At 31.4% G+C, this 60,948-nt stretch overlaps 3 protein-coding genes across 3 annotated transcripts; 1 reads left to right on the top strand and 2 right to left on the bottom strand.

Moving 5' to 3' along the window:
* Nucleotides 1-3,343: 3,343 nt before the first annotated feature.
* Nucleotides 3,344-4,122, bottom strand: pre-mod(mdg4)-N. The gene is made up of 2 exons (XM_089226737.1): nt 3,820-4,122; nt 3,344-3,763 (listed from the first exon to the last, which is right to left on the bottom strand). The coding sequence occupies exons 1-2, from the start codon at nt 4,120-4,122 to the stop codon at nt 3,344-3,346; spliced, it is 723 nt and encodes a 240-aa protein (XP_089082863.1).
* Nucleotides 4,123-12,634: 8,512 nt separating this feature from the next.
* LOC149059878 (uncharacterized) lies at nt 12,635-13,856 on the top strand. The gene is made up of 5 exons (XM_089226732.1): nt 12,635-12,689; nt 12,773-12,904; nt 12,986-13,072; nt 13,323-13,571; nt 13,651-13,856. The coding sequence occupies exons 1-5, from the start codon at nt 12,635-12,637 to the stop codon at nt 13,854-13,856; spliced, it is 729 nt and encodes a 242-aa protein (XP_089082858.1).
* Nucleotides 13,857-21,737: 7,881 nt separating this feature from the next.
* LOC107169488 (uncharacterized) lies at nt 21,738-32,918 on the bottom strand. The gene is made up of 8 exons (XM_089217670.1): nt 32,402-32,918; nt 27,099-27,194; nt 25,705-25,800; nt 24,311-24,406; nt 23,436-24,232; nt 22,826-22,909; nt 22,203-22,384; nt 21,738-22,102 (listed from the first exon to the last, which is right to left on the bottom strand). Exons 1-8 carry the CDS (start codon nt 32,433-32,435, stop codon nt 21,913-21,915), a joined length of 1,575 nt encoding a protein of 524 aa, XP_089073796.1. The 5' UTR covers nt 32,436-32,918; the 3' UTR covers nt 21,738-21,912.
* Between the last annotated feature and the right edge of the window lie 28,030 nt (nt 32,919-60,948).

The raw sequence follows: 60,948 nt of genomic DNA, 5'->3' as shown, positions 1-60,948 counted from the left end.
TCAATTTTTAAGTTTTTTATTTTCAGTATTAAAAAATAAAAAATAAAAAATGTATTCTAAAAATGTAGCTCAAGTGTCTATGGATTATATTTAAAAGACATTTTTTAAAAATATTGATTAGAACAAAAGTTATTTCATTTGTCAGAATGTCAGATCTCTTTGGGACACCTGTATATAAATTAAAAATATATTCTGGTTGCTCAAGCAATAGCCAATAAGCAACCCTGAATATAATATGTCCTATTCAAATTCATGCCACTGATAAGCAAAAAAAAAATTTTATAATCATTCAAGAAAAATAATAAAGACTAGTCACCATTAAAAGTAGGTAACTGTGACTTAGGTACTGATAACCAAGCCACATTTGAGGTCACCCTAGAAAAACTAATATAATAATCTATAGTATATGATGGTTAGGTACTTAATAACTAATAAGCTATAAATATGTATTATATAGCTTAAATAACATAAAACACTTTTGAACAGAAATTAAAACTGATATCGAGAGATACTATCCGAATGCCAAACTAAAGAGGCATAGGAACATTACAGAAGTTTTAAGGCTGATTCATTATTAAAATCTATACACATTCGTTTAATTAAACCTAATTTCATATACGATTTATTTTTTATGGTATTGTAACAATTATAATATGTTACATGATACCTGAGTATATATATATATATATATATATATGTACTGCACCTATTACACACTTAACATTATGTACGAATGTACGATTAACTGCTGACCAATACAATAATATTAACACACAGTCATGTCTCATAATTGTAAGGCCTATGGTCAATACACACCATATGTATGGAGTAAGTTAGTTCACTGTGTACCTTAGATCTCAACACTTAATAAACATCGAACTCCGATAGCTACGATACAGTCAAATAGCTGGATAGAATATAATTTATATAGCTTGTGAGTATTATTATTTGTAAGTGTTTAATCTATAATAAAACTTAATGATAACTGAAACGGAATCCTAGTTATTTAAATATATTTAAGATCCTGTGATATATATTTATAATTTTTCAGATAATAGGTATAATGATAATATTTGTAGTTTTTTTTTATAAAATATTAGCATCATATTTTAGATGTTTTAGGAGATTATAAATCCGGACTTTAAGTCTAATATGGATTCGTATGCCCAGGATTTTGTTTTGAGAGTGGTTTTATTTTTTTGTATAATATATGTTTTAATTTTAGAAAAACATAAGTTAAACAAAATAAGAATGTCAATTAGGGGGTGGTTAGAACCCTCAAAACCACCCCCTGGCCACGCCCTTGGTCCTGCAGTTAACATATAGATGTTTGCAGGGTTGGGCAAGTTCCTAAATTTATTGTAACTCGTTACAAAAATATGTACCAACCATAATCGTACAAACATTGAATATCCACTGGCCAGATTAATTATGAAAACCAAAATTAACCAATTATTCCCATTTATGAATATTATTAAAGCACAAAAAGAACGTAACTTGTAACTTTCATATAAAGTTGTAGGAAAATTTGTGACTAGTTACAAGTTAAATTTAAAATGAGTAACTTGTTACAATTTACCAAAGTTACCGCATTGCATAATATAGTTACAATATACATACTATGTATTTCCAATTTACCCATAATAATACATGTTTCACATTAATTATTAATTTTAAAAATTATGCAGAATCAATATAACATGTTTTCGTTTATCCAATTTCTCAACTGTATTTGTTCCTCAGAATTATTATTCTATTTATTAATTTTCCAATCATAGACAATTCCTAATCGTATTTTTTCTACATATAATTTAAAATAATAAATATCATTAATATGTCATTTTCAATTTTCTCCGGACAGATATTAACGTTTCTAAAAAAAATGTTATGGAATCGGTGGGGCTCCTGTAAAATTCCATTCTAAATAATAAATATAAAATTGCCTATATCAAACCCCTTAACACGGGGGTATGAAGTGGCTATGAAGAATATAGACTAATAGACTGCGCTTATCGCGAATTAGGATTTGTGTGCGTATTTTTTTCTTGGAAAACACGGTCCGAGAGAATACTTTCCTGATTTATACGGTCCATGACAATACAGTGACCACATATTTTGAAATTCCTCGATTATACGGTCCGGCAAATACTGTTTGAAGAATATCGTATTCCGCATTTCTACGGTCCGCGACTATACGGTGTACGTAATTTTTTTCCGCAAGAATACGGTCCGCAGGGTTGCGAAGTGTTTAAAACGGTGTCACGTAAATACATCGCGGTAAATTTGTCGTGGTAATTTGGGCGCGGTAAATTAGGCGCGGCAAGTTGGGCGCCGGTGTAATATCGTCGCACGTAATTTCGGCGAGTGACGATACATGCCTTACGTACAATATTTTATACTTTATTATAAATACCTAGTTTAAAAACAATATGCATAACTTATTGGCAAGTTTAAATATAATTTAAGTCAAATAAGTCAAAATAGTTTTAAATTTTAAAAATATAAATTAAATTGTGTCACAAATAGTATAATACAATAGTCAAAATAATATAATAATTAATAAATACCTAGTTTAAATACAATATGCATAACTTAATAATAATAAAAACAAAAATGTATACAAATAAAGTTCTAAATTATAATTGCAACTGGAAATTAACAGCTATCCCACGTAAATAATTTTGAATATTAGTAATATTTGGGTCAAATGTTGAGGTTAATTTTCGAATACTAATTGCAGAATCTTTATTTTTTTTTTTTTTTTAGGTAATGATATTCCAGAAAGTAACTGTTCGACTTTAAAAAAGTTTATATTATTTTCTTTTTTCAACGCATTAATAAAAATCCAAATAGATGGATGAACTGAATTTAACAACGAATTGAAACAATATTGTGCCAGCCTTCTACTGCATTATTGGTGCGTGGAATATCTTTTTCAATTAAAAAATAACAATTCCATATTGAAAAAATAGGAAATAGTGGAGGTGTTTTTCGTCCTCTTCTATTAACGCGACCAATATATGTATCCTCAAAGTAATTTATAAAATTTGACAGAAGTTCCTCAATGTTTTTATAAAATTCTGTTTGAAGAAGGTTTCGAAACTATCTTCAACAAGATTTTCGGGTAAATATGCTAATGCCAGTATTTTTCGAATATTAAGGGAAAATTCTGGATCAGTAGAATATTTATTACTTAACCCAATATTTTGAATTTGCCGCCAAAATTACTGTCCGAGATGAAAAAAACAACCTTGAATTTTAGTATTTGGGTACACAAATAGGGCTGCATTCATAGCAGCTTTTTCAAAATCAGCCATAATCATCAATGGATTTAAATTTTTTTTTAAACATTTAAAGCTAAAAGCATACGGCGATAAGTTACTTCCTTTTTATCTGGTAAAAGAACATAAACTAAAGGAACAACATCACATAATATTAAACTGTGGATTGTATATAATTGGGTGAAAATACTAAGACAACACGAAAATGTGCCGTCAACAAACCAGTGTTCACTTTCTAATAATAAATTTAAATTTTTTTCTGTTGAAAATATTAATATTCGTTTTTCATTGATATTTTCAGAAAAACTGTCATATAATAAAAATGATTCACCATTCGTAGTTGTTTTGTACTCATCTGGAATTTTTAGCTCTTCTAATGTTGCATGATTTGGAGGAGCAGAACTTTCGATTTGTCTTGTTCGTTGTACTGTTCTTTTCATTTGATTTATGGGAGGTAGTGTACCTGCAATTGCATCATCAACCTAAACAAATAATAATAATAGAATAGAATAGGTAAATTAAATTATAATGTTTTTACCTTTGATACAACTGATTCAATAACAGCATGAGTACTCAGTTGAGATGTTTTCGCTACTTTCTTCAAATCATTCATATATTTTCTTCGTTTTATATTACCTATGTCAGGTACATGGTTAGTATGTTCAATATATTTAATCACAGTTTCATCTCGTGTGTGAACACGACCACGACAGCTGAATTGTTTATAATCATTACATTTCCAAATGATTTTATCGTCGCCGTCTTTTTCTTTTTTATGCACATAATTATTGTGAATCAATAACTTTTGATTTCGTTGACTCAAAATATAATTTAAAAGCATTTTGTTTCAAAAATTGTTAATATAAATAATTAAAATACACGGCACTGTATAATTGTATAAATCGTAACAAATCGGTAACAAGCGTTGACGGTAGACTGACGGTAAAATACAAAGTTCAAAAGTAAACATAACACATTATAGAATTTATAATCACAAATCATCGAATCACGAGCCTATCATTTTACCTATAATTTAGATAGGTACTGCAATATAGATATAACGATCATAATTTAGATATCCGACGATATCATTAAATTGACGCGATCTAATACAAAACGACTATATGACGCGCGATAATATTACACCGCGACCAATTTACTGCGCCTAAATTCCCGCGCCCAATTTATGGCGCCCAACTTACTGCGACCAAATCACATGGAACCGTTTAAAACAATTGGTTTTAAACGTGTGTTTTAAACGTTTTAACCCTTTCCGTCACCCTGTCCTCTATAGAGGACACTTGATTTCCATAAGCTTTATAGACAAATATGATATGGAACTGTGTTCAGTCATAGTGTACTCTCCAGAGGACAAGTATATATTTTTTATTTGCCCGGTTTCTTCGCCTATTGGTTCATTGGCTGAATTTTTAGTATTAATCTGCGTTATTCCCGGACAAGTAAACATGCTATTATTACACATTTTTGTTTTGTCATTTATCCTAATCTTTATCGCTTCTTAGTATTGTTGATTATTTTTATAAATAATATATGTATTTCTGAATTTTCAATCTATGGGTTAGATATTAAAAATTTTTATTCGATCGAACGTTATCGTGCGTTATGTACGTGTACTCTGTAAAGGACATTGCGACGCTCCGGAATAGTGATAACTGTTTTATTTTATTTTATAACTGTTTTCTTTTTTTTTTAAGTTGTATAAATATAATAAATATGATTCGTCAAGATCGACGTAAATTATTAGACGATGATATTTTAAATTTACTTGAAAATGGAGATGACTCCGACATCGAGGAATTTTCTAACGACGATGATTTGGGAAATAATTATTGTCACGAGGATTTAAAATTACTTAAAGGTAATTTATGTTTTATACTAAATTATGTTACTTTTTACTACATTCTGTAATATTTTATTTCATACAATTTTCAATTTTAATACTTATGGTTTCTTTTTATTGTCAGACTTTTTAACTAATAATGAAGATTTTGATGATATGGGTGAAAATATTGAAGTCGAAATCGACGAAAACGCAGTTGACGAAAATATAGTAGATAATATTCAAAATGTTGTTCCTACTTCCTCCGTGTCATCTAGCGACTATTTCACCCAACAAGATTTGACTGACAAAAAAAATGTTACTTGGATTCATGTTAATACATAACTCTACCTTTTGATATTTTTGAACCACATCTAAATATAACTTTCGACTTGTCTTCTCCACTTCAATTGTTCAGTAATTATTTTTCAGACGAATTATTAGAAACCGCTGTTTTTAACACAAATTTATACGCTGTTCGTAATAATGTACCAAACTTTCCTCCTACTACAGTAGCGGAATTGAAAACGTTTATAGGCATAAATATTTTGATGGGAAATCTTGGTTTACCACGAGTGCGTATGTACTGGGAGCCAAAATTCGCCATCCCATTAATTTCGGAAAATATGATTTCAAATAGATTTTTTAAATTGAGAAATAATTTACATTTTATAATCGATATAGACCCGAATACTAATGATAGGTTTTGGAAGGTGAGGCCTTTATATGAAGCTATACGAAAATATTGTGCTAGTTTACAGCTAGAATCAACATTCAGTGTTGATGAACAAATGGTCCCTTTTAAGGGACAATTAAATGTAAAACAATATATTCAAAACAAACCAACCAAATGGGGCGTAAAATTATTTTGTTTATGTGGAATATCAGAAATGATTTACGATTTTATAATTTATCAAGGATCTACCACGGAAATTAGGCCAGAATATTCTCAATTTAGACAAAGTGCATCTTTAGTAATGCAGTTATCCGAAAGAATTAATGTGCCCAACTGTACATTATTTTTTGATAACTATTTTGGCTGTTTGAATGGTGGAAAAATCGAAATATTTATGCTGCCGGTACAATTAGAGTTGATGAAACCCCCATTTACTACCGATAAAGAAATTAAAAAACACCACAGTAGAGGCTACATGGAAAATTTAATTTGTAATACGTCTGGAGTGGTGTTAACAAAATGGTATGATAATTCAAGTGTAGTTCTGGCTTCAAATTTTTGTGGTATAGGACAAGTTGACCAATGTCGACGTTATGACAAAAAAAATAAAAAATACGTAGACGTTTAAAGACCGGAAGTTGTAGCCCGTTATAATGAAGGAATGGGTGGAGTAGATAAATGTGATCACTTAATATCGTTGTATAAAATTTTTATAAGGTAAAAAAAGTGGACTTTACGCCTCATAACTCATGGAATTGATATAGCTGCAGTGAATTCATGGATTGAGTATAAAAAAGAAGCAAAATCTTTAGGACTTCACGAAAAAAAAATCCTAGATCTTATACACTTTAGACAGTACTTGGCTGAAGCGTTAATTTTATCAGGTAAACCCGTTACAAAAAAAAGAGGTCGTCCTGGTAATAGTTCGTCCACATCTATTTCACCTTCATCAACACCAAAAACTAAACAGCAACGACCAATTAATGATGTGCGATTTGATGATATAGGACATACACCAGTATTCCTGGATAAGAAAGAGGCTGGAAGATGTGAGAATTATGGTTGTAAATCTAAAACGTATGTAAGCTGTAAAAAATGTAGTGTCAACTTATGTATAGCACGTAAGCAAAATTGTTTTGAATCATTTCATTCTAAATAAAAAATAGTTTTAAATATAATTTTGACTTTAAACCATGTAATGTTTTAATTTTAAACTTTTATTTTAATTCCATAGGTTATTATTTAATAATTTAATAAATTTTTCTTAATAAAGCATATCTAAATTCATAAGAATCCAAATGATGTAGTATTTTTTGTATTACTTAACATAGATACCTTTACGTCATCTTGTCCTGTTGAGAGGACACATTATATCTCAGGATCAGCCTGTCCAAACAATTTAGGACCAACTTTAAAAAACTTTAAAAATTAAGCTTAATTCAAATTAGTTGAAAAAAATGTTCTTTCTTTATATATAAATATATGACGGAAAGGGTTTTAAACATGACACCTTGTCAGTGGCCCAACTTGATAATAAGGGGCTCATGTGAAAATGACCAGACTGTGGCCCTTGCCCTTACCTGCTAAAAGAAAAAAAAAATTGTCATAAACGATATACCTTATTATATTATAACTAAAAAATATTGTTTTCTCACATGTCAATATGTCATATAATTATTTTATTATTTAATTATTTAAAAGTTACATATTTTTAGGGGGCGCATGTAAATTCCGCCCAAAATGAATTACAGGTAAAATAAGGTACATGTAAATTCCGCCCGAAAAAAAATTCAGGTAAAAAAAGGTACATGTAAATTCCGCCCGAAAATAAAAATATAATATTAAAAGAAGTAATATTTATAATAATAAAAACGAATCAAAATATAATCATATAATCAATAATTACAAGTACATCATGTCATGTGCATATAACAAAATAAAAATATAATAGTAAAAATATAAATATTTATAATAATAAAAAGCGTCAAAATAAAATCATAATCAATAATTATATTCGAAAATGTTGTGACTTCCCAATACTATAAGTTATAACACGCACCGCGTCGCGAAAAGTACGGTCGCGTCGTACATTCACGGAACGCTTAGATTAAAAATATTTATTTTTCCGGGCGGAATTTACATGTACCTTTTTTTGCTTGGATATTTACCCGGGCGGAATTTACCATAGACCTTGTTTTTACCTGTTCATTTCGGGCGGAATTTATAATCTCCCGTTTTAGGGTTCCGTACCTCAAAAGAAAAAAACGGAACCCTTATAGGGAATCGCGGAAAAAATGCCCATGGAAAAAAAAACCATGGAAAAAAAACCCATAGAAAAAACCCCATAGAAAAGAAATTACCAAGGAAAAAAAGCCCATGGAAAAAAAACCCACGGAAAAAAAGTCCTCCGAAAATTTAAAATATAAAATAAATGTTAATACATATATATTTAATATAATAATTATTATTTAAAATTTTTTATTTTTAATCTAGTTTATACAATCTGTAAATAAAAAAAAAGTTAAATAAGCATAAATGATGTTTTTTTTAAAATTATTATATATGTAGTATCTTGAGGGAAGAACCCAGCGAAGGCACTTTGGGAAATTATATAATCTTAATATATATAAATCTCGTGTCACAATGTTTGTCCTCAATGGACTCCTAAACCACTTAACCGATTTTGATGAAATTTTTTACACCGCGTGTAATTTGGTCCAACTTAAAAGATAGGATAGTTTTTATTTCAAATTTTTTAATACATTAAATATTTTAATTAACTTTTTAATAAATTTGTATGATTGCATGGTGTATTTCGGGTTTTTCCGTGGCCGACCGGGATAATATCTATCTGTAACCTGACCTTGACAGAATAATTATTTGAATCATGAATGGCTTAGTCAACAGGCGATTTTGGCAGCCAAAAACGTTGATGTTGACGAAATTAACTTCCAGATACAACAGTTGTTACCAGGCGATCTGATGTCTTTTAAATCAATCGATACTGTTGTTGATGAAAATAAAAGTGTAAATTTTCCGATTGAATTTTTAAATTCATTAGATATCCCTGGAATGCCACCACATAATCTTCGATTAAAGATTGGTTCCCCTATTATTCTCCTCCGTAATTTGAATCCACCTCAATTATGTAACGGTACGCGTTTGGTCATCAAAAAGATCACCGGAAACATTCTTGAAGCAACCATTTTGTCTGGGATGTTTAAAGGAAAAGTGGTCCTGCTGCCACGTATTCCGATGATACCATCAGATTCTACCATACCCTTCAAAAGGCTACAGTTTCCAATTCGTTTAGCTTTCGCCATGTCTATAAATAAATCTCAAGGTCAAACAATGTCCATTTGTGGTTTAGATTTGGAAAATCCATGTTTTTCTCATGGGCACTATATGTGGTATATGCACTATAGTATATGTACTATAGTATATGCACTATATGCCACTATATGTGGCGTGTTCACGTGTTGGGAAACCGTCGAATCTATTTGTGTTAGCTAAAGACAGGTTAACCAAAAACATTGTGCACCGATTGGTGTTAAATTAAATTGAAATTGAAAGTATTTATAATTCAAAAAAATAGATATTAATGTTTAAAAGTTTAAGACTGTCTGCCTTGCCTATCTCATTCATGAGTTTAAGCGTCACATGTTATTTACTGTATTATACTGTAATATACTTATATTTGTTATAAAATTAAATGGAAATAATAAATCTGATAAATTTTTATTTTGTACCTATTGATTTCTGCTTAATATCAAGTGTAAGAACATTTTAATTAATTGTGTTCAACGTACTTCCCCTTCAAATCTCAATCCAGTGAATTTGTATACCAACATCAACATTTTCGTCTTAGTTAGTAAATAATTTCATTGTACTAAAGGGTTATAGTAGTAGAAAGTCAAATAAGGAGATCACCATATTTTTTTACAAATACCATCTGTGTGAAAAAGCATAGTTGACTCCGTGACTGATGTTCTCTTATTGTTCCTCTTAGATTGTTTACTATAATGTAATATAACAAAAACTTTAGCCACAGCAACGCGTGGCCGGGTCAGCTAGTTATATTAATATAATATAAATATAAGTTTGGAAAATAATATGAGTGTTTATTATTTGTTCAAGTTTAATCTTATATTACAATGGTTTTATACACGAGGAATGGAATCACAATACACCCAATTATGTTTTAATACACATTTACTGATAATCATACTAGTGAATGAAGTAAGTAAATTGAACTTTGCTTAAACCAGTCAAAATATTAGTTGGATAATAAAATTGAAATTTATTGACAAATGACAGGTATTTGTATCCATCCAAATAGGTACTAACAAAATAATATGTAGTATTCCATTAGTATACACTTGGTTGTTGGCTGTAATTGTTGTACCTACACGTCCTACACCCAAGTTATGGAGATTATAACGTCAAATAAAGGTTGTGAGAAGTTGTGTTACAACGGGTACATGTATGTTTTAAAGCATTTTGGTAAATCCAAAATAACATGGAGATGTTCAAAAAGGTCCTCCTTTAAATGTATGGGAGAATTATATACTAACGTTCAAAAAGAAGACCCTGTATTGAAGTTCAATCATAACCACTTAGGAGATAGTGAAAAGGTAGGTGTGGAAAAAGCACTATGCATTATGAAAGAACAATCAAAAAGTGGCCTATCTAAGCCACTAGAAGTATATGCAGAAGGAAAGGAATTGCTAAGTTGGACGGTAACATCAGATCAAAAATGCCAGTGGAAGATCATGTGAAAAGAACTTTGAGAAATCAACGTTCAAAATTAAATCCTATTGAACCATCTAGTCTTGACGATTTGATAATTGATGGTGCGTACCTAAATTAAATTTATTATTATTATTTATTAATATTACTATTGTATTTAAAATTCATGTTCAACAGATGAGTGGTGCACTACAGATCATCCTGAGTATGAAAATCTTTTAATTTTTGACAATGGCTTTGATTCTGAACAAAGGATTTTGATTTTCGGCACTGTAGAAGGTATGAACAATTTATCAAAATCCAGTACTTGGTATTTAGATGGTAATTTTTCACTAGCACCAAAATTATTTTTGCAATTGTATGTAATCCGAGTGGTTGTAGATGGTATATTTACAACTGCAATTTATTGCCTATTACAACGAAAAACATATGAGACTTATAAACTATAATTTAAATCATTAATTGAAAAGTGTGCAGAAAAAAATCTTTACCTAGATCCAAAATATGTCTACTTAGATTTTGAAAAGGCAGCAATTAAAGCTGTGCATAAAATATTTAACAGAGAAGTTAATATAGGTGGGTGCTTCTATCATTTATCACAATCAACTCACAGAAAAGTACAATCTTTAGGCCTAGAACAATTATACCGTGAAGACTCTAACTTTAATAAATTCTGTGGAATGTTAGATGGCTTGGCATTCTTATCTCTGACAGATGTTGAGCAGGGAATGTTATATTTGAAATCTATTATGCCTGATACTGCCCTAGATTTAGTCGATTATTTTGATTCCACATATGTAACTGGCACTTTCAAGCGAATACATTGTACGGCAAATAATATAAAATTTAAAAAAGTTCAACCAAGGTTTCCTCCAAGTGTCTGGAATGTCCACGACGCAACATTGAGCGATGAACACAGGACAAATAACTCGACTGAGGGATGGAATCATAAATTCTCCATTCTAATAGGTCATAACCATCCATCTATATGGACATTGATAAAAAAAATTAGATTAGAAGTTGCTGTAGATGATACTAAATTAAGACAGTATAGTTTAGGATGCATACAACCAATAAAAAAGAAATATAACAGTAAAAAATCAAACAACATTAAAACGGCTCTGCGTGGATTACAATGAAGGAAAAAGGACAATTGACAATTTTTTAGAAGCTATTTCATATAACACACGAATAAAGCATAATTAACTTTATGTATAACATAATTATTAATTAATATAAAAAAAATTGAACGATTTAAATGACGAGGTACAACTTACTTACGTTGGGTAGTTGGGTTGCATGATATTACATTATGATTATGACTATGATGCTATTTGTTAATTGTTATCTGTATGGTATGACTGAATTAATATTTTATCTCTTTTGTATTATTTAATTATCATTATGTTACAGTGTGACCAACAAAATATTTTTACTATAATTATTAAATTTTATATTATTACAATTATTATTTTTACGACTATTGCGATTATTATTATGATTATGTTTTATTATCTGTAATATTGTGATATCATCACTTATGACATTTGTTAATGATTATATTTATAGTTAATATTATGTACTGTTTAATCACAAAATAAAATAACTCTGGACCTTGGGTCTAAAAGGGCCAATCTCACTTTTTGGTGAAAATGAGATAAATGGCTTAACATATACAATTTTATGTATATTTTCTTGTGCTAGAAGGGCGTATCTTGATCACTAAAATTACAAGAAACAGATTGGCCAATGTTACAAACAATAATATTATTTCTATTTCTATAGTGACCTATCTGATTTAAGTCTTTATAGTCATTATCTAATTCATAAAACTATAAGGCTTATGTGTACTTTGGCCCTTATATGATAAAATTAAATAAAAATATTGTCTTATCATTGGCCATGTTGACGTTGTTTATTGATAGTGTTATCAATATTCTATTCTATATTAAACGAAAAAAATATTAAAATTATATTTAATAACAAGTAAACATTTCATCGTCGAACAATTTTTTGTTTATATCAAATGTGTAGTACTCGTAGTTCAATATTTTTTTTAAAACAGTTATTTATTTTTAAAACATTACAATGAGTAAGAGATCGAAGCTGCTGTTGTCAATGTGCAACAACAAAACAGTTAAAGGTACTATTATAGTTGATTGGTCATATTTAAAAATATTATTTTTTTAAATATTTTATACATAATACTATCACATTTAAATCTAGAAAATACAGTCGAATCTGAAAGTGAATCTGGTAGTGTAAATTATGATTATTCTAGTGATGAATTTTATATTCCACCAACCGAAAATATTCAGTCTGAAGAAAGTAGTGATGACGATATTCTAAATAATAATGGTAGGTAACACACTAAAATTATACCATAATTTCTATACTTAAAAGTAATGTATATAATATATATTTTTTGAAATATCCTAGGTTTTATTGAGATTAATCCCGAAAACTTGATAAATACACTAAATCCTGAAAACAACAATGATAATTATGAGAGTTTTGATATTGAAGGTAAATTAATAGTATATACTTTTATAATGTTTGCTTTACAGAAATAATAATATTTTATAATAGAATAATTTCATATTATACTATTATTACTAGGCACCTATTATTATATACAAATAAACTAAAAACTCAATAATATAAAATATTATTGGAATAATACTAAACAGTATTTAAAGTACTGAAAATAAAATAACTAGATTTTTTTTTCATTATTAAATTACTCACTTTCATATTTTGGTATTTTGAAATTTAGTGGTGAACTTCCCTAGTGTGTCTAGAGATACAAGTATTGTTGAAGATATAGAATTTATTGGTGAACTTGGTACAACTATTCAACAACCAATTGATCCTCAAGGATTTTCCATAAATTCAAGAGGTGGTGGTAGGAAAAAATTGGCTGATGAATTACTGACAAGAAAACGTAAAAGAAATCCAGAAGGTTGGGCTAAAAATGTAAGGAAAACGTCAAAGATGCAAGGCAAAAGTTATATAACTACAAAAGGTAAATTAGTTCCAGCAAAAACATTGTTCATATAAACGTAAATGTTTTGAAAAAATTGACACAGATCAAATGTTTGTTATTTTTGATAATTTTTATAAGTTGGAATCAGAAGGACAAAGCCAGTTCATATCAAATAATATAGAAGAGTACCCTAAAAAAACTGAACGTATAAAACAAAACTCCACACCCAGTAGAAGACAATTTTCAAGAAAATACTTTCTCACAGGAATTAATAATATACAAAAATTTAAAAATTTATATAAAAATGAAACTCTGTTGTTTTGATTGTTATTGAACCTAAAAAGATTAAGGTTAGATATAAAAAGTATTTTTTTGTATTAAAAACAAAAATTAAGTTGTTATTTTGAATATTATTTTATAGTTTGTTTTTAATTTTGTTATATGGTTTTTTTTTTTATATTTGAGTGTTAAGTTTGTGATACTGAAACAAATATTCAAGGCTGAATAATAATAATAATATCTTTAATCTTATAAACTGTTACACAGTTATTTTTACTCTAATAATATAATATTTTAGTGAGTGTTAATTTATTATATTTATTTTAAAACAAATTATGTTAATATATAAATATTAAATAAATATAAAAATGAAAAATCAATTGTTTTGATTAATTGTTACTAAACCTAAGAAGTAAAAGGCTAGATATAAAAAATGTTTTTTATAAACATTGAAGATGTGGTTTTAGGGCCAATGTCGCATATTTTTTTATAAATACTGATTTTCATGGGGCCAATGTCAATAAAAAATACTTAAATAAGAACATTAAAAAACCAAATGTATACCATTAGGTAGTATATAATATTATATTATGATGATTGCAAAAGGAAAAATGCATACAATAAAAATTCAAATTTATATGGATTTTTGAAGTTAAAAAAAAACGTAATTGTTTATTATCCAAAAGTGTTAAATAGTGAAATTGGCCCTTTTAGACCCAAGGTCCAGAACTATGTGATTGTATTATAATAGGTATTTGAGTTAATCAACAAAACAACATAAAACACATTTTTATTTTCGTGGGTTTTTTTTCCGTGGGTTTTTTTCCGTTGGATTTTTTTTTGGGGTTTTTTTTCCGTGGGTTTTTTTCCGCTTACCCCTTATAGGATCACTTTGTTGTCCGTCCGTCCGTCTGTCTGTCAAGACCGTTTTTCTCGGTAAACGGAAAAAAAGTCCCCGGAAAAAAAGATCCGGAAAAAAAGTCCCCGGTGAAAAAGTCCCCGGTAAAAAAGTCCCATGGAAAAAAAGTTCCCGGAAAAAAAGTTCCCGGAAAAAAAGTCTCCCGTTGCAGTATAAGGGCTAGTTCACATGAGAAGCGTTAAACGCGCGTTTATAATTACTATGCAGCTGTATCATAACGCGCGTTTACAGCTTTCTGGCGCGTTACAAAGCGTTAATGCGCGTTGCCATATCTCATACGTAAATTTTCTAAACGGGCGTTTAACGCTTCTCATGTGAACTAGCCCTAAATAAAACGATATTTCCACTATACTTGTTATTTTATTTATAAAATAAATTGAGTTGACAAATCTTATCTGTAGATAGTACATGACAATTAATTGACAATAATATCTATATAGTTTGACAGTTACACACAGTACCATATACAGGTATTATTGAGGTATACCTATCATACCTATCGGCTATCCAATCTCGTATTAGTTTCGAGTTGTACGCGAGTGTAGTTTAACTAGTGTAATAAGTGTTTAACCATGGAACTTCTTAAATCAAACAAGGGAAATGATAAAATTGCACTAGATGGGTATACTTATACTATAAAAAAGACATGCGAAAGTATAATCCGATAGAAATGTTCCAAAAAATCGTCAATGAAATGTCCAGCTATATTAATCACTGATTTGAAAATTACAAAAATCATACGATTTGAAGAAGAACACTGTCATAGTGCTAATAAAGGTGCAATAGGAGCTATGAAAATCAAACAGCAGATAAAGGAATGTTCACTTCAGACTTGTAACAATCCAGGACAAATTTTTGCCCAAGCTATACAAAGTGTACCAAAGGAGGTATTAATTGAATTACCATCCGAGGATTCAATAAAAAGAAGTATTCGTAATCAAAGAAGCAGTTCAAACCCAAAAAAACCAAATAGTCTACAAGAACTTGTTATTGAAGGTAATTTGCGTTACCTATTATTATAATAATTTATTTATAAGCAAGGCTGGGCATTAACGAGTTAAAAGTTAAAATTAAGTTAAAACGTTAAGTTAATTTTAATTAAGTTAATTAACTCGTTACTTTTTTTACAAATTAACTTTTAACTTAATAAGTTACTTTTTTTTAAGATTAACTATATCGTTTTGCGTTATGTTTTGTGTAATGATATATCATATATTTTGTTAAACGATACGTTTTGTTTTGTGTTATTTAATTATATGTTTATCGTTTTCCGTTAAAAAGTTTGCAAGCCCTGTTTTTTATATTTATATTAATATTACCTATCGAAAATGACCAAAAAAATTAAAAACGTCAAAAAATGCAAAAATATGCAAAATAAAATAATTAATAAAATTTTAAAATTAAAATTCTATTTGTATTATGGTTTTAGATGATTGGACACGTTGTGAAAATGAACGATTTTTGTTGAAAGATAATGGTCCAGAGTCAAGTGAACGGATTATAATATTTGCGTTAGATAGTTCATTAGAACAGTTAGCAAATGCCGATACCTGGTTTATTGATGGGAACTTTGGTTTAGCGCCCGAGCATTTTTTACAGCTATACGTCATTCGAATCCAAGTTAACAACATTTTTATTACGCCAGTGTTTTGCTTACTCGAGCGAAAAACGGAAAACACCTACGAAGAAATGTTCAAAATAATTTTGAATGAGTGTAACAATCGTGAACTGTACCCAGATCCATTATACTTCAATGTTGATTTTGAAATCGCAGTTCACAAAGCTGCCAAAACAGTTTTTGGTGAACATATTTCAATTCGTGGGTGCTTTTATCATTTATCCCAAAGCACTTATAGAAAAATACAAAATCTGGGCTTGAGTAAACAATATAAAGAAGACGAAAACTTCAATTTATATTGTGCTATGATGGATGGATTAGCTTTTCTCCCTGTAGATAAAGTTGGTGAGGGGATGAATTATTTAAAACAAAATTGTCCAACTGGAGCAGAAGATCTACTACAGTATTTTGATGAAAATTATGTTGGAGGTACGTTCAGGAAAGTTAAAAAAACAAACAATATAATTTTAAGAAGAACACCACCATTGTTTGTACCAGAATCATGGAACGTTAATTTAACAACTCTGTCGACAAATCCGCACAGAACTAATAATGCTTGTGAGGGCTGGAATAATAGGTTTTCCCATCTCGTCGGCATTAAACATCCCAGTATTTGGAAACTACTTACAAAAATGTGTCAAGAAGTTGGAACGGACAAAGCAAGAATGGCATTGGCTGAAATAGGAGAAATTAACCGGAGAAAAACAAAAGCTGGTAAAAAAATTGAAGTACGATTAAATGTTTTATGTCAGCGTTTTGACGAGGACGAATCTAAAGATGTTCCTAATTTTTTAAAACATATAGGTCAAAATTTAAGAAAAAGATCATTTTATTAAATACTGATTAAAAGCATTTCATATTTTATAAATAACATACGACATATTTTATTGTTTTACATATCTTTTATATTTTTTAGCATTTTTATATTTTTTAAATACCTAACATACGACATATTTTATTATTTAACATAATATCTTTTATAACTAATTAAATAATTTTTTATATTTTTTAAATAATATTATACGACATATTTTATTAAATTTTAAATTATTTTACGAGAGGAATATATCTTATATATCTAAATAAATGTATTTTTATATTTTTTAATTAATATTATTAAAGATGTTTAAGATATTGAATTATTATAATATTTTGTACCTATTTAATTTAGTTGTTTGTTAATTATCTTCAGCAAAATATGTAACATGTAAGTAACCTATGGGCTATGTACCTATATAAATTATAAATACCTATACGATAAAAGACTTAATTTAAATCAAATATTAATTTGGGGACTTTTTTTCCGTGGGACTTTTTTACCGGGGACTTTTTCACCGGGGACTTTTTTTCCGAATCTTTTTTTCCAGGGACTTTTTTTCCTACATTCGTTTTTCTCAGGAACGCGTGGAGGTATCAAATTGAAATTTCTATATGATACTCAGGTCTACTGTCCCTGGAAGCTGTAGAAACCTTCTAAGCCAACGCAATCAAAAGATACAGCCATTTAGGCCGCAAATTTTCGAAACTCGCACGGGAATCAAAACCTACAGAGTACTTCCCGCGAACTTAGAATCTTGAAATTTAGTACGAAGTCACGTCAGATATAGGAAAAATTACGAAAACCGTAAATTTTTAGTTTCATCATATAACAAAAAAAATATTTTTGACAATTTTGAAAATTTCAAAGTTACTACTTTACTACTATTACTACTCCTTATCTTATGAACGCGTTGAGGTATTAAATTAAAATTCATATTAAATACTTAAGTCTATAATACCTTTAAACTGTAACAAAATCAAACTTTTATCGCAATCATATTTTCAAACTCGCGACTACTTGCGAGGGAATCAAAACCTATAGGGTACTTCAAGTCGATTTAGAATCTCGAAATTCGGCATGAAGCAATGTTTTATCGCATATATAACAGAAAAATTCCGAAAACCTTAAATTTTTAGTTAGATCACATTTTTTTTTTCAAATAATTTTAAACTTCTAATCCTTTTCCTCATGAACGCGTATTTATGGTCCTCCAGCTTTCTAATTTTGATGTTATAAATTTCATTATGCAATAAAAATACCATAACTATGACTCGATTGTCGTGATGGGTGAACTTTTACTTATACACCTACAGGTTTGTACGGAACCCTCGGTGCGCGAGTCCAACTCGCACTTGACTGGTTTTTTTAAAAAAATCAAGTATAATAATAGTATAATAATATTCCTATATTATTGGTATTCATTATATTGTTTTTAAAAGAACTAATTGTTTATTTTGAAATATTTATCTTACATTGTACTAAGAAATAAGTTTTCATTAATTTTGATTTTTATATGTTTTTATGTTTTTATTTTACTGTTAAGTTTGTAAGAATAAAATAAAACAGATTTATTGATGTTTAATGATTAACCATACCTTACTCAAAATGCGTCCTAATTAAAAAATAATATATTTGTTTCAAAATAGAATATATGACAATATTTAAATATAATATATCCTAGACCGACAAATCATCTCCGTTCAGAATCGTTATTCGTATACAATGATACCTATCATTGCTTTCAAATCTAACCTACCCTAGTCAGAGTACCAAAATTAATATTATTTCGTTTGTGTTGTATAAATTATTGTACATTTATATACCTATACACTAAGTTTGAAATAATATGGTTTTTTTTTACTGGCAAAAATATTACTCAGTGTTTAATGTGTCTAAAAATAATGTTTTGTTTGATACTAATATTAAATTCTAATTTAGCGACGCCACTATTTAATATTTTTCCCATTTTTCATTTTGTTTTTGTTGGAGGGGAGTGAGAAGGAGAATTGTATTTGTATGTCCCAATTTTGTGACGACACAATTGAGAGTGACTGTTCCAGAAGAAATCAAATTCTAACATATCTGAGAGTTAAGTGATTTAAGTCAAAAGTACCATAACTTTATTGTAGGGAACATATGCAAAAAATTAAATGAACATCTTTTCAAAGGTTGTTAGTTGTGTCTTGACACCTTAAGTTCTAAAATATATAACTAATAATATATTGAAAACACACATAGTTAAATAAGTTACTCACCCCCATCTATTTTTTATTATCTAAAAACTATGCTTACTACAATCCCAAATTACCTATACTAAATTCACTTATTTATTAATTATTGTAGTTCATGGAAATTAATTATTATAATTTATCCCCTCAATAACAATTAAATTATTATTAACTTTTATTTGATATAGTTTCGTGTTATTATGTGGATAATTTAAAAATATTTAATAATATTTAATAATCTTTGGTTAATTAATTGATTTCTGGACTCTGGTTTCAATAAAAAATAGATGTCATAAATTAAACCTAAAAATACAAAATCACATTTCAACCTAACTGTAAAACTCTTAATTCATATTAGAATAATCAATTTATTTTTTTCTCATAACATTTGAATTCCTGGAAACTTCAATAACGAAACCTGTAATTTATAAATAAAATCCTATTCACTCTATTGAAAACAATTATATTAATTCTCTTTTAACAGATAAAATTGACATTTTTATGGATTAATTAATTATTATGCTAATGTTGTTAAAAATATTTCTAATTATATTTATGAAAATAAAACAAAAAAGTGGATATCACACTGCTGTACATTAGGTTACTGTATTTTATGGTTTTAAATTTGAACACAAATACACAATGATATAATATTATTGTATATGAAAAACGATTCTGAGCGGAGACGATTTGCAGTCTAGGATATTTTATACTATATTAATTATATTGTTAATATTTTAAAAAAAAAATGTAGTTACATATAAAATAAATTCAAAAGTAATCAAATTAGATTCATTAATTAGTATAAGTTATTAATGCCATTAACTATTACAATTAGAATATAAGTAGGTATACTCAATTTCAAAAAATCTAAATATCAAGTAGGTACCCATAAATAATATTTTTAAATTACAACAAAATAACTAATATTATTATTCTTGGTTATTCAATACATATTTCCATCCAAATTTGAACTTGAAATAATTATAAAAAACCGTGTTTGTATTTGTTAGATTTTAGATTTTATTTTTTGTTGCAGAATTAACAACTTACTTCTAAACCTTGTATAAAATTTAAACGTTTTATATATTTTTAACAACTAAATAGCTTGTATATTTTGTCAAAATTTTCACTATTTCCATGAGATAATTTCGATTTTTTATTTTAACAATATGGGAAGAACCCTTTTATAACATGAATATGAACAAATAGCTAGGATGATACGTCTCCACTCAGAAGTTTTTCAAATGCATTATTTTTTTTTTGAGAAATATATAATACATCTACCACACAGAGGGTAGGCTTTTCTTTATAGAATAATTTTCGTATTTGTAGACATCACTCCCGGTGGAATGTTCCGGTTGGAACAAAGGCAGGAGAGAGACTACAAAGTATTGTTTTTCAGGTTCATACCAACTGTACATCATGGCTAGCAGAGTGACCATTGGACCATATTGTCCATAATTCTTAGTATAAATAGCTTAAAATATTTTGTTGTGTAAATAGTAAATACTAATTGCAAAATGTTTCAAATCCCTATTGTTTTGTTGAGATAACCAATTACAACAAATTTTTTTTTCAATATAGTCATAAAAATGTAATGTGGATTTATGTTAAGGTTTTTATTATTCATAGTATCAAGTGAAATCTTGATTATTTGCTTTTTTATTCTCAAATAAAGATTGTTCAGCAATGAAACATACATTGATTTACATTAATTTAAAATTTGTCTTTTAACTTCCAACCTTGTTGAAATACAACAAATTTTCTACACTATTCTCAAAGTTGAAAAAGTAAAGCTGAGAAAATTTTAGCAATTTATTAAGATTTTGTACATTACAAGTGGCTAGTAAAAGCAATACCTATAGGTCTAACCAAATACAATTTGATACGCTTTTGTATTTAGGTAGGTAGTTTCTTGATAGAGGCCATGTAATTTCCTGATACTTCACTGGCATAAAAACAAATTCAAGTGCAAGAGTGACAAAAATATTGTCATCTTATAATGTTTTACATATGTTTGTGGAATATGTGTTATTAACAATATTAGAATACATTTTATAATATAATTCATAATTCATATTAATCAATTTATGTGTATCATAATATTAATTAAAACTTAAACTATTCAAATATTTTCATTCAGACATATATAGCTTGAATTTATTATAATAGGTAGTATTATACATTTTAACCATCAATACATACAATTGTCATTATGTAGTCGTACTCCACTTGACAAACACTGTATTGGGTATTGATTTGCAGACTGTTTGCTAGATGTAATAACATACTAGAAAATTAACCAATTTTGTAATATTAAGTAACTGATAGTATGTCATAATTTCTAATAAGACACCAACAAATTTTTATTTTTTTTAAGTAAAATTAAACATCATAATTTATACAAGTCTAATTTTTTTTTATTTGTTAACACAAAAGGTAGGTATAAACAACTTCTTAAATAACCTTTTTTCAAGTTGACCTATCTTTTGCCGGTAGTGACTGGCAAATTCCTAGCCGGTGTGTGGTGATTTGAACGGCCCACCTACAGATAGGTATTGCTCTATTGCTTCATCTTGCATTGACACCAATTTCTTTAACAGCGGCAATATTTCTTTAATGTCTTGTAGCATGACCATTGGTGTGTCTGCTGGGTTCATTGACCTGATGAGTTTGTTCTCCAATAATACAGCCAACTGCTCACTGTCAAACAAACGACCAAAAATATGTATTATCCACTTTCAGTGTTACACAATTAGTAGGAAGTAATGATAATTAAAAGAGGGAGAGTATAGATACTTACGAATTTCCAAATAAAAGTGTTATTTTTAAATATTTGTACAGGATATGGGCACATTTTGCAACATTGCACAAAGGTAACACCATCTGAACTAGTTCTTTCAAAGTCACCACAAAATCTGAATACATGCAAGGTTTGGCATTTATACAGTAGATCATTTTTCCTTCAAGTGATGTTATTTGAATCTATAATAAAATAAAAAACTTATATTTATTTATAAATTAATGCAAATTGACTTAAGTATTATAAAAAACATGATAATTTGAAAAATAATATCAGCTTAGAGAAACTAGTATCTATTAATATGGACATACTAAATACAAAACATCTATGTAAAAAATTGCTAACAAAATTAAAATGATAATAATTTAAAGTTAAAATCTATGGTAGTATCTCATTTTTATTAAATGAATATTAAATAATAACACACTAAAATTAGTTGAAGATTTTTTGCTTTTCATGTAAATAAATATACACTTGTTTTTAAATACAAAAACATAATGTAAAATTATGTAATGTATAAAAAAGGTATCAAGATTTTATATTTTATAAAAGTTTAAAAAATATGTTTTTTTATTCTAGTCCCCAACAATTTAGTCATTCTTAGAATATTTAACATTACCAACCTTGTATGCAGGTTTATTTGAATTATCATGTGATTGAGTTAGTGGAATGGTAATTACTTCTTGTTGTTGCTGTTCCTGTTGTAGCTATTGAAAATAATAAAATAAATATTTGGTGAAAAGTACGTCTGGTTATTGTTTTTTTAAATTATAACAAAATACAAAATAAAAAAATGTAGGTAAAATAGTTATTTATGGTGAAATATTCAATATTGATAACATGTGAATTTCAAACGGAAAAAAATAAATCTGCGCATTTTTGGTAGATTTTCTTTGCTTACATCATACAGTCATAGTCATTAGAACCATTGTGGATTTATGATTATTATTTTTATTTTTACAAACAAAATTTAACGAGTAACTTGTGTAAACTTAGCAAGTTGCTTAATGAAACAAAAATTGTTTTAATAATAAAAAAACTAATAAAAATCGAAATTATCTGATGCTTGTAAATAGCTCAAAAAGAGCCAAAATAGATGATTTTATGGAGTAAAAAGGCTAGTAAAACATTCTGAAAAAATGTAAAAATATCATGTGACTTCAATTAATTTTTTTATGTTCCAAAAACCAAAAGTATTGTAGCAATTCAATAAATTGAGTACAAAACACATACCATCTGGGTCGTCATCACTTCCGTTCTCTGTGGTACCACTGGTGCTTTTAAAGTTTTTTCATCAGTTACTACTTCAGGAAGTACTTTGAACCAGGAACCTGGTGGGTTTTGACGGATAGACTTCTGACGAGTAAAGAGAAATGAATCTGACAGCATAGTAGGCCAAAAATCATTAAAATTTGTTTCTGGTGGTAACAAATTCTTGATATGATCAAAGTTGACAACTGTCCAATGGTCACTAGCAAACCATTTATCTTTGATACCCGCAAGTTTACAACAGAACTTTAGATATGCTAAGTTCCAATTTACCAATTTTTCAGCATAATTTATTAGGGTTTTTGTATCGTCTTCAAAGAAGAATAAAGGCACATATTTTTGGCCACCTACTGTACAATATGGTATAACGGATACAGAATCAACAAATATAAAACCGCATTTGTCTTTGTAACTTGAAACATTATTGCACAGTAATTTTGTGTAACATACTTCTAAGAATATATAAAAATTAAAAAAATCTTCTAAGAGAACGATATAATCTTTTCCTGCAAAGAATTGGATATCTTTCCCATAATGTTTTTTTATTATGTAATTTAATATCTTTGCTTCCAAATCGGTGATCACATAACCTCTCACAGACGTACATGTTGTATAAATATCTGAATGTACATTTCGTAAATATTTTTTAAGAAGCCTATATTCTGCAATCTGTGTAGATACAAACTCCAATTGTTTACCATCAACTAAACGTGTAATACATGGTATTTTGAATCCTGCGATTACTTTCCAAGAAAATCCATCTATATTACAAAAAATAACATTTACTATAAATGCCTATATTGGACATTTTAAAACATAATTATTTCCTGAGTGCTTACCTTTAATTTCATCTTTTATATCTTTAGGTAATTTTTCTTCATTATTTTTTTGTGCTAAGGTTTCAGCCGTAGAATCTAAAATTTGTTTTGATTCAGCTGAAACATTTTTTTTATAATTCTCATTAATTTTAAGAGCAAATTATATAATTTCAGGATCTTTGTTTTTATTTTCAAAACTTATTCCAAGAAGTTAAAATAAAAATAAAATAATTTTAATATAATAAAATAATAGTTAAAATAAATAATTACAATTAAAAAATTATCTTTTTTATAGGTACTTTTGATGAAATTTATGTAAAAAAATAATTTGTTTACAAAAGTATTTACTATAAACAAATTTTTGTTACAAAGCCACTAATAATTAAAAGAAATGGATTTATATGCATTTTGAATATTTTTTTGTTTAGTCCAAAAGATTGCTAAGTAAGAGAAATCCGTTTCACATTTTGGAGATTAATAATGCACTACTTTTATTATTCATATTTGTGCATTTTTATTAATAAATTTATGTTTTAATATTTTGATATTTTATAGGTCATATTATTGTAAATATAATATTTTTTTATAATGTCAGTCTTATTTTTTCTTGTAAACAAAAATTGCTAATATTTTATTACCTTTGTTGACTATCATCAAAAAATCTATACATATAATATATATTTTGACTTTTAACTAATTTTTTTTACTTTTGTATATTTTTAGTCATGTAATAAAAAAAAATAATAAATATAAATATTTGATTTTAAAGCATATTTTGTGTTATAAATCGTTAGGTAAACCGTAATAACGCGTAACTACACTTTTCGACATATCAAGGTTAGGATATGTTATTATGTATAATCTCCTTGTGCTTTCTTTTGTTCATATGCATGATAACCATAAAATCATTACTTTCCCTTCAAAATTAAAAAGAATGATATCCCGTATCATAAAATGTGTAATAACATGTATCTGGCACATTTAACATACTAAATTTGTTTCTTTGTGAGAGTATTGCGTTATTCATAATTTGTACTCGAAGAACATTAGGTAAGTACGTTATTTTGATAAATAACTAATATATGGATAATAAAGATATAATTTATTGTTGTAAAACACTTATTTAATCTAACCTACTTTAATTTTGAACGATTTAAACTATAGCATACATATACGCGTATTTGCAGTGAATAAATAATTAATTTTTATGTACTTACATGATATTACAACAATAAATAAGTAAAAAAATAGTAAATCTATAAGTGATAATTTATTGCCATTGAGTAAAACATTTTTTCATCAATTTATGAAAGAGAAAAAGTTTTAAATATACAGTCCTATATTACAAAAAATAACATTTACTATAAATGCCTTTATTGGACATTTTAAAACATAATTATTTCCTGAGTGCTTACCTTTAATTTCATCTTTTATATCTTTAGGTAATTTTTCTTCATTATTTTTTTGTGCTAAGGTTTCAGCCGTAGAATCTAAAATTTGTTTTGATTCAGCTGAAACATTTTTTTTATAATTCTCATTAATTTTAAGAGCAAATTATATAATTTCAGGATCTTTGTTTTTATTTTCAAAACTTATTCCAAGAAGTTAAAATAAAAATAAAATAATTTTAATATAATAAAATAATAGCTAAAATAAATAATTACAATTAAAAAATTATCTTTTTTATAGGTACTTTTGATGAAATTTATGTAAAAAAATAATTTGTTTATAAAAGTATTTACTATAAACAAATTTTTGTTACAAAGCCACTAATAATTAAAAGAAATGGATTTATATGCATTTTGAATATTTTTTTGTTTAGTCCAAAAGATTGCTAAGTAAGAGAAATCCGTTTCACATTTTGGAGATTAATAATGCACTACTTTTATTATTCATATTTGTGCATTTTTATTAATAAATTTATGTTTTAATATTTTGATATTTTATAGGTCATATTATTGTAAATATAATATTTTTTTATAATGTCAGTCTTATTTTTTCTTGTAAACAAAAATTGCTAATATTTTATTACCTTTGTTGACTATCATCAAAAAATCTATACATATAATATATATTTTGACTTTTAACTAATTTTTTTTACTTTTGTATATTTTTAGTCATGTAATAAAAAAAAATAATAAATATAAATATTTGATTTTAAAGCATATTTTGTGTTATAAATCGTTAGGTAAACCGTAATAACGCGTAACTACACTTTTCGACATATCAAGGTTAGGATATGTTATTATGTATAATCTCCTTGTGCTTTCTTTTGTTCATATGCATGATAACCATAAAATCATTACTTTCCCTTCAAAATTAAAAAGAATGATATCCCGTATCATAAAATGTGTAATAACATGTATCTGGCACATTTAACATACTAAATTTGTTTCTTTGTGAGAGTATTGCGTTATTCATAATTTGTACTCGAAGAACATTAGGTAAGTACGTTATTTTGATAAATAACTAATATATGGATAATAAAGATATAATTTATTGTTGTAAAACACTTATTTAATCTAACCTACTTTAATTTTGAACGATTTAAACTATAGCATACATATACGCGTATTTGCAGTGAATAAATAATTAATTTTTATGTACTTACATGATATTACAACAATAAATAAGTAAAAAAATAGTAAATCTATAAGTGATAATTTATTGCCATTGAGTAAAACATTTTTTCATCAATTTATGAAAGAGAAAAAGTTTTAAATATACAGTCCTATATTACAAAAAATAACATTTACTATAAATGCCTTTATTGGACATTTTAAAACATAATTATTTCCTGAGTGCTTACCTTTAATTTCATCTTTTATATCTTTAGGTAATTTTTCTTCATTATTTTTTTGTGCTAAGGTTTCAGCCGTAGAATCTAAAATTTGTTTTGATTCAGCTGAAACATTTTTTTTTATAATTCTCATTAATTTTAAGAGCAAATTATATAATTTCAGGATCTTTGTTTTTATTTTCAAAACTTATCCCAAGAAGTTAAAATAAAAATAAAATAATTTTAATATAATAAAATAATAGTTAAAATAAATAATTACATTATTACAGGCAAGTGCTTTATATTACGACATGAAACTGAAAATTCACAATATGACAATATATAATATGGCTAATGGTGATTGTCCAAACTATGTATGGAATGAAAGTGAAGGTGAGTTGGAAGCCTCTGTTTTTGTTACCATTTTGATTAAACATTTAATCAAAGTGTATATAAATAAATTACCAATTATTATTTATTCGGATGGCTATGGCTATCAAAACCGCATTGCAGTTCTCAGTAATACTCACTTGCATTTTTCTAAGGCTCATAATGTGCAAATAGAACAGAAGTTTCTGGTCAAAGGCCACACCCAAATAGAGTGTGATTCCGTCCACAGCCTAATTGAGAGACAGTCTAAAGGAGGAGATATTTTTTTACCCTACGATTTTGTTAAAATAATCAAAAAATCTCGCAAAAATCCCATACCACTGGATGTAGAATTATTAACATACAAATATTTTTTAGATTAAAGATCACTAGATTTACAGATCAAAACGCCCTGGGAACTCTAAAGGTGATCCTGAAGTTAAAGATATACTTGCATTTAAATATAATCCTAATTCTTTAGTTATATTGAATTCAAGTTATTATTTGATGAAATGTATTGTGCTTTACCTCAAAGCAGGGGCGTAATTAAGGGGGATATACCCCACCCAGAGCCTATATAATGAGTATATTTATAATATATTAATTTGAAGCTTATGGAATTATATGTTTTATCGTGCTTACATCACGACGAAATATATTAAATATAATTAATATCAAGAAATCTATAAATTATTATTTAATTTAAAAGTAAATTTTAATTCTAATATATTCAAAATTTACATTTTGAAGAAATTATAATATTGTATAGGTACTAAATTGTGTAGAATTTTAAAGCACATTTATTAATACATTTTGTGTACATATATATTAGTTTAAGAATTTTTGATGAAATAGTTTTCCCAGATATTGTGCTTGAAAATCTAAGTATTTTGTGTGGAAAAAAATGTTTATCCCCCCCTAAGACAAATTCCTAATTATGTCACTGTCTCAAAGGGTTAAATCACTTCACCCAGAAATAAATATAAACTCATATAAGCCATTGTATTTAAAACCTATTGATTTAACGCTTTTGAAGTGGGAAGATCTACAAAAACTTAAGACTGTGATGCCTGTTGATGTAAACTCATTCTATAATAATCTTCCTCATAAAAAAAACTTTTAAAACTAGAAATAGTAAAGTGTGATAATTATTACATAAAAGACTGAAAAAAATTGTTTATTTTATTTAAAAGACTGACAGAAACAGTCATTATTTGTTTAGTTAAAGTATACATTGTTCATTAATATTTAAATTTAGTATTTGTTAAAAAAATGTTTATGATTTTACTATTAATTTTGTTATTCTAATATTAAAATATTATTTTGTATTCGAATGTTAAAGAATAAAAGAAACAGTTTATATTAGTCTTCAAAAATGCTTATGATTTTACTATTTTGTTATATCCTTATATTAATATTAATATGTTATTATTTTGTATTTAAAAGTTAAAGACTGAAAGAACCAGTTTATAATAGGTTTTCTTTATTTTTAAGATCTGTTGAAATGTTATAATAAAGAAAAAACATGTTTTTGATATCATACTATTAAATTAAACAATTTTCTTGGTCAATCATTTAATATAATCCTGCAATGTAAAATCTCGTAACCTCGCTCGTAACTGACAAAAAAATGGCTGTTAATTTCACGTATCTACTTTAGAATTTACTAAAACCTATTTTTCAAAAATAAATCATAATTTAAAGGGGAGGGTGGGTGGGAGGGGGCCAATATTTCTTTACATCAGTACAAGATAAGACGTTACATTGCAGCAGCTTTCACGGTTCACTTATAAATATTAAGTATAATATAATTAAATATAAAGTATCAAAGTTAAATCAGAAACCTGAATTTTTTGTAAATTGTGATTATAAATTTTACGTCACAATTATATTCTTACACATCTTATGGGCCAAGGGGGGCCCAGTCCCTTTTTAGAGAAACTTTTTAGATTCTAAGCGTAACTACCTATATTAATTCACTATGTCACTATATCACTTCCTATGTCGAATTAAATCAGTAGCCGCATGACATATACATTTACCGATGTATTTGCATAGATACTAATAATACTATCGACTTTTTTGGTAATTACTTCATTAGTTATTGTTTGCATCGTTTTATAGAAGAAAATATGCATTTAAAAACCATAAAATTAATTAGAAAAATTCACCAGAATTAATACAAATCAGTAAATGCTTTGTCTCAAATCTTATTCATGATATTGATATTTGTATTCTACATAAAATATAATCATTTAAGTTAATGAGTGCCTCAATATGTATTTATATTATTATTTATTACATTTATGTGATTGGTCAAAAATATCTCAATCATGTTGGTAAAGAATCTATATCAAGAATTATATGTTACACACTTATATATACAAAAATTCAATAAATATTAAGTAAATGTAATTTATAGTATTCGTAATTTATTTCAAACTATTAATTAGATAAGTATTGAAACTTAATCATACCTAGAGTTAAAAAAAGAGTTTCAGCTAAACAATTTCATAAACTTAACACTACCTATTGTCTATTGTTAAAGACACAAAAGCAATCCTATAGAAAAATTATGTCCCCATAAACACTATAGGTTCACCTATAATTAAATCAAACTAAATTAAATTTCATGATTAATAATATTCTCATTATATAATTATTATTAATATTAATATTAATATTAATATTTAATCAACGTTAATACCCAATTTTCAAAACATTACTATAAAAAAAAAAAAAAATTAAAACCAATAGGTAGAAGAACAACTATGTACCCAAGTATATTATGATTTAACCATTTAAGATAGTTAACAAAGTACCTACCTACAAAAAATAAAAATAAATATGAAGTATAAAGTATGAAGTACCTAAAACATATTAGACCAACCAGTAGCAAGGTAGATTAGGTAGGTACCTATGTAGGTACCATGTTTGTAAATACCCACAGTCAATAATAGTTCTCAGTACAATGTCACAATAGGCATCAACTATAAACCTTTGGGTTGAATTACATCAAATTTATTTCTTATGAGCAGGGCTAAGATTTGTATGCAATACAATTTGTAAAATATGCATTTTACTTACGAAAATATGCAAAAATATGCATTTTAATTTCTATCTTAGATTTTATATTGACATACTTTTACTAATTGTATTTATCTTTCTCCATAAAATTACTCAATCTTTAATCGCATACCTATTGTACCATAGGATTGTATTCATAAAAATAAAATTTGTGTTTGACAAAAAAACCAAGTTTTATACTTTAATCAGCAGAGCTAGAATTAAATACAAAATATTAATAGGTATTAAATTATAAATATTAATTACAAAATATACTATGAAATATTATTGCATTTTTCGCATTATTATAATCGAAATATGCAATAATATTTATTTTCTTCAATATATTATGCAAAAACATGCAAAATAAAAACATCACCATTTAACTCATCATGAGGTGATTCGTGGACATTACTGACAAAATCAATAATCAGAAGTCACAAAAAAAACATGCTGTTGCATACAAATCCTAGACCTGCTTATGAGTTATGAATTTATAAATATTAAATATTATTAGTTAATATTAAAAATCGGATTTATATTCTCTTAAGAATGTAAAAAATATGCAAAAATAATCAATTAACATAATTTAATATATTTAAAAAAAAATTTATTGACGACATTCTAGTAATAGTGAGACCTTGTATACTAACGTACTATAATATATCTTTAAAAATGATTTTTTTGTTTTTGATTAATGTATTAATATTTGGGTGGATTTCTTTTGATCGAAATTATATGAAAATTAATACAATTTATAGTTGTTTTCTGGGTGTTGTGATTTTAAAATAAATACATTTTTTCTAACAATTTACAAAATTTTTTCTACAAACTCAGGCTTAGACGAATCATCCACATTTTTTACTCTCGTAAGACTTCAAAGACCAGTAATGATATGTAAAACCAAAATTCCGGTCTCTAGTTATTACGAACAGCACCAAATGGGCAAATGGACATTATAAATAACATTTAGAGGCACAATTTAAGCTTGCTCTAATCACTGAATTTATTGAAACATTAAATCTTTTACTGTGGAACAAAGAAAAATCTAGTTCCTGAAGTAGATACTGGCTAGATACAGTACATAAACCTAAATGTACACTCAAAAACCTCCAAAATGACTAAACTTGAGGAGGTATCTCTTACACAAATTTAAATGAAAATTTGATTATGATAATTCATAAGAAAGATAGCCTTAGTAATTTATGACATTGTTAGTACAGGTTCCCTATGAAAATCAGAAGTTGATAGTGGCTTACACAATAAATATTAAGGTGATAAAAATTTAAAGTATTCATTTTTAAAATGCATTTCGAAAATTAATTAAAAACTAGTTTATAGGTCTATGGTACCTATACAATAAAATACAAGACACTATTTTAATATTCTAGATCAGCGGTTCTCAGACTTGTTGTTTTGCATACCACATAAGTAAATTATTATCAATCAGTCGCGTACCACTGATGATTAAAAATATCGACAATATCAACGATCATACCTATACGATATCTTATTTATTGACGTATATTCCGTGAATCTAACCTTTATTATCTAAATATTTAAGAAAACACATGACATTGTAAAATCATCGCTACGCCAAGAATCTAATATTTGTTTTTAATTTTCCATCCTATCACCATGCGGCCTTTCTAGTACCACTAGTGGTACGCGTACCACAGTTTGAGAACCGCTGTTCTTGATGATAATTATCGATTCAATTACGCAACAGTTAACTATGTGCATGCATAGGTAGTTTGTTCAATTATATTAATAATAATAATAAGTTTGAAACAGTATAAGTAAACCGAGATCGGTATGACCTATATGTTTACGTCAAGCATAATATGAACAATAAATTACATGTCGTTATAATAGTTGGGATTAAAAACATTACCTACCTTTGTTTGCATGGACGTTTTTAACAGAAGCCATTTTTGAAATGTCTAACGCCGGTCGCTCGATGATCAGTAACCAAGGAACTGAGGGACAAAATGCGTTATTCAACAAGACTATTAAAACCAAATGAAAATATATATATAAATAATAAGAGAAAACCGCGGAAAAAACCGATAGATATTATATCGCGAACACTCTACGGTAATATTATGACTGTTATGTAGTTGTTGATCAATGTTAAATGTTAAGCGTATGGATAGCAGGTCGCCGGCAGTACAGACTTGTTCTGATGGCGGGTAAACGTAAAATGTTCAGCTGTGTTAGTGTGTTCAACAACTACTCGATCACGTGGTTAATCATGTGGTAACCTTACCTAACCGACCAATCACAGCAAAGGATTTACGCGAACGTGTTCGAGTGAAACCCACCTCCAAGGTGGCGGTAGCGGTTACCAGTTTTTGAGAGCAAAGAGATACGCCATGCACCACAAGGTGATGCTAAATAATATAATGTCTTATTCGGACACAACGATCGCTACTTCCACGTCTGGCGAACGGTGTCGATTGATAAACGTCTTTACTAACTGGCAAGTGGTGATCGAAAATTCGAAACTTATCAATTTTTATGATAGCCGGTGAGTGAGTGGTACGTAATGGCCAATGGGTCACGTGGAAAATAATAATATTTATGCCAAGGTAGACTTATAAATTTATGAATTTATCTTGATTTATACCATGATATTATCATGTAGTTGTTGCTAGTCTATACATTGAACTATATAATAACTGTAACGCTCACAGCCCGTATGACTAATGTAAATAAAATCGAGCGAGTGTGTTAGAAAGAGATAGCGAATACTTTAGGTCTTTATTGATAATACGCCGTACTGTATTCAGTTGGACAGTTAATCACTTTTCATTATTTACCAGCATAAATATTAGCCCCCTTTAGACGTAAATGATTTTGGGCGCGCTCGGAATGGACGCGCCTAGAGCGCATGATAAAACCTTTTGTTTAAAAATAAAATAGTGTACCGACTTAGCACTTGTCCAGCCCAGCACAGACTTGTCGTTCGTACCAAAACCGTCGTGTTACCTTCAGATACACCTGCTTGACCGAGCGCGCTTAACCTGTACGAATTTTTTTTATTTAGTTTTTAATTACGAATTACGATATACATATATTTGACCCGTCGGTCAAAACAATTATAATCCACTAAGGTAAAATTGATCTGCTCCGTATTTTACAGTAGCAACAGTTTTCCGAAATATTAAAATTGAAGGTTTTTGGTTTTAAAAGATAGTTGAACCAAAAATTATGTTTCAAAATTTTGAATTTCGTCTTTTTGAAAACAAAAGTTTAATTTTAAATTAGGTTAGATACCTATATGTTTTGCATTTATTTTCAATAGTTTGACCAGAATACTCATGTACGTTCTTATACAGACTTGTCCCATGTGTGATCAGACACACTAACTCGAACGAGCTTGTTCTTCACCACCACGCACTTCGAGTTCGTGTCTTGAATACCATACAAAAAGTTCTGTTTCCGTATTGTTATATTTGCTATATGGTAATATTTTAACTAAACATTTTTTCTGAGCCTCCCGAGCGCGGGGCACACGCCCAGGGCCTCGCGCCTCCAAGAGCCTCGCGTATAATATACAATCATATAATATATTGTGTAAATAAAATATTTCCAAACATTTTAGCAACGACATAAAATTTAAATACGTTTCAGATAATATCAATGTTTAAATAGTAAATACGATCAGGTACTATATTATCAAGAAGCTAACGATATAATATTATGTAATTGGTTTTTATTTTTGTTTGATTTTAGTGTTGGTATTTATTTTTTCCTCGAAATGACGACGTCGACGAACGTCGATAATAATAACATGGCATATTATAATATAATATAATTATTATTGTGACTTGATAATTGATATAATTAATGAAACCTTTTAATATAAAATATTTTCTGATATTAAAATTATTTTTAACTATAATTTTGTTTACAATTATTTCTCCCGGTGGTGGTAATTCTCATTCGTGAACTCCCAAGTTCGTTTTTATTTTTATCTTGAACATTACGCAGTGATTTATCAACGTGCTGCCGCTATTATTATTATTATTTATTGCAAAGAAATCATTGTAATAAACATATTATACGGGCATACGGCATACGGCTATACAATATACGACTATACCTAGGTATACGGTATACGGGACACGGGTAATACTATACTAGTATACATTTTTAATTTTTACATTTTAATTTAAAATATGTCTATATTTAAAATTTTTAAATATAGACATAGATCGCTACCTATTTTTTTAATTCTTGGATTGCAAAATGTTATTGTACACCAAGTTAAAACAAACAAATGGTTATCTATAGCCAATTAATTGTATACTTTTTTTAATTTAAGAATACAACTAAGACAATTACAATTGATATAAAAATGTATGCATTTTACTTTAGTTTATTACAGTTATCTGTGTAAGCAATAATTATTATTTTGGTTGATTTTGGAATAGAAGCGAACATTGATTAAAAATAAACATATTATAATATTACATATTAAATGTCATGTTATTTATACATATTATATTTCATTTAAATATAATTACACCTATATTTATTTTTATCGTCAACAAATCTTTGCAAAAACAATTACTTTCGACATTTACATAAAGTACATTGCAAAAGCCAAAATGTAAATGCTAATGTATGTTTAATAGGACGCTATACCCGCATATTGTGCGTTCTCTGTCCTACTAACGTATGCCATAGAAAAAATCTTTTGCACGGGAAAACTTACAATACTCCCTATGTACTCATAGTACAATTACCAAACTCCCATTACAATCAGGGAAGAATGTTATCTGCGTCGTAGAGTTTTTTATTTTTTTTTTTATAGTACTAACCATAGACATATTTAAAGCCTTGGTTTCCTACAATCACGCATCCGTCATTGCGTGGTGCGCGATGCGTGATCACACAAAAGTTGAAGTACCAGAAACCAATGTTTGTGTTTATAAACAATTCGCGCGCGGCATCTTTCTATCACGCGCGTCAATCACGTCGTGGTTGCCAGAAGACCAAGATCTGCGCGACACGGACGTCGGCATCTATTATATTAAACAATTTAAATATTATAATTTTAAATTTCAACAACAAATAAAAAATGGAATCCAAAGTATTTAGTGCTGATAACGATGAAAAACTTATTGAAATGGTTCGGGACTACCCCGTTTTATATAAATTGAGTGAAAAAAATTATAAGGACAATAATATTAAAGAAAACGTGTGGAAGGAAATTTCAATTGCCATCGGAAAAAACGGTAATACACAATAGTTTTTATTTTAAAATTTAAATCATAACACTTGTGATATTTCTTAATATGTATATTATTATGCTCATTGTACATTATGTATATTACTAATTTATTATGTACATTACACTATGTTGAACAACCTACCTTTAATTAAATATTCAATTTACTTAATATTGTATTTTATTATAATATATTAATACATACTATATACATAGTGTCATAGTTGGTAATATACCTACGTACTAATATTGTGGATGTTTTTAAAAAAACGCGTTATTGTAATTTTCACTTATCAACGATTAGGTATATGTGTTATTATTAAATATTTAGGATTATTATTAGATTATGTTATGTTATGTTTTTTTTAGATTTGTATAATGTCTATTTTTAAAAATGAAATACTTGATAAAATAATAATCTAAATTATAATATTATAAATGTTTTTCGATAGTATAGTATATCTATAGTATTTTGACTGTAAACTTCTTTTCTTCATTAGGTAATGATAAATCATATTAACTAGTCCGGGTGACATGTTTTTGTTGCCAACTCACTGATCCTGCCCGGCTATTAAAGTAGTCTTTGAACGAATCACGAATTTGGAAATGCTTCGTGCGTTGCATTTCCTCCTATCAGATTGAACCATATCATATTATTACTTCCATTTTCTCTCTGGTACATCGGTTCTTTTTCTGTTGAATTTGTAGAACACTCAATACTTTCATCTCTCAATAAATAATAAACAATACAGCCTATCATTATTAAATTATCGACCGTTTCAGGAAGAATTTTTATTGGTGTAAAAAACACACGACAGTATTGACACATAATTCCGAACGTATTTTCTGTCGTCCGTCTAGCTCGACTTAGCCGATAATTAAAAATGGCTTTTGTAACATCTGCTTTCGACTGATCTCGAGGATAGGGTCTCATCATTGTATTTGTCAATTTAAATGCTTCATCGCCAACAAATACATGTGGCAAAACTATATCTGTGTTTGGCAAACACCTTGGTTCAGGAAATTTAAATTGTCCAGTAGAAATCAATTTTCCCAAATTGGATTTCGGGAAAATTCCAGCATCACCCTCTTTCCCATATGAACCTATGTCTACTACTATGAACTTATTGTTCGCGTCAACTACAGCCAGTAGAACAATTGAAAAAAATGATTTATAGTTAAAGTACAAGGATCCAGAATTGTCAGGACAAACGACTCTAATATGCTTCGCATCAATGGCTCCGTAGCAATTTGGGAAATTCCACATTTGGTAGAATTCATCAGATACTTTTTTTAACATATCCTCTGTTGGTTCAGGCATTGCAATATTTTTTAACCGCTGGCAAATAGCAGCAAGAACTTCCCTTACTCTTACACTTATCCAGCTGTGTGATATCCTAAATTGAAATGCAAGAGATCTTAAACTCTCTCCGGTCGCTAAGAATCTGTAATATACATATATATATATATATATATTATACTAAAATAGCTACAATTTCTAAAGATATTAAAAATTCACTTCGTTTAATACTTGCACTGAAACCAATTGATTTACATGCAGTCTCAGAGTCAGGCATCTTTTCCAGTTCTTCTAAAGTTAAAATAATATATGAATAAAGTTCTCGAAAAGTTAGAATAGAATCATGTCGTTCAAACCACCGGGTAGCACACAAGGCTTTAAGTTTTGTTTTTGAAGGGGCTGGTATTGAATTCATCTTTTAAAAATCATCTTTTGAAATAATGTCCAACATAATATTTGTTCTTTTGGCAGATGTAGATAAAAAAAACAGATACAGTGCCAATAATACCAACCAAATTTCTAATAGCTTGTACTTCGCATGCTTTGGAAATACATAAATTCAATCGGTGATTGAAACAATGGGTATATACTGCCAAAGGCTGTGTTGCGAACCAGTTATGGAGCTCGGTTGACAAGGGTCGAATCAAATGAATTTAACACAGTAGTCAATTTAAATATTATTATAGATTTATTGACAGATTAGTATTTTTAACAAGTTTATTCTAAACACTCAGAGTAATGTACAACTTAAGACAAATATCTCTAGCATGAATACTGTCAACTAGTCGTCACGCAGAAATAGTGTGTTGAGATCGCCCTACGAGCGTCTTTATATAGGAAAGACAACAGTCAGAATGCATTGTCTTTCTACAAGGTCCCACTTGAGTATTCGCAGTGGGCTTTTCGATATACTTTTAGAAACTAACTTTTCCTTGTGTTCATTACGTGATACATTTGTACATGTACAACACGTACATCCTGTGAATACTTTCTAAACAATATATGTGTGGTCTCAGACCTTGTAGCCATTGCAACACCTCCCCCACAAAACGAGGGCTTATGCTAAATAAGACCTCTAACTGTTGTCTTACGACTAATATTCGGTATCCATACTGTACAAATATATTTTTTTTTTTTTTATTACTCTGGTGGTACAATTATTTCTTATGCTATGTTAGTATAGTATTATCATTTTTTTTTTTTTTTTTTTTTTTACAATTACATATATATATTCGTACAGCGAAATTCATTATTAATAAATATTACAAAAATTTTTTTTTTTTTTTTTTTAATATTACATGTATTAAAATAGTAAGTTAGCGTATTCCTACTGTCAGCATAGCCATCAATCTATTAATTACTACATCCCTTAACCCTAGAAACCCATACAATAGCATACATGGTGCTTTATCAGCCATGCTCCTTAATTTTGAAAAATGTATGAAACTGCACAGGTGTGCATTAATTAAATCGATTTGATCCTCAGTAAAAGGATCCCCTAGATCTCTGTTGGTGGTGCTTATGTGTCCCCTTAAACAGGACGGGTTTCGGTATCGGTACGGGTCTGTTGGCACTACATGATATTCCTGGTTTAATGTGAACTTTAGTTGCTCTACGAACTGCTCTAGTAATGCTCTGTTAATGACTATCGTGCTGCTCATTGTTTTTGTGTGTTTCTCTAGAATGGTAAGGTATATTATACTACACTATAATAAAATTCCTTTTTATAAGCTGGTTACCTCTACTCTAGGCACTATTATCCTATGACTATGATATCTACGATTATTATATATTTTAAATAACTTGTAAGTTATTATTAAACCTAATATTATACTTAATATAATGATTATTTTTGTATGCATACCACTCGTCGTTTCTAATATGTTCCTATCTTTTTCCTCTTGGACTGCGCTTTCCAACTCCTCGATTGTCTTGGAGAAATCGCTAATGTCGTTTAACTTGACTACTGGATGTTGGTGGGTAAGTAAACTGTCGAGCTTAGCACTGGGTAGTAACGGAATTTTAGCACTAGTTGGTATGTTCACCGGAGGAATGAAGTCGAGATACTGAATAGACTTCAGATGCCGGTTAGGTGTTAATACTACCTGCGGTGTGTGTGCCTTGCAATGTTCGTCTAAAGTTATTATACCCACACCCCTTAATTGTATATTCTTAGCGTTATCCCACCGATCGCAAGTGACAGCTACATTGTCTAACGTGTTTATTATATAAATCCACTTATTATGATATTTTAACTTATGGTAGACGCTACGCGATAATTCTAAGTATTTTATTGCACAGGTTGACGGTACCACCGTTGGTTTCATGAATAATTCAATTTCACAAGGTAGTCCCGCGGATCCTATACGTAATGGTTGGGTTTCGGGGCACATAGTTATGCTTGCTAGTTCTTTACATTTCATTAAATGTGTTACGGAAATCGTTAGATAGTATTCGTGTGTTTTTGAAATGGCCATGTATTCGAATTCGGGTGTGAGATGCATATATAGTTTTTCCCTTCGTACTGGTAGTGGTATTATGTGGTATAGTGTCAGCTCTACTGGATTTAGTAATGGAATTATTAACTCGAATACGAGAGTTCCGTTCATATACACTATAGCCAATTTTGATGTTTTACTTAATTCATATAGTGATATAGAGTTTACATCGAATGGTAATTTTAACTGCCCGGGCAGACTTATTAGTATGTCCCGCAGTTGCATCCTTAGTTCTCTTGTGGTTATTATACCTGAATGTATTATACCATTCTGTGCTGCAGATATTATTTCACCTACCATGTCCGTTTCGAATACTAATTGTTGGAGTAACAATAACAATGTTGTTATTAAATTCGTTATTGTCGTCCGTATTTCTAACATATCTACCTGATACCATACACGTCTTAAACTGGTTTCAAGATTGTTACACGTTATATTTAAGCTTTTTATTTGGATTTCCATTCCTTGTGCGTCTTTAAATGCACTATTGGTTAATTTTAATATGCTAGTTTGTTTATCAACTATTTTTAACATGCCTACTCTACTATTTTGAAGCTCCCTTATTTGCGTATTATACATTTCCCCATCCTCGTCGTCTAACGTTCCGAATAACGTTTTCTGTATATGTCCTACCATATTAATTAGTCCCCTTTTTTCGCGTTTATTTATTTCTTCCACGTCTATGGACTGTAACATGTTGGACCTTTTTCTATTAATTTCTTGTAACAATGACGCGGAGGTTAATGCAAAGTTACCGCACGTAGTATTAAATATTTCAGGATGCTCCTTTTGTAGATTTTCGCATATGTTAACTGTTTTGTTATAAAAATTAATGGTTTCTACATGCCTATTATTATAATTATCTAAATTAATATATATTAATAATTTCCAATCCGAATTGGTTAACCTTAGTGAACCTCGATTCTCGAAGTAGATCCCACTCTCGTGCGGAATCGTTGAAACATTATATGACGAATTTTGCGATTGAACGGCTTGGAAAGCTCCTATCACTATTATAAACCTATAATTAAATTATATTAATGTACAGTAAACTAATTATTATTATTCTTTAAATAATTTAACATGATTTTTATGCAGAGTAGCTATTCGTTTTTCCTTTTGTATTTTTACATTATAGTCTAATACTTTTATTACCGGATACGGTCCCACCCATATTGGTGTCAGCTTATGCTTTCTAGCATGGTCAAGTATTAATACGCTATCTCCTACATGTATATTCTGTTCATTCTGTCCTTTATCATAGTATTCTTTTGTTTTATGTTTCGTCTTTATAAGCAGTTCTCTTGCAAGTTCATGTGCTGCTTGCATTTTTTGTTTCATTTCATATGCATAATTATCATATGTATAACAAGGTTCGGTTCGCCTTTGCAAGGGTGATGGTAATTCTACGGGGTTTCCATATAATAATTCGTATGGTTGGAAGTTGGTACTTTCATGTACAGCTGAATTATATGCAAATGTTACAAATGGCAGGTGCTCGCACCAATTTTGTGCGTGCTTATCTATTGTATGCCTAAGCATTTCTTTTATTACCTTATGAGCCCGTTCGAGAGCCCCGTTTGTTTGTGGTCGATATACACTAGACATCATTTTATTAATCTTAAGAATTTTACATACTTCCGTGAATATTTCACCTACAAATTCGGGACCGTTATCAGTTAATATATTCATAGGTATCCCATGAATACATACGAAATTAGTAACAAATGCCTTAGCCATTGTGTTAGCTGTATGGTCCTCTAAAGGTATTGTTAATAAGAATTTTGTTAGGTCATCTTGAATAGTTAATATATAAGAGTTATTCCTATAAGATGTGGGTAGTTTACCTACTATGTCTAGAAATATCTTTTGAAAAGGTTTTGTCGATGTCGTAGTGATTGCCATTGGTAATTTAATATTTTTAGAATTTTTATTCTTTTGACATGATTCGCATTTTTCTATATACTGTCGTACGTCCTTCCTCATTCCCTTCCATTGTATTTGTGTTCGTATTCTTTTTAACGTTTTTGTCATACCTAAATGACCTCCCAGAAGTGAATCGTGATATAACTTAATTACATCTATTTTGTCCTGGCTACTCATTACAGTTTCAGAATATATTAAAACGTTTATAGGTGTACTTTTAAATATGTATCTATACATGGCTCTTACTTGTGCCCAATTTAATTTATCTTTCGTATAATTTATTTCATTTTTAAGTATTGTCAGTTTATTTATCCGATTACTTTCACAAAACTGTCTTAGCTTTATTAACGTGTTATATATATTTTCGTAAGTAGGTACGTCGCTATCATTTTCCTTAGTTACTAAACAAATTAATTTGTCTTTTTCTATATACGCTATATCCCCGATAATGGTATTAATATTAGTTAGGTCAACCTCTCTAGTTATGGTTTGGATTAATTCGTTAGTTATTATTTTATCCTTAGGTATATCTATCACTACTATTGAATCCCTAGGTGCATTTGCTATTTGTCCACTTATTTCTTTTATTCGAGTATTTATAATTATTTTAGAATTAAACTGTTCCCAAAATTTATCGTATGTGGTTGTAGTTTCAATTAAGTTAATTTCTTTTATTCTACTTAATGCATCCGCATTTAAATTAGTTTTACCACTTTTATATTGAATTTCATAATCGAACTCGTCTAACTTTATTCGCCATCGAAGTAGTCTACTGCCTGGGTCCTTGACACTAAATAACCATGTTAATGGCTTACGGTCGGTTATGATTGTAAATTTTCGTCCATAAACGTATGGTCGGAATTGTTTAACACCAAACATAATAGCTACTAGTTCTTTTTCGGTTGTTGAATAATTTATTTCAGCTTTATTGAGTGTACGTGATGCGTAAGCGATAGGTAAGTCGGCCGGTATAACACCTTGGCTGAGAACACATCCTACCGCGTAATTACTAGCGTCGCACGTAATAATAAATGGTTTTTCGAAATCCGGATATTGCAATAGTGGTTCGTTACATAGTATACTTTTTAATTTTTCAAAAGCCTCTTGACACTCCGGTGTCCATATAAATTCTATTCCCTTTCTTAATAGATTTGTTATTGGTTTAGCGATTTTTCCATAGTCAGGTACAAAGTTTCTATAGTAACCTGTTAATCCGAGAAACGATTTTATTTCTTTTACCGTTGTGGGTGTAGGGAATGTTTTAACACTTTTAATTTTTCGTTCGTCGGGTTGTACACCTTTTTCTGTTAATTTATGTCCCAAATAGATTACTTCCTTTCTTAAAAATTCACATTTTATAGGTTGTAATTTTAAATTATGTGTACGTAATCGAGAAAACACCTCTCTAATTCGTTTGTCATGCTCACGTAAATCAGCGGAAAAAATTATAATGTCATCCAAATATACTAAACATTTTAAACCGATTAAATTACAAAGTACATTATTCATTAATCGTTGAAATGTGGGAGGACTGTTTTTTAATCCCATGGGTAACTTAGTATATTGCCAATGCCCTATGTCACTACTAAAGGCTGTTTTAACCCGTGACTCTTTATTTAACGAAATTTGATGAAAACCTTGAGCAAGGTCGAGTATAGAAAAGTATTTAGACCTACCTAGTCGATCTAATACGTCTTGTATTTGTGGTAATGGCATTTTGTCACCTACTGTAATATTATTTAATTTTCGAAAATCCACTACTAAACGAAATTTAGGTTTTCCTGATACGTCTATTTTTTTCGGAACTAAAAGTATAGGACTATTCCATGGACTACTGCTAGGTTCTATTATACCGTCGCTTTCCATTTGTTTTATTTGTTTTGTTATTTCGTCCCTTTGGCTATGTGGTAACCTATACTGTCTCTGATATATGGGAGGTTCTCCCCCCGGAGTTCTTATCTCATGCTCTATGGACGTTGTATAAGTTAACTTATCCCCTTCTAAATGAAATATGTCCATAAAGTCTATACACACTTGTTCAACACTACGGGCCTCTTCTGAATTTAAATGTTCAGTACGTAATTCATTTTTTAATTTTTGTACCCTTTCTGAATAGTTTGACAAGTTTTCGTTTTTATTAGTGTTTATATACATGACTGACTCCTCTCTATAAATTTCATATTTTATTTGACTTAGCGACACCGGTTGTATTATTTTTTCCTCATCAGATATGTTTATGACGTTTACTAGCACGCGCCCGTCCTTCACTGTATTTATTACGTTGCCCAAGAACACTTGCTCTTGCAGCTCCTCCTGATGAATAGTTATTACTTCATTATCTTTAACCGTGCCGGCGTCAACACCTACCGCCATTATGTATTCTACCCGCGGAGGTATTCTTATGTGATTTCCTAATGTTAACGTGTGCGTACCACAGCCGTATGGCATATGTATTGTGGTATTTTGCAATTGAAAGAACGGTCTACCTAATATACCTGCTTTAATAAGTGGCATATCATTTTTTACTATATAAAATTTTACTTTCTTAAAAGTTTCGGTTCCTATTTCAATCGGTATCTCGACTATACCTATGGTAGTTTCTAGCGTACTACTTATACCTCTTAAGGAAATTGTTTCACCTGGTATTAACTTTGTGTCCGATGTTAACTCGGATAATCGAATTATATTTACGCTACTACCTGTATCTACTAAAAATTCTATCGGATTATTCATAAAATGTTTGGACCTACTTTTAATATGTTGATTTTCCATTGCTACCGTTATTTGTTTTATATCATATATTTCCCTTAAATCCTCAACCACAGAGGGACTTTCTATTCCTGCGGTCGGGTTTCGTTTCCCGAATTGGAATTTTCTCCTTTATCACGTTTATCTTTATTTTTCTTTTTATAACATTTATCTATAGTGTGCCCCTTTTTTGAGCAATATGTGCATATTAAATATGTATTTGCTGTAGGTTTATTTGTACTAAATTTACCACCCTCATTTTTAGGACTTCCCTTTTTAAACCTACAATCTCTAGCATAATGCCCGTATTTTCCGCATACATGACAATTACCTTTATTGTATTTTTGCGCTTCCCCTTTAGCCTTATTATTAAAATTATTTTTTAATTCGCTTGGGGTTATATTTTTATCTTCAATTATTGCAATTTGTATTGCCTGCTCTAATGTGGAGGGATTTTTACTTTTTACCATTACTTTTATTTTATCATTAATCCCTTCCAAAAATACTAATAACGCCTGTTCCCTTATATTGGTTTTAACGGCGAGAGCATCACTCGTGCTCTTTCCCTGGGTGCTACCTTCTGATACCGCTTGTACCAGATTACGTATTCTAGTGGCATACTCTATTAACGATTCCTTATAACGTTGTTTCGCGCTAAATAATTCTATCTGTAAGTATGCCGCGTTTATAGGTTTATCATACGTGTTTTTTAACAAAGTTTTTAGCATTTCCCAGCTGGTGATTTCCTCATATCTTATCACCTCGTAAGCTTGCCCTTTTATTCTAGTTAAGATAGTTCTCAACATTATGTCCTTATTAGCTACCGGAGTTATTTCCGATACTAACTCGCATGCATTTATAAAAAATATTAATTTTTCATCGATACCCCCACTAAATTCGGGTACCATACGCGTTACATGCTCCACGGTTTTATCGAGCCCTATAGAGCAAGCTGATAGTGTGGTGTCTGTGGACAGTGTTGTCCCAGCGTTACTATTGTCTCCTAACATTTTTTCACTTGTCGGAGGTTTTTCACTTGCCCACCACAATCTCAAAAACCTGTGCTTTGGATAATTCTACTTTCGTAGGACTATCGTCTAACGTTATATTTAAACTACTACGTTTTTTCGGACTATCTGACATATGAGTTACGCTTACCAACTATTGTACATTACTGAATTTTTCATTGAATTGATGTCGACACTTCTAGAACTCGCTGGTCCACGGCAGATGTTTTGGATTTATTCTTGAGAAGTTGATCAGATTTCCCTTGAATGATTCGGGTAGAAATCTTCGTCGTGTTGATACGATGTTTGTAAAGATCCCTGGTTTCGGCACCAAATTTTTTCTGTTGCGAACCAGTTATGGAGCTCGGTTGACAAGGGTCGAATCAAATGAATTTAACACAGTAGTCAATTTAAATATTATTATAGATTTATTGACAGATTAGTATTTTTAACAAGTTTATTCTAAACACTCAGAGTAATGTACAACTTAAGACAAATATCTCTAGCATGAATACTGTCAACTAGTCGTCACGCAGAAATAGTGTGTTGAGATCGCCCTACGAGCGTCTTTATATAGGAAAGACAACAGTCAGAATGCATTGTCTTTCTACAAGGTCCCACTTGAGTATTCGCAGTGGGCTTTTCGATATACTTTTAGAAACTAACTTTTCCTTGTGTTCATTACGTGATACATTTGTACATGTACAACACGTACATCCTGTGAATACTTTCTAAACAATATATGTGTGGTCTCAGACCTTGTAGCCATTGCAACAGCTGATCTTCTAAAATAAGTGCCTGTACACCATTTTTTCTACCAGACATATTTGAGCCACCATCGTATCCTTGGCCACGAAGATTCTTTAAGCTTAATTTATAGCACTCAATTTGTTTGATTATAGTATCTCTTATAGCAGATCCAGTTGTCGAACCTAACTCAATAAATCCAAAGAACTCTTCTTTGATTTGAATTTCCTCCATGTCAACGTATCTAAAATAAAATTGAATTAGAATAATTTATCTCAAATGTATTTATATGAATTTGTACATTGTACCAGACTGAAAAAGTAATTTGTTCTTTTGTGCTGATATCTGTAGTTTCGTCACATAATATAGAAAAGTACTTGTTTTTTGTTACATTGATTATAATTTTCTCAATAATGACTTTATACAAAACATCAATTATTTCATTTTGAATAGTTTTAGCGTACCTACACATCAGAAAATAAATGTATCGTCCCGGGATTTTGAACGAAGTCTTTCTTATTTTTTGAAATATCTTAAGTACCGAAGTCCTAGTCTAAGGGAGGGGCTTCAACCCCCATAGCCCCCCCTTGTATCCGCGCCTGATTTTAGTTATATACTACGCTTATAAGTTATATTTAAAAAAAATTATGCAATAATATGGTATAAAAGTTACACGGGCAATGATTATGATATTACCTATTCATGATTTTTAGTGAATGATTGCAAAACACGTTGGCGAACAATAAGAGATTCTTACAAAAAAAATTTAAAAAAACAAAAATTAGGCACTGGTTCAGCGGCAGCTAAGAAATCGAAGTATAATGTCGATACATTAAGCTTTTTCCTACATGACCAAAATGATGGTGTACCTGAGTGATCAGTTCATCTATCCTGGCTGTGGGGATGCAGACCAACCACTGATCAGTAGACTTGTGTCGTCGATAAAATAGTACTCCCTCTACTAAGCTATAGTGTTCGAGATACGGAGTCTGTTGATTATGGGGGTCTATTAACAGCTGGTAAAGTCTATCAAGGCTAGCGTCCTCCCTCTGTGACGAACAAATTGACTTGAATGACGATATTTGGCGCTCAAACTCAGCTTTGACCTTTTTCGACGTGATTGTTAAGACACAGGGAAATCTTGACATGATTTTTTCGACCTTCTCCCGTCCAGCAGGACTTCGGGATAGAGCATCAATAACATTATCTGGTCCTGGGATGTGCTTTACTTGTAGGTTGAACTCCTGAAGGTGTAACGTCCACCGAGTTAATCGCGCATTGCGTAGGCGACATTGAAATAAAAAGGTTAATGCCTGATGATCAGTCAGGACAGTGACTGGATATCCGAGGATGAATACTCGAAATTTCTCACAAGCAAAGACTATAGATAACAGTTCCAGTTCGGTTATCGAGTAATTGCGTTCAGCGGTGTTTAAAGTGCGGCTGGCAAAAGATATTGTCCGCCGGTCTCCGCTTGGAGACATCTGAAACAACTCAGCACCGAGGCCAACTTTACTTGCGTAAGTCTGAAGAAAAAAACCCTGGTCGAAACATGGATGTGACAAATATTGATCAGTGAATGATTCACGGACAGCATTAAACAGTTTCAGATCTTCATACCCAAAACGCCACGTACTATTTTTTTTGATGAGTTCAATAAGTGGACTAATAATTGAAGCATGGTGGCTTGAAAATTTTCTATAGAAATTACAAAATCCAATAAACGATTGTAATTCTTTTTTATTCCGAGGCTGGGGAAACTCACGTATGGCCTGAAGTTTTGACGGGTCCATAGACATCTCGTGTGGAGTCACAATGTGTCCAAGGAACTTGATCCTTTGTCGGAGAAATTCACATTTGGACAATTTCAACGTCATTCCTGACCTTGATATTTTCTCGAACAAAGTAGCGAGACGCACGAGATGTTCATCAAACGAGGTGGATGAGATTAAGACATCGTCGACATATATGTGAAGGTCACCCAGATTGTCGTCTGTCTCGTTTACCTTTATATTAAGTACAGCCTCTAGTAGTGCTTTGCCGAACGCTGTATTTGAAATGTTTAGACCAAAAGGTACGACACAGAACTGGTAGGTCCGCCCTTCAAAAACAAACGCAGTGAATTTCCGTACTGCTGGGTGTAACGGCACTTGCCAATATCCGGCACTGAAATCAAGACTGGAGAAAATTGTTTTTCCCCCGAACCGAGCCAACAGCTCGTCCAGCGGGGGGGGGGGACGTATCGCGCATAGGTAAAATCAAAAGATTCACGCGTCGGGCGTCCAGACACAAACGAACGGAGCCATCCGCCTTCGCGACACAGACAATTGGGTTGCAGTAAGGTGAGGAACATCGTTCGACGACCCCCCATGACAACATTCGTTGGAGTTCCCTTTCAACCGCTGGTCGACGGGAAAATGGTATTGGATAGGGCTTCACCTTAAAAGGCACATCCTCTGATACCTCGAACCGGCAACTGTATAAAGTATTTCGCCCAGGTTGGTCATCAAAAATATTCTGATACTTGTTCAGTAGACCTATGAGCTTTGAACGCTCCTCATCCGGTACTTCGTGGAAATTGGTTATACACTCTGACCATGGTTTTGTAAGGGTATCGGTAACTGGATGTGTGTGATCGAAACAGTCTAACGGGTGACACGAAATTGGTGGAGGTATCGAAACTTGTTTTACGAAAGATATGTCAGATATGCAGTGTTCTATTGCAGTAGGCATGAGTCGATCTAGCTCTTGATGTACGATGATTTGGGTCATCGGGTTAGATTTACAAATTTTGGTCTTTGGTTGGAAGGGTGAAACCGTGTTCCATTTTGGAAATCCAACTTGGTGGGCTACATAATTCAAAACGACTCCGTACTGGGTGAGCCAGTCATCACCAAGAATCATTTCAGTGGACAGATGGGGAATAATCAGAAAAATCCCTGGAGCTTCATGCCCACACACACTCAATGGTATATACGCTTGCCGGGTGATCTTCTTACTTCGACCCTGGATGGCGGTGGAAATAGTCACCCCCGTTACGGGCAGAGTAGAGAGGTCCGATGGAGTGGGAGCTTGGCTTTTCAATGTAGCAAAAAACTGTTCGGAAACCGCCGATATGGACGCACCGGAGTCCAACAGTGCTAGCGTATTTATTCCAAAAATATCAACGTGAAGCTCAGGACGTTGCACCGTGCGCTCGGGAAAATCAGTAGGGGACGATGATGGCTGGTTGCAGACTGATGTATCTTGGCTCTCGTCACGTGCTGCAATCACTGGCGAGGCGCTTCTTCGTTTCCCGACACATTTAATTGATGAATGGGGGCTTCAGCGGTAGTTGCATGTTGGTTCCTCTGTGAGATTGTTGTACCCTCCGCGATAACCTTGTCGGTTGTCTTGGCCTCTCCGGTCATTTTGGAGAACTGGTCGATTTTCTGTATATTGTGGTCGATGGTTAGCAGGACGTTGCTCACAAAACGATGTGGACTCTTCGAACTCAGTTAACACCGCCAACAATTCATTCGTATCTCGTGGTCCCCGTCCTCGTTGGGCCATACTGAGGGGAATCGGATAGTGTTGAATGATTGTCGAAACCAAATCAATTTGGTCAATGGGCGGTGACAAATACTTGGCCCCGGCAATCCATTGCATGGCGTGTGTTGCGAGGCCGTCGTATCTCGTATACTGGAATGGCCGGAACACCTCGTTGCGAGTCTTGCGTTGAGTTGCAGCAGACCAAAATCGTTGACGGAATAATATACGAAAATCAATGTAGCTTGTAGGGTTGGGTATCAGTGAATCGTACCACAGACGAGCATCTCCACTAAGTCGACGTTGTGCAGAAATTAATTGTTGATCTGCTGACATTGGGACATTCTCAAAATATGCATCTAGTTGGCGGATAAAGTGTTCGGGATGGATAGAGCGGGCTTGTCCCGAGAAATCTGACACAGCATCGTTGAGGCGCTCTTGAGACCCAAAGAATGACGATTGGCCCTGATCGGTGGTATTCAACATTGTATAATTACCCCCGGGGTTTATGGTTGACGATATAGGTATAGCGTTCTCCTTAAATGTTCGAAAACCCTGAGACATGTCTGGCGGACCCCCTGCTGATGATAATGTGTGCGTTGGTGGTTGAGTCACATCATTAGGATGGGGTGTTGGATTTGATTGTCGGACCAGCCGGCATAAATCATCCCTTATGGCAACCACTTCGTCCTCCAATGAGCCTATGCGTCGGGTATTTTCCTCGATAGTCTCGTTCATTTTAACCGTTTGGTGTTCAGAACGAGCCTGGTCATCTTCTAATTTTGTGGTTCGTGTTTCAACTGCCTGCCACCTCTCCAGACATTGATCCCACCGGGTCGTCATATCTTCTCTCATGCCCCGAATTCCAGCCTCATTGGCCCGTTGGTTTGCCAGCAACTGGGCAAACATTTTCTGAATCGTCTCATCTGGTGTTGTTGTCCTGGGTGCGGACTGTCCAGAGCTCACCGAAAGAGTATCAGTGGCTCCAGTTGCAGTAGACGTTGTGACAATAGGGACCATGTTGGATTCAGACGGGGTTATAATTTCTGGTTGAAGAATTTGATCGATTAATCGGACTGGTGGCTTGGTGGTCCTTTTCCCGGCACTGTCCATCCGCGAATAAAATTACCAAACACAGATATTGTGACTGATGAGACTCCGAAAAAGAAACAAAACAACAACGAAATGTCCGAAAAATAATAGAGTCGTTCGGCAATAATATAGAGGACAAAGAAAAGCAACAAATACTTATATGACAGCCGAACAGCGAAATAACAAAAAAAATGAATATGTATTTCTAATGGTCTTACGACAAAAGATTAATTAGAAAAAAACAATGTGTACATACGAGGATGATTATCCTTGGACAAGGATGTCGATAGCAAAATAATTAATTAAATAAATCTATAAATGAAAAATCACTGGCGGTACCGCCGGGACGACACATGAACAACACACTAGTTTGTTTGGTAATAAAATATTTGAAAATCACCGTGGCGTGGGATATAATATATAATTCAAATTTCAAACGAATAGTATAATGAAAAATGATTAATAAACAATAAATAATGAATAACGAGTAAAATCACTCGAAAAATAAATGAATAATAATGGCAATCAAACAGTACTAAGATAATAATACAAAAAATAAATATTAATTTGAAAGCAACAAACAAAATTGTTGGTACGGAAAAATCCAACAAACGCGACGATCGTCGAAACCGACACAACAAATTCATAACCATTAATAAAATAAAATGGATACGGTGTTAGGCACCACACCAAGTAATAATCTTACGCTCCTACTAAGTAGGCACACAACTCCTAGCTACCCCCCAATACGTGCACGGGACGTACAAACGATTGCACAGGTGTGCGACGACCTACATTGCAAGTGACGGTAGTCACCGCGGGATACAAAGTATAGACAACTTAAAGCTAAACGTCGATGTGTGTACGGGTCTAACATGGATAATTAATTCGCATCCCTGGAATAATAATGGCATAACTCAAAAAATGTCGATTTTGAGTTGGCACCACTGCTGAAACCGCGCGAACGATATCTACTATTTGCGCCATATTATAATATTATAATATTACATATTACTCTATGATTTGCGCTCATCAATTTTTTTCTATCTTATTTTTTCACTGCTAGATGGCGTTAAGTGTCGTTAGTGTAATGTTCTGAAATGTTTAGTTTGTGATAATACAATCGGCACAACTACCACTAAATCATTACCAACCAAGCGTTCGACGCCGGAGGACGTTCGTTCAGTGGCATTTTTAGAGTTGTGCCGATTGATCGCTGATGCAGGTAATTTTTTTTTGATTTGTGCCTTTTGTTCTCCAGAATTTTCTGAGTTGTGCCTTTTGCTTTGTAAGAATATTTTGATTTATGCCTATATATTTCTCTTAGATTTTTTAGTTAATTTCTAACAAATAAAGATGATGACGTCGTCACAGAGGATTAAAAAAATTATCAAACTTTCTAATACCACAACTTGTAACTACAAGTACACAGAAGGTGATATTTGGCCTTCTATTCCTCGGGAAACAGAGAGGTTTACTACTAGCGATGAGTTCAGAAAATTTGATTTAAATATATTTAACCATCTTCTTGAAACAAACACGACACCTACTATACCTGAAAATGAAGCTGATATTGAGGATGAATATTCGGACTTTGATGATACGGATGCGGATCCTGATTACCAACCTAAAGACTTGTTGCCTAACGGAGATGAAAATGTCGAGAACAACATTGGAATAGCTGATCATCCTACAGATAATAACGAAACTGAGTCAAGAAATGATAAAGGTATAAATGATGTTTAAATTTTATATTATATTATTATTTATTTATCCAACCTCCTCAATCAACGTATTAATTTGCATATTATTTAAATTGTAATATTTTAGAACCCAAAAGGCCCAAAAAAGTTATTCCCAAACCCCTTCAGTGGAAGAACTTGGACAGAAATAGGTACGACTACACTATGGGGACTTAGAGTAGAAGGGGCAAGACAAAAAAAATAAAAATAAAACTATTGTGTACAGGCAAGGTATCAGTGACCTTACACTGCGTAAAATACTTTGGACAGTTTTTTGACACGCATGACAAGTCATGGTGGGACCTACCGGGGAATTAGGGGGGCTAACAAGAAAGTTCCTGCATGTTGTAGTGAAAGGGCGGTCAAGAGCGGAGTCTGGTGGCCCTTTTACTCCCAGGGGGAGTCGTCCCTCCAGATCAGAGATATACACGACACAGTGAACCGCAGAGTGATCGACCAGGTCGCGCCTACACAAACACCTCCAGGGAAGCCAGCTTTTACACCAACCGCCCCGGACATGGGTAGACGCGAACCGCTGAGACCCGAAGGCTGCCGCACCTGATCGGTCCAAGGTCGTGTCCTCCCTGGTTCAGGATGTCACTACAACACCGGTTTTTTTACGAGAAGAGTGTCGCAGACTCTTTGCCGTGCAGAGAGTCCCTCTCTGCCAGACGGGGGTCCTACCGAGCTGGGGTGAAGGGGGGCCAACGAATTTAAAGAAAGTACTAGAGACAGAAAATAGGCGGAGTAAAAGGGGACGAGGGGGGGACAACGCGGAAAGTTACGAATTAAATGACCCGGGATGATTGTTGCACGCGCAACAATTGTAGCACGCAATTGCGTGGAGCGAGGCTCGTACATGGTAGTGGTTCCGTGTCAGGCAGGACACACCGTGTATTGACCCCCCCAATTAGGGATGAGTCCCAGGATAAACTAAGGCACTTGTATCTGTTTTGATAGTTTTTTTTTTGGAAGTTATTACTTTTGATACTATGAGAATTATGACATTACTTCTGAAGGAGAATGTTATACTATTGCAAAAAAAAAATATAGGTCTGTATTTTATTTCATTTGATGGGAGATATATAGGGTTTCAAGTGTATGATATTATAGGTACCTTGAGGAGTATCATCATCAGGGTGAACCAACTCATAGGCGTTTGTAGTTTTAATGCTCTTAACCTTATAGGGACCTTCGTATAATAAAAAGAATTTTGATATTTTCTTATCGATTAGGTTACTAAGTTTGTGGGTTTTGACGAGGACAAGGTCGTTAATTTTAAAGAATGTGGGGTTGAGACGTGCTGTTTGAGTGTTTTTACGGGTTTCGGCTTTGGTTAACTGTACTTCTTGTGCTAGGGTGAGTGATCTTGATGGGGAAATTGTATGAATTGAGTTAAGGGATTATGTTGACTATTTTGCAGAAAAAGGGCAGAGGGAGTGTGATGTGTGGATTCGTGGCGAATGTTATTTAATGTCCATTCTATATAAGGTACATATCGGGGCCAGAGGGAATGTTGTTTGTGGCAGTAAGTCCGGAACATTCGACCAAGTTCTCGCATGACACGCTCTGCTGGGTTTGATTGGGGATGGTAGACACTGGTATGGGATACTCGAACATTATATTTTTTGAGGGACGTTTGCCAATATTTGCTGATAAATTGTCTACCGTGATCTGATACAATATTTTTTGGGATACCATAATTAGGGAAATAATCTGTGGCCAGTTTTTTGATACATATTTTCGCGTTGGCGCGTCGGAGGGGATATAATTTTACAAAGCGGGTGAAGTTATCTACTATGACAAATATATATGAAAATTGGAAAATACCGGTAGGGAGGGGACCATAAAAATCTACTAATAGTTTATCAAGGGGCTTATTTGAGAGAATGGGCTGTAGCGGACCGGCATTGCGAGTGGTCTTCGGTTTGCACTTTTGACACAACCCACATGCCTGTGCGATACAGCGGACGGTTTTGTTAAACGAGGGAAAGTAACAGATGTTTTTTAATGCATGGGCAGTTTTGAGGGGACCAGTGTGGGCATAATAATCATGAAATAATAAAACAATCTGTTTGACCAAATGATTAGGGATGTAAAGGGACCAGTGGACATCAGTTTCGGTTCTTCGAATAAATAAGGTTTCGTTTTTCAACATATAGAATTTACCCCAGCTGGGGGCACAGTATTCTTTGAGTTTATAAATTAGTTTCCAGAGTCTGGGATCTTTTCGTTGTTCCGCGGAGATGTTATTTAAAATAGAAATTATATCAGGGGGAATAGGGGGGGGGGGTAAGGTATAATGCAAAATGCTGGGGGAGTCCCTAGGGGGTTGGTCGTCGCGACCGAGGGGGTGTCTTGATAGGGTGTCTTTCCCAGGACAGTGAATAATTTTAAGGTCAAACTCTTGGAGTGCAAGGGTCCAACGAGTGAGACGGGAGTTTTTTAATTTGCAAGAGAAGAGAAATGTTAACGCTTTATGGTCTGTATATAAATTAATTGGGTGGCCGAGAATATAAATTTTAAATTTTTGACAAGCAAACAGTATACTGAGTAATTCAAGTTCAGTCACTGTGTAGTTCCGTTCGGCACCACACAATGACCTACTTGTGAATGAAAGCGTGTCCCTTTGTCCGTTGGCACTAATTTGAAATAATTCAGCACCGAGCCCAATATATGAAGCATCGGTTTGAATACAAAATGGAACATTAAAATTTGGGTGTGTGAGAGAAATTTGGAGGGAGAAATCATCTTTAATTTTTTGAAAATCTATTTTATTTTGTTCAGTGAATGTCCAGGGAGTGTCTTTACAAATTAAATGAGAGAGAGGGTGTAAGAGGGAAGAATGATTTTGTGAAAATTTACGATAAAAGTTACAGAAGCCGAAAAATGATTGAAGGTCTTTTTTGTTACGTGGTTCGGGAAAATCTTGAAGGGCTTTTACTTTGTCGGGGTCCATGATCATACCTTGGGGGGATATAAAGTGGCCAAGAAATTTGATTTGTTGTTTGTAAAAGTGACATTTTTTAAATTTGAGGGTGAGACCAGCTTGGGAGATTTTGTGGAAAATCCACTCTAAGGTTTCCAAGTGGGTTTCAAATGACGCTGAAGATAATAAAATATCATCAACGTAGGTGTGGATGTCATTGGGGAAGGGACAAGGTGTAGTATAATTATTTAGAGCGGCCTCCAGCCCTTTGCCAAAGGCGGCATTGGAAATATTAAGTCCAAAAGGGACAACACGAAATTGATAAGACCGTCCATCGTAAAGAAAGCTGGTATACTGTCTAACCGAGGGGTCAAGAGGAATTTGCCAATAGCCTGAGGAGAAATCGAGGGAAGAAAAAAAAGATTTATTATTAAATTTTGCTAAAATATCATCAATAGGGGGAGACGCATCTCGAGTGGGAAGGATAATAGTATTTAATTTACGGGCATCTAGACATAAACGTATCGAACCATCGGCTTTGATTATAGTAACCAGGGGATTGTTATACGGGGAATCTGATCGTTCAATCACCCACCAATTAATCATTTTGTCAACTTCTTTCTGGACGGCGGGGCGGCGAGGAAAGGTACTGGGTAGGGTTTAATTTTATACGGGTCATGAGGTTTGACGTTGAATTTATAGGAGAAAAAGGTATGAAGGCCAGGCTTATCTTGAAAAATGGGTTGATATTTTTGTAAAAGGGAGGTCACTAAATTTTGTTGAGAATTGTTGAGGGGAATTTCATTTAAAGCAATATTTTTTTCAGTTTCGAAGGGATAAATTTGAGGTATTGGGTGTGAGGGACGTTCGTACATTGTAAGGTGATCCTCTGTAATATTAATATTTTTTAAAGAGTTGACAAGACTACTGGGGTCATGATCGACGATTAATTTAAACGGTACGGGCTTATTGAGGGAGGGGATTGAGATTATTTTGTTATTATAGTCTATGGTCACCCCGTTTTCCAACAACCAGGCAGTACCTAATATAAGTGGTGTAGAAAGTTGGGGCACCACAAGAAATATACCATGAGTCTGATAGTTTTGTATTGAGAAGTTTAAATAGATTTGATATTTGATTTTAATAGATTTGTTAGTGAGTGCTGTTGTTAAGAGAATACTGGTGAGGGGAAAGAGGGGAATTTTGTGCTGAGCAGGATTTAAATTTAAAAGTGAAAAAAGGTCTTGGGATATTGCAGATATTGAGGCGCCAGAATCTAAGAGAGCATTGTGAGAGTTATTAAAAAGGTTTATTGCAATTTCGGGACGGTAGTTTGGAGGAGGTGGTTGCTCAGGGTCAGGATCTAACGGGTGGATGAGTAATGATATGTTGTGAGGAATACTAGGGGGAGACTCAGTGCACGTCCTCGCGGGCCTGGTCGAAGCTAGTTTCCCGGAGGGGGCACGGAATGGTCAGGTGGAGAGGATGGTTGGGCGTTACTATTGTTTTGATATTGTGGTCTATTGTAGTTGTTATTACGGGGAGGGTATCTGTTTTGATTTGAAGGGCCAGGCGGATGAGAATAAGAATTTTGTTGTTGAAAGTTGGGACGAGAATTATATTTTGAATTACTATTGTTGTTTTGATTGTTGTGAGGGGTGTTGGAACGTTGAAGATGTGTGAGCTGTTTAATTAATTCGTTAGTGGTGAGAATTCGGAGTCCCCTGAAGGCTAAGGATACGTTATATGAAAAATGTGAGGTAATTTGGTCCACCATTTCCATCTGGTCGATAGGGGGTTGGAGATGACGTGCTCGACTTATCCAGTCCATGGCATGCTCATACATTGTAGCCTCATCACGGTGATAGTGGGGACGATATAACTCATTACGTATCGAACGCTATAAACTTTGTGACCAGAAATAGTCTCTGAACAGTTCTACAAAATCATTGTAATTGATGGGGGGAGGAAGGAGAGTGTTATACCAAAGCAAAGCTTTACCAGTAAAGTTATCACTGATAAAATTAATTTTTACTTGGTCAGAAGCATTATTTATAAGAAAATATTGATCGACCTTGTCGAGAAAGTCAGCGGGATGGGTGGGAGAAAGTTGACCATTGTACTTAGGGATGCGTTGAGGGTCTAGAGAGATAGCAGAAGTGTGGTACAGGCTATTGGAGATGGCTATTGGATACTATTATTAGAGAGGTTTGGATTATTTTGACAATTTGCAATGGCAGATATCAAATTACTTGGGAGACTGTTTATTCTAGAGATGTTGGGTAAAACGGTTGAAGAGAGAACATTAGAAGTGACTAGTGGTTGAGTTGATCTTGGGGGTAATGAAGAATTTATTTGAGGGGGGCGTTGATATACTGAAGGTTGGGTTGAAGGGGGAGGGTTGATGGAAATGTTCTGGAGCCTATTCTCTAGAGCCGCCAGTCTCGAAGCTTGACCTTCGGTAGCGCAGATCCGGTCAGAAAGTGATTGAATTTGCCCGTTGATGCTACGCTGTACACTATTCATATGATTAATACTTTCATTTAACGTGGTGGAGTGGGAATTCTCATTGCTAGTTGCTAAATCATTGATGTTGCCCTGTATTGTTACAAAATCGGCATGAAAATTAGTTTGGACTTGTGTCAACCTGGACGTTATATCAGCGTCAATCTCATCTACGCGGGTACATAGGTCGTGGAACTTTTCATCATATTCGGTAAACCGAAGGGCAAAGGAGTCGAGTTGTTGATGGAAAACCTTATTCATATCATCGATCTGCCGTTGGAGAGAGGCTAGGGATGGAGTGGCTGTTTCGGTTAGGGAGATGTCTTCCTCGTTGGGGTTACTCATCGTGAGGTCAAAATCGGTAGCAGGGAGTACAGGAGAGTGATAATAGCTTGAGGGATTGTACCTGTCAGGTGGTTTAGTCTGTCGTTGACCAGCACTATGCATGAGACAGTATTGATAACAGGGGCACAAGAGAATTAAAAGGGAATAAGTACTAGTTTTTTTTTTTTTTAACGTGGGGGAAATTCACGGTAACTTCAAGAGCTCAGTCGGCAGAACAATTACAATATAAATAATAAAATAGTTATAGGGGTTAAGGGGCGAAGGCCCTTTATGAAATAATGACAATGAAATACTAACTTCTCAAGAAAGAGAATAATAAACTAAATACTTGTAGTATTAATGAACCAATACTTTGAATAAAGCTAAAATTGATTTAGGTACCTGTTTATTCGAGTATGAGTGTACAACATTAAGAATAAAATTAAAAAATTTAGGTCGTATAACAGGCTGTTTTATAATGTTATAAATCAATTCATCATCATCGCTATCGCTAGACGATAAATAACTCATTAAAGTTAAAATCTGTTGTTTGTTCATTATTATATAATATTTTAGACTGGATGTGTAGTGTATTAAATGGTGATGTATTTTGTAGAGACCTGATGGGCACTGGAATTTAAATATTCTGAAGTATAGTTGTAACTTATGTCTTATAAATTATAAGTCGTTAATTAATAACTAATAAGTGACTAACTAGTTACTTCAACTTACTGGACAACAAATTTAAAATCTTAACAAATGTCAAATTATTCGTATAATTTTTTATATCAGATCAGAATTATTAGACTGTATCAATTTTATCAGAAAAATGATAAAACCACCGTCGACACCGTCGAACGGGTCTCGTGCAACTATCAATGCACTCGGTGCAAAGCACTAGTCGGCAGTGTTGCCAGCTAAACATTTTTCAAATCCCACGACGAGTACTACAAATTACCACATTTTATTATAATTTCCCACATAAAAAATTTGGCGCTCGCTGGGACGAGCGTCTGGAGACAGCACCCTCGGAGCAGTTTCCCTTATCACAATACCATTATCACATAACCAACCAAGATACCGGTTACAATGTTTAATACCATTTCTTTGGTTAATACTTTATCAGTATAGTTGATATTAAATTATTTAAATTATTACCATAACACAGCGATTCCCAACCTCGGGTCTCGACCCAAATTAGGGTCGCAGAGGTTTTTATGGAGGGTCGCGAAATTATGATTTTTTTTTTACGGGGGGGGGGGGGTCACCAAAAGTTAAATTAAAAATATTAGGGTCACGTTTACAGTGGCGTGCCCGTGAAATTTCAATGGTGGGGGGGGATATATTTTATAAATTTTTTGGTAAAAGTACATTTAAATTAACTATGGTTATCCAAATACAAAAATTGTTAAACATTATATGTTCATTCATGCATAATGAGTATCATTCTACAATTAGAATTAATTTAAATAGCCACACATTATTCACTATTGTTTAAATAAAATGACAAAATTAAACTAAAAACATTTATAACCTTTATTAAAATATTTAATATACAAAAGAAAAGTAATTCTTAAAAACAACTTAATTATTCCAAACAAAAATTTAACCGCCTAGATTTTGTACTCATCTCATTAATGACTTCATCAGTATTTATTTTAATGTCTCGATGAATGTTCATCAGAGCTAAGCCGTTTAATCTTGCTTGTCCAATAGAATATATAAATGTTTATAAATGTCTATGGTAATATACTAATATCTAATAAGTTGAAGTCAACAAAAAAAGTCAATGGGGGGGGGGATATAACCCTTAACCTCCCCCCCTTAGGCACGCTACTGCACGTTTATAAAAGGTTGGGAACCGCTGGCATAACACCATAACTTGTATAACAAAATATACATAATTATTTTGTCATGATTATTAGTTACTACAAATTACAATACAATGGCAAAACAGGACACATTAAATTTAATTTAATAAGGCACGTTTCCCTATATTTTTACTATGAAATACATAATTATATACATAATTTAATTTTATCCCTCTGTGTTGAACAACTTTAGTAGATGAGCATATTTATTCCCTCTCTTTCCAATCATTAAATACTACAATTAATTAACAAAATATTTATATATAATTTTATTACTTCATCGTAAATATAATATACATTGTCAAAAATAATCTAAATTATTATATTTTTGAAATAACACATACCTATTTCACACTATCCAATAATTTTTATGGCACGTTTCCCCATATTTTTTCTATTATTACCTAAAATAGTTATGTACTGCATTGTCTGCAGTCTCAAATAAGATTACTAATTTAGTAATTTAAACAATTTTAATTTTAGACTTCAGTGAAGAATAATTATTTTTTATATTTTTTTAATGAATTACCATATTTATTAATGTGAGTTTAGTGTTTAGTAAAACAATGTTGAATTATTATACAAAATTGAAATAATTATTGTAATTTGTAGTAACTAATAATCATGACAAAATGACAAAATAATTATATAATATCAATATGTATTGGTATTTTGTTAAAGTCGCTAAAAACGTTAATATGCCCTTATGGTAATAAATAATAATTTAAATTTAATATCAATTATACTGATAAAGTATTAACCAAAGGAATGGTATTAAACATCGTAACCGGTATCTTGGTTGGTTATGTGATAATGGTATTGTGATAAGGGAAACTGCTCCGAGGGTGCTGTCTCCAGACGCTCGTCTCGCTGAGTACCTACCGCCTAACGCCTAATTATTTATTCATATTTTTATTCTATATTACAATTTTATCAATAAAAGACATAATCAAATAATATTAATGTTAATATTTTATAATATTCCTAGT

Source organism: Diuraphis noxia, unplaced genomic scaffold (genome assembly GCF_037042655.1).
Source record: "Diuraphis noxia isolate RWA-SAM2 unplaced genomic scaffold, SU_Dnox_SAM2 contig0001, whole genome shotgun sequence".
Taxonomy (NCBI): Eukaryota; Metazoa; Arthropoda; class Insecta; order Hemiptera; family Aphididae; genus Diuraphis; species Diuraphis noxia.
This window is presented reverse-complemented; position numbering and strand designations above follow the sequence as displayed.

What these genes read in the sequence shown, in the direction of transcription:
- LOC149059878 (XM_089226732.1), top strand. Translation starts at nt 12,635, where the DNA reads ATGAGTAAGAGATCGAAGCTGCTGTTGTCAATGTGCAACAACAAAACA. An exon ending in CGATATTCTAAATAATAATG is followed by an intron (nt 12,905 to 12,985) that starts GTAGGTAACACA and finishes GAAATATCCTAG; the next exon opens with GTTTTATTGAGATTAATCCC. An exon ending in AAGTTATATAACTACAAAAG is followed by an intron (nt 13,572 to 13,650) that starts GTAAATTAGTTC and finishes AAATGTTTGTTA; the next exon opens with TTTTTGATAATTTTTATAAG.
- LOC107169488 (XM_089217670.1), bottom strand. Translation starts at nt 32,435, where the DNA reads ATGGCTTCTGTTAAAAACGTCCATGCAAACAAAG. An exon ending in AAACGTCCATGCAAACAAAG is followed by an intron (nt 27,195 to 32,401) that starts GTAGGTAATGTT and finishes AAAATGTTTCAG; the next exon opens with CTGAATCAAAACAAATTTTA. An exon ending in ACACTTTTATTTGGAAATTC is followed by an intron (nt 22,103 to 22,202) that starts GTAAGTATCTAT and finishes TTTGTTTGACAG; the next exon opens with TGAGCAGTTGGCTGTATTAT.